General features: G+C 33.6%; 1 protein-coding gene and 1 pseudogene across 10 annotated transcripts; one reads left to right on the forward strand and one right to left on the reverse strand.

Annotated features, from left to right (window-relative positions):
• Positions 1-1317: 1317 nt before the first annotated feature.
• Positions 1318-4703, forward strand: LOC143246020 (5-hydroxytryptamine receptor pseudogene; annotated as a pseudogene).
• Positions 4704-11690: 6987 nt separating this feature from the next.
• LOC143246432 (cyclic AMP-dependent transcription factor ATF-1-like) lies at positions 11691-59451 on the reverse strand. Of its 10 annotated transcripts, none has more exons than XM_076493138.1 (9): positions 59165-59451; positions 51565-51672; positions 36278-36508; positions 23686-23862; positions 21740-21820; positions 19794-20115; positions 19276-19431; positions 17362-17533; positions 11691-16515 (listed from the first exon to the last, which is right to left on the reverse strand). In XM_076493138.1, the coding sequence occupies exons 2-9, from the start codon at positions 51586-51588 to the stop codon at positions 16371-16373; spliced, it is 1308 nt and encodes a 435-aa protein (XP_076349253.1). In that variant the 5' UTR covers positions 51589-51672; positions 59165-59451; the 3' UTR covers positions 11691-16370. The 10 variants fall into 10 exon arrangements, with proteins under 10 accessions (XP_076349253.1, XP_076349252.1, XP_076349255.1 ...); XM_076493137.1 differs by lacking the exon at positions 59165-59451 and adding an exon at positions 53936-54549; XM_076493140.1 differs by lacking the exon at positions 51565-51672 and having other exon boundaries at positions 36278-36523; positions 59165-59447.
• Positions 59452-64335: the final 4884 nt, after the last annotated feature.

Raw genomic sequence — 64335 nt, forward strand, 5'->3', positions numbered from 1 at the left:
AAACAAAATCTCTTTTTTTCTTTTATTTACTCTTTATACATTTCCATATTTATTTATTTTTATCACATTTTGCTCTTGTTTTTTTTTGTTTTCCTTCATTATTTTTATTATACATGACTATCCGTTGTTTTGTATAAGAAGTGGTAACGCCTGTGACATGGGTTAAATATTACATTACATTTTCAATGATGCACAAGTTATTGTCATAATTAATGCATAATAACTTTATAACCTTGTAAACGGATAAGAATATATCATGATTTTAACCTTTAACGATTCCGACAAAAAGAGAATATATAAATAACGAAAACCTAAATATAGAAGACAAACGTCAAGGTCCAAACTAACAGCTGCTTACCTTAAATGCCCAAACCTCACACTTGATAAGCCAGGTGCATTTTAGTTTTTTTGGTTTTTATGAATCACTGGCAATAATAAAAGGAAGCCTACAGATATGTCAAGGCGTTACATTTAGTTAGATTTATTACAAATATTGTGATATATCGCACAGTTCTCATATAAAAAATCTGTTTGACGTAAATATTACTTATTTTACAAACTGCATAACAATAACATCCAACGTAAATTTTGAAAGATATGAAAGGGTTTTTTAATTACCAAAATCCTTACATATCAGTGATAACCACAGACTTTACATACTCAAGAGAAATAAATCTAAGCATGTAACGCTTTTGAAATACTCGTAGCTAACTTAGTGAACAGGTGAATTTATTTTGAGGTTGAGTTTATGTTATAAAATTTGGAAGAAAACTGAGATTGTGTTCAAAATTCCTTACCTCAACCTTTAAAACGAGAACGTTAAGATATCATCCATGTTCTTGACGATAAGAAAGAAGCCCTTCCGGATATTTAGAGAACTACGAGTATAACTACCAATGACTACAATCTTGTCAAGCAGGTCAAATAAGTAGAATTTGAACTTAGTGATTTTTTTTTTAAGTTTTGTCTGTTTGCTTGGAATTAAGCACAAAGTTACACAATGATGAATGTGCTCTCTACTATGCCCACCTCAGGTATCGAAACGCATTTTCTAGTGGTGGGAGTCCGCAGACATACCACTAAGCCACTAGAAGGCTCTACAGTTTCGTTTGATATAACTTCTAATATTAAATCAAAATCAGGACCTTTTATTAATTAATATGGTCGATACAGGTAAATTGACCGATATAAATGTATGTGATTGTGCAAGAAAAGCAAGAGCATTTATGTTATCATATACTTGTAAGAATGTATTTTAAGTAAAACGTTTAATCTGAATTTTTTTTATTATAGGTGGCGCTCTCCAAACTTATTGAAGAATTGTAATCAAGAAAAAAAAGAAAGACCTAAAAGAAAAAAAAGGGAAAACACGCAATTGCGTTTTTTTTAGTTTAGTTTCCATATTACGCAACATTGAAAACCGTATAATTCAAAAGACGATGTGATGTAAAAACCAGTAATCACTACCCTGCTGTTAGTCATGGAAACAATTTAGAGTGAAAAGAGAACCAACTGGGAATTTCGTGATCTTTCATCTCAATCGATGATTGTTATCTTAAATTCAAAAAATTATTTCATCGCATAAAATCGAAAATTGCAATAAATCTTACTGACGTTTAAGGAAAAGGAACGATCGTGTAACTTGATAAGCGAATCTTAAGGGTTATTTAGTAGTTTCTCAGAAAATGATTTCTTTGTCATTACACAGAATTTGTACGTCCAGTAATTCAGTATATATATATTTTATGAATATAAGTGTTTCTATAAGGTCGATAACATTTTGTTTTCTATGAAATGCCACTAGGAAAAACAGCTTAAAATTTGAATACTCTTGTACCCCTACAGTCGAAAACTGTGAGTATTAAAATCTGGTATTAGTTGGGGTTTTTTCTCGTGTATTCTAGGAGCTCAAACAAATCGTTTTTCTCTAAGCATTTATTTAAAATTTATGAAAATAGTATAACTGTAAGCTTGTTCCAGTCAGATATCGGACTACGTTTTATACCAAACAGTTTAATGAATAAATGCAAAGTACAAGCACGTGTACTCTTTGATAATTTGAGATAACAGCAGCATAATATAATGCTCAGAACTAAATTAATATGACTGAAACATTTTTGTTACGTTCAGATTTAAACATATCTGATTTCGATAATTCCCAGCTTAATGATATGGATAATCAATATCCTAATATCAATCATTATAATATTAATATAGTAATATATTCCAACTTTTCTGACTTCGAAAGTTTCTCGAACCAGAGAAGCGTTATTCTTATTGCATTGATTTCTGCTCTAATGGGTCTTCTTACTCTAATTACGGCAATTGGGAATATATTCGTTATTGCCGCCATCTTAACAGATCGGGTACTTCGAACAGTTGGAAATTATCTTATTCTTTCACTGGCCGTAGCAGATTTAATGGTAGCCTGTCTGGTGATGCCCATGAGCGCTGTGTACGAAATTATGCAGGAATGGCAGATGGGTTCTATACTGTGTGACATGTGGACATCTTGTGACGTATTGTGTTGTACGGCGTCCATTCTTCATTTACTGACGATCGCTGTCGACCGTTACAGAGCCGTTATCCATGTTGATTATGTACGACAGAGAAGCCACAGAGATATTGGGATTATGATCTTGCTTGCTTGGATCGTTGCCATAGTGATATCAGTGCCCCCTATTTTTGGATGGAAAGATGAAGGTTTCCAAGAAAGGATTGATAGAGAAAAGAAATGTTTAATTAGCCAAGACGTCGCTTATCAAGTATTCGCTACGTGTTCTTCCTTCTACTTACCCCTGGTGGTCATACTTGCTCTATACTGGCGGATATTTCAAGAAGCCCGCAGACGAATTCGCCACAAACCAGGAACAAAAATTTCCCTTCAAGTCACTAAGACTCATTCTAAATGCCCAGAACCATCTAACGATGAAGCTACAGTGGAAACAACTAATTTTTCTACCCCATCCTGTTCAACTGATTCGAACGCTGTTAGCAGCTCTTCAACACCAACAAGGAGTAAAATGAATAAAGAAAAGTTTTCCCACTTTGAAACAATTCTGAAAAAAGACAAAAGACAGTCAAGGGATATTGAATCAAAGCGTGAGAAAAAAGCTGCTAAGACACTTGCAATAATCACTGGCGTGTTTATCGTATGCTGGATGCCCTTCTTCGTTTTGGCATTTATTATGCCCATCTGTAACAGCTGTTATTTGGACGAAAGAATTTTTACAATGTCTCAGTGGTTGGGTTACACAAATTCAATGCTGAACCCAATCATTTATACCATTTTCAGTCCAGACTTTCGTCAAGCTTTCAAAAAAATGCTTTGCGGCACTTCTCGTAAGCTTAGAACAAACTTATAATCAGTATATGCGAAAAAAAAATGCGTGATCGTTTAAGTGCACATTGAATTTTTATAATATCGAAATAAACTTGAAACTTTCAAAATATATTAATTACCAATAGACCATAAACTTGTAATTTGATGATCTTTTGAGATCAGTTGGTAATTTTGTAAACCAAGAACTTTTATATCCTTGTGTCCAAAACAGACGACACGAACATATTCGGTGATGAGGATTCGAACTCGGGCCCCAAATATTGCAAGTCGAGCGCCCTAACCACCAGTGCCATTTATTGTATTAATGTTACTTAATATTATTAACATTATGTGTTAAAATCTTGCCCCCCGCTAGTACAGCGGTATGTCTTCGAATTTACAACGCTACAATCGGGGGTTCGATTCCCCTCGGTGGGCTGAGTAGGTAGCCTGATGTGGTGTGGCTTTGCTATAAGAACACACACACTCGTTAAAAATTTAGGTCATAAGATAAACTCCCCTCTTATAGTCCTTAAAAATTACATTTCCTTTCACAAATATTTAATTTTTACCTTCGATCACTTTCTAAAATGTAAAGCTAAAACTGTATACACGGTTCTCAAGAACATCTCTTGTGGTATTTTCAAAGAAAAGTAGTTTCTGAAACATTCCGTTTAAAATAGTTTGTAGAGATGTAAAACAAAAGTCGTATATGATGATACTGTGAACCATTTCTGAAGAGATTGTTGAAACGTCATCCACGTCTTTCTCAGGATACCTATAAAATTAGCCATAGGTAAAATAATATGGCTTTATATAATTATAGGTGATTACTACTTAGGCATGCGTTGAATATGAATAATTATCCTTAAAAGTTTGATAATATAGATATCAGTAAAAATCATTCACGTTTGCAAAACTTAATGTAGGAAATATAGCAAGCTCAAAAACGCTAAAACGTGTAATGAAAATAACATTTTGTTTAGATATATAAATTTAGGAGTACAACTATCGCCAACATTTTATGTCATTCTGGGACTTTATGAATGAGATATAATCAGAAAGCAAATGAACTAGACCTTTTATTTAAGATAATTTAACCCTATAAACAACAAAATGATATCTCAAATGTCTACCGAAAGCCATAATTGTAGAACAGTACTTACAGTGTACACCATGGCTTTTCAAAACTCTCTTAACGTTCCCAGAACTGGATTCAATGGAGTGTTGAAGGATCGAGTTATCTTTAAAATTCCCTCATGCAGCCTTTAGTACAACACAATTTAGCAGGTATCATTCAACTCAATGAAAGAGCATTTGATGATTCTAGGATGGTGCAAAATATTTGGTCATAGCAGTTTGTTAGAACTAGTTTCGAATAAATTTCTTCAGAAAACTAAAGCATCTATTAGATAATTAAATATTACAACTATAGCTATTTATTATATCTGGATTGTTCTTTAGTTGTTTAATTAATTAAATTTACCTGTAAAGTAAATGATATAACCTATCTCACATGTTGTGTATATTGATTGTTGTTTTTGTCAAACATATGTCCATAAGAGCTTTGGATTTACCAAATCTCACGTCAGTGTTTGATTTTGTGTTAAATAAATTAAAATTGTGAAGCTTGTTTTGAATGGTTTATTTTGAATTTTGCGCAAAGCTACTCAAGCTAACCACCACGAATTTTCTAAATTACGTTCTCTTTTTTTTTTTGAATTTCGAATAATGCTACACGAGAGTTATCTGCGCTAACCGTCCCTAATTTAACAGTGTAAGACTAGAGATGAAGACAGCTAGTCATCACCACCCGCTGCCAACTCTTAGGCGACTCTTTTACCAACGAATAGTGGGATCGACCGTCACCTTATAACGTCCCTGTGGCTGAAAGGGGGAGTATGTTTGGTGTGACGAGAATTCGAACCCGCGACTCTTGGAGTAGGAGTCGAGTGCTTTAACCACCTGGCTATGCCGGACCAATTGTGACGCAAAGTAACTGTTTTAAATCAATCATATATAGTTTAGAATTTTTTTCAAGTAGTTCTTAATACTGTGAACTGACCTCTAATTTCCTATTTAATTGGTCAAAATTTTATTCATGAAATTTCAGATAATCATGTAAAGTTAAAGATTTTAATATGATAACAACGTATTTTCAATTTATATTTAAGTAGCTACTAAATGGGAAACTGGTTAAACGGCACTTAAAAATTGTTTTGAAATTCATTTGCATAGCTCACTGAACAGTGCAGTATTTTAAGGGCATTATTTCCAACAAGCTCATTAATCTTGTACTCCTGTTCTCCCTCTTGTGGCAGAATATGGATTTACGGTTTGACGAAACTCAACCTAGTCGGCATGTTCGAGCGATTCGTGAAGGCGCGTTAAGGATGCTGTTAATATACGTACTTGACGCAGTACACCATGCGTTCATTTGGTGAATAATGAAATCTCTGATTCTGCATACTTTATTTAACCGTTAAATAGGTTAGAACACTATTTACAAATGGAACGATGCTTAAGTGCTATTACTAGTACTACGACATCTGTGTGCTTGTAAGATGCAAATTTAATAGCGTGTTTATCGCAATGATGCATAACACAGTCTAAAAATGAACTTATGAAGTAAAAACTTCAAACTTATTGGAAGTAATATCGAAAATGGATTGTGCGCACATTGTCATTGCAAATAATGGAATATAGTTCTCATTACAGAAGTTATTGATTAATTTGTGGTACATTAATTTTGATTATGTTTCATTATGTGTGTTTTACCTTTACATACTTTACGCAGTATACGCTTGATGTATCGTTTTAAGTTTCAAGTCAACATATATTTTTACACGTCTGTCATTTAACTTTTATTTTTTATACGTCGAAGCGTCACGTATTTCGAAAAACGTACCTAAATTTCATAACTATAGTGTCACATTTACAGTACTATACTCTTGAGAAATGACGAGGTAAAGTTAGCTTCATTTTTTTATTCAAAGAACGAAGTGCAAAAGACGCTACAAGATGATATGAACGGGTTTTTGTTTTACCCAATTTTTCAAAGGAGAAATCTAACACTCTGTATACAACACTGAACATGAACTGATGAGTTTCCCACAAAACTTTACAAACCGTAAGTGTACTCAAAGTAGTAAATTTCCTAATTCTCTTTTATAATGAAGTTCTGTGTAAGAATCGGTCGGGATCGAGAGTTTGGTTTGCTTGTGATGAATGTCGAGCAAAACTACACAAAAGCTATCTACGCTAGCCGTCCTTAGTTTAATAGTGAAATATTAGAGGGAAAGCAGCAAGTCATCACCACCAACCGTTGCGCTACTCTTTTACCAACGAATAGTTGGATTGAACGTCACGTAATAACTCCTCCAAAGCTTGAAAAAGCGTACATGTTTGTTGAGACCGCAATTCAAACCCGCAATCCTCAGATTACGAGCCTAGTCCCTAGCGAGACTAAGAGATGTGAGGAAACAGCCGAATTTTGTTCAGTTCCTAAGAAACTAAGAAATTACCGTATAAGTTTTTAGAGAATTACCGAAAGAGTGGCCGCTTTTCTAAGTTCAGCAGATCTGGAAGTTACTAGAATGTGTATTATTAAGTTTGATTTTTTTTTAATTTCACGCAAAGCAACATGAAGGCTGTTTGCGTCAATCTTTATCACCATCGTTAACTTTTGGGTTACTCTTTTTACCAACGAATAGCAGGATTGACCGTACATAATAACGCCCCCTCGGCTGAAAGGGCGAGCGTGTTTGAAAGGACGGGGTTTTGATTCCGCAAATTGCGAGTCGAACGCCTTAACCACTTGGTCCCAATAGTACCCATGAGTAAGAGACACATTTTAGTCGGATACAGAGAAAACGTTTCTTTTACGTAATTTGATGAAATATTTATAAAAGAAAAGATAGAAAGAGAGAACTGACATGTGAGGGCAAATTAATAAACAGAGAGAGAGAAGCTACGGAAAATATACTGTCAGGAATTATCCCATATCATATTTGATAAAATTGGAGGTAAAATGACGTGCGAGTAAAGAAAGATCCCAACAAAGTTAACCAACCACAACTACAGTCGCCAGTGATAAAGTGGTATCATGAGTCGATCAACAAGTTCACATACCCATTATATAGTGATATCATAAGTCGACCAACAACAACTTCACACACCCGAAATAAAATGGTCAGAAATCGCCCAACAACAACGCTCACCAGATATAATTGTTTTGTTTTTTAATTTCGCGCAAGGCTACGCGAGGGCTATCTGCGCTAGCCGTTCCTAATTTACCTGTGTAAGACAAGAGAGAAGGCAGTTACTCATCACCAACACTTGAATTACTCTTTTACCAACAAATAGTGGGGTTGACCGTCACGGTTGAAAGGGCGAGCATGTTGGGTACGACGGGGATTCGAACCCACGACCCTCGGATTACGAGTCGAACGCCTTAACCCATCTGGCCATGTCGAGCCACACCAGAGATAAAGTGGTATCATAAGTCGATCAACAACAACACTCATCAGTCGACCCACAACAACTTCATACTCCGTATATATTACAATCGTAATGAATTTTACAACAAATTTCAAACGCTGGAGGATCGACCTGTAATAGACATAAAAATATATAAAAAGAAGCGAAAATTTTAGAAAATAAACTGAATGTGTTATAATTAAATGCTGCATAAAATAATTTTCTATGAAAGTAGTAAATTATGCCAAGCAAAGAAGGCTTTTATTACACTTGAAAATTATCACTGCAAGCAGCAAACTTACTTTAAAACTTTCAGTATGTACAAAATGGATTATTTCACTGTAACTATATTTATAGCGGCTATAACATTTTATTAATAATTCAACAATTGTAAGTGTCGAATCATCGACGTCGGAACAAGTCATGTAGTAAGGATATTGAAAATCATTGAACAAAATCAAAACTCCTGTACATGATAGGAATCACACCCGGAGTGAACTACGCAATAAGGTGAGTCTTAAAACATTTTCATTCTGGTACATACACAAGCTTGTGGCTGACACAGGAACCAAAACCATAAACTTTTATTCATTTATGATGATTGTGGCACTCCTCTTCATGCAAATGAAGTCCAAGGAAAGATTTTTTTCCATTCAAAGATACGTTAATTAATGTGACAAGAATGACATACAGAAGAAACTCGATCTACAGTAATTTCCGAGTTACAATTAAGAGCGTTTATAGAAGCCATCTTTAGTTAACCTGGAGGTGGAGCTGTATTCCTCTATGATAACAGCTTGTGAAATTTCATGTAAACCTAATCGAGGGCTGTCTGCACTATCCTGCCCTAATTTTGAAATGATTGGCCAGAGGGAATTCAGCTAGTTAATACCATCCACTGCCAACTCTTGATTTACTCTTTTACCACGGAATGGTGGGAATTAGCAGTCACACTATAACGCCTCCATGGCTAATAGGAAGAGCATGTTCAGTGACAAGATTTAAATCCGTAACCCATAGATTGCTAGTCGATTGCCCTAACCAGAGTGATATAAGCATCTTCACAAATAAGAAGATGCATCATGTGTTGAAGTTGGTATTGAGGCATCAACATAGCTGGGCAAAAGGTAACATCCCTGAAAGAGGGGCTGAATGTCTTTCCAAATTCTTACCCAAAACCATGAAGAATCATTCTCGTCGTAAGAGCTTATCAAATCATCCTTGTATAAAGTATCATTAGTAAAATTTGAGAGAAGGCTATAGCTAGAAAGCTTTGCTTATAAGGTTAAACTTATAATACCATCCTCAATCCTCATTAGGTGGTAATTGCAGTGGAAAATAAACCAGGATCAACATAGCTGAGACCACAGTTGATACATGGGAAGACTCTGGACCTGTTTATAACACCTGGCAACAGCTATAGATTAGGAAGATGCTGATAATATAGTCCAGCTGTCCATTTTTCCTGACGAAATTCTAGAATGAGCAACACTGTAACATGTGTAAGATGAGACATTACTGTTCTAACTATTAGAAGATGCATCATGAGACATGAAAGGTGGCAATAAAACAGGATCACTATCAATGCAGATCTATTTCAAGAATCACCACACTTCTGTTCCATATATACAACAAGGATCTAGTCTGCACTGACTATCAAACTAAATGCCATGTGTTATTTGCTGGCAACCTTCTGGTGCACATTAAAAGCTAAATGCAACTATTTTTTTAACAAGGTAAGAAAATAGTGCGATGACTCGAGAATAGTCATTAATCCTGTCAAATTCACATCCATGATCTGCAACTTCTACAACAAACATAATGATGAGGATAAATCATCAACATCTATTCTGAGAAATTCTATCCTTCTGGAAGAAACACTAAAGTATCTGAGAGTAACGTTTGACAAACAACTTCACTAGTCACTTTAACACAAAGATAACGACAACTACCAAAAACATCAATAGACTGGAAGTTCCAGCAGGAAACAGAACTAAAGAACATCACCTACTTGTGTTTTACCAAACCTTTATCTACTCTATCTTGGATTATGCACTACCAATGATTAGAATGAATGCTACACAGCTAGATGTAGTAAAAAAGATCACAAACCTGCTTAATATGGGTGTGAAGGCGTACATTAGCCAAACCCATCAATGCTCTATTACATTTCACAAGCTTTAGCAATATTACAAAAAACCAAAAACACTTACAAGCACAATTTTCATTAAACCTTTACAGAGTAAATGTCGTGTAGTCCTTCATTAAGTCACTATCATTTTTAGTTGAGACATTTCAGCTCCACAGTAATACCAAACAAGCAGGAGATTGCCTACAACGCATCATAAGAAACAAAAGTGGGTGGAAAGGTACAATATAGCCATTTCTGAAGTAATTCGCCATCACCAGTTCTTAGGTGTTCCCATGTGTAATAAGCATCTGTTAGTACTGTGATCTACGGAACTTAGCCTAGACAGAAACTGAATAGAGGATGAAGCAGAAAAAGTTTCTTTATCTAAGTAAAGACCATGGTGGACAGTCACCTGCCATCATAGCAGCAGATGTTTCTCACACCAAAGGAAGTGAGAGAGCCGATTCAGCATTCGTCGTGTTGGGGAGAAACAGCATAAGTGTGGTTAATCATTCAAATTTACTACAAGTAGCATAAGGATGAAGGTGGAAGCCACAAAGCAAGCATGCTACATATGTAGCTTTACGCTACAAAACAACAGTTTTTGTAAGAAAGTCTATTTACATATTCAGTTTTCTTAGTTTCTTTCATTTTTTTGTTTTTCTTCTTTTGATATTTTATATTGATTATAGATGAAACCTATGGTATTTAATATAACTTGGAAATTTTATTTTTGTGAAAAATTTAACGTGAGAATGATTGTATTTTAGTTTTTATTGCGAAACATTCTGTAAAAGTGTCGCCTCGTGTTTTTCATTCTTCCTGTAACGTCATTATTCATATACGAACGCAAAGTTAACCTCAGTATTCAGATTTTTTTCGCGTCTCTACTGTCAGTACACTGACTGGCTTTTAAATGATATGAAATTTAAGGAGTAAACTGCCATTAATAACATCTGTGTATTTAGTAGGTAAACTGTTTCTGATTTGAAAAATAAAGTTTTCTTTTCGAAAGTATTTCCACTATCAAGTACTTTCTAAACAACAGTCATGCAACTATTGGTTAAGGCTAATAATAAAATATATATACTGAAAGGCTTTGTTATTTACAAATGAAATAAATTTTCACAAAACATTTTCACTTATACAACTAAAGTTAATGTACAAAACATGTCAAGGCCAATTTGGTAGTATATGTTCTGTAAAAGAAATTTATATATATACATATAATATATATGAAAGAGCAACATACTATATGTTAATAAGCATTGTTGGTTTATTTTAAGGCTGGCGTAATTGATGTTTCACCAGTGATTTACCTTCCATTGTTCTATTAAAGTAGCGTGAAATCTAATTTTTTACTTTGTCCTAACACTTTTGCAAAGTACTCTATGTTTATGTGTCCAAATGTATACAAAACAGACTATTTGAGGAGCATTAACTGACATGTGTTAAAGATATCCTTTGGCACTTTCAAACTAATTTCATAAAAATATAATTTCCCTCTTATGTGACAATCGTTACATATAACAACATTGCCATAAGATATAATGTATGCAATAACCACTGGTTACAGGAGTGTACTTTGTGATATTATAAAGGTTGTAAATGAATAAAATTATTTTTGAATACCAATTTTATAAATTGTTAGATATTTTGATACCTGAAAATTAAACTAATTATTTTATAACATTTACTAAAAATGTTTAATTTATTAAATGGGACACCTCCAATTTGAAGAATCAAACCAAGTATTCATTTGTCAGCTCAGATGTTATTTATCACATTTATTTTATTTAAATAATGAGCAAAAATCTTTACAAAAATCACGTTTTCATGAAAACTTCTTTAAACTGGAATATAAATCAGTAACAAGAATGATTGTTCATAGCTTTTGAACATACGAGTACATTTAAAAGATATATATTACATTAATATTTGTTTAAAGTGAGAAAAAAAAGTACAGAAGTAGTTTGAAAGTCATATTAATAAAGCCAAATTAAATCAGAAACAAATCAAAATTATTTGATATCAAACTAACACCCAAAATTAAAGAAACCACTGAACAAACAACATACAAGTCTCTATAACACAACATGTAACCTTGAACTGAAATAATGGAATATCACAATAAACATTTCAATTTCAAGAAAATACTAGTCAATTGAATACTAAAGTTCTAAAAGACACACTCATACTAATTTACTGTTTAATTAAAGGAAGCTTTACATTTGCAATATTTCTAGAGACAAAAATATTTGCAGAAATAAAACAAAACTAAATTACCTATGTTTTGAAGAACAACAAACAGAGAAGAAAAATAATGTAAAATATAACTAACACTTCCATTTTCAATTTACAGTTGAAATTGGCAGGACAAAAGGAAGCACACAAAACTACTGGGTATATATTTGTTTATAAAAAGTAGCTGTTCATTTTGAAATCCATCCAAGTCTATGTAAATGCATTAAATATTTTATAAACATTACTATTAATGTGAGTAAGTCCACATCCACACCATTAACCTGACATGTCATCTTTATTTGTTACAAAAACGATTTGGTTGATTGTGCTTTTATATTTTATTTGAAAACTGTAGTTTTACATTATAAGATTTACTTCTATTAAACAACCTTTATTAAATCAAGGTCATTTTTAAATGCCCTCTTCTTTGGCTTAAACATGACATTGAGTTTTCTAATTTTTAAATGGTTTTCAAAATTTTCTTTTGACCTAGTGTAGCATAAACTACATAAATTAGGATAACTGATAAGCTAATTTTACTTATTTCTTTTTTATTTTTGTACATTTTTACAGCTTGTTGTGTTTTTAGATTAATAAATTATTCTCTACACTTCTGTTTACTTACTGTAGGATAACAAATATATATATTTTTTTATGTTTACTGTGGTGCAATTAAATGTTACATTTTTTAATTATAAAGCTTTCGTTAGTATAACAGTTTCCTACATTAATTTTTTCTTCAACATAATTACACAATACATACGAAATACAGTTTTCAACAAATTGTATTGCCAACTTTATACAAAAACCTTTGATATTCTTGATAGCCTGTGACCTCACAGCCATCAGATTCAAGCATATATATTTTTATTCAAAATTTTAATAGATTAGGTCAAGTACTAATGTAGAAAGAAAAACAAACAAAGATGTAAAACTTAAATTACCACTTAAGAATGTAGAAGGTCAAAGTTCATGTACAAAAATTTTCATGAATCCTTTCTTTTCTGAAAGATTAAGTACTTGACATGTTTAATGAAAATATTATGTTAATTGCAATTACTGAAAATATACTGTTGTTCTGTAGAAAGTAGAGTGAAATAAAAAATATTTTAAACACAACTTTCATTGAACATCAAAATTTTTTAGCATGAACTACTGCAAAGTTTGAACTACAGTGATGTTGGGTCTAAAACTTTGATTCTTTCAGGAGCATTATGTAAATCTTGTTTATCCCCTCCTGAGTACCAGCCATGCAAAACATTTTGCATCATAACACGTGTAGTCAGATAGGAAAACTATATGTTTCATATCACAATTTAAGTGCTAGAATAATGAAATTTGCATGGAAGCCAAAATACTCATCAACTCTACATAAATCGTTTAATAACAACTGAAACTGAGACTATTCTGGTTGAAACTATCATCGTGTCTGTTGATGATGCATTTCCACACAACTTTCTTCATGGCAACAAATATCATTGGCAGAAACACAGTATTAATGCTTCAAATGAGTTAGTTCCTTTCATCTTAAGATATTAGGATATTGGTGTAATTACCTAGAATCTAACCCAACTGGAAGTAAGTAACATATGTCAAAGTAAAAGAGATTGCAAGGAAAATATCCATTTTGTTTTCTCTATACAAGATGGATATAACAATAGTTAAGAATTATTTTTTATACAAATATTGATTTCATAATGAGCTACTTACCTCAAATATCACAAAGCTTCTAATCACCATTCAAAGCCCATTAACCTTTGAAAATCTACATGAACTATACAAGTTTTAGCAAAACTTATTAACACTTCTAATCACCACCATGCTACATGGTACAGTATTCTTTATAATTTCATCTTATGAAACCCGAGTGAAGAGAAAACTCATAAGCTACAATCCAACTTATGAAGTAACCTCATTTACAAAATTTATATGAATAGCTTATACCTAAAATCAGCTGCTGTTTCTATTCTCAAACTCAAAGTAACAAATATGTATCTATCTATACTAATGTCTGTGCTTGAATTTTTTTCAATCTTCCCACTGCCAAACTCTTCAAAAGTCATGTATGATTAAAGTGGGTTCAGTTTGTGACAACTATATTTCAATTGACCATGGAACATTCAAGCAGTATACTTATGCAATGAAAACTTTGAATGTGAGAATATAATGTAGTCATTTTGGAAGCCAAAGGTTGAAGAGGGAGAACAAAACTGAAAAGCAAAAATTCAAACCTAAGTCCTACAAATAATTATAATTGCTGTGAAAGATAGAGTTCCTAGAAATTTTTTATAGAGTAATGAAGTATTAAAATAAAAGTTAGAATAACACCTCCCAGTTAATGCTGGTGTTAAGATTCTCCATTACTACACCCTATATATAGTTAATGATACTGAAAAGAACTTAAGTTATAATGGTAACTGGCAAAATCATGGATGTCATTTTAAAAGTGTACAAAAAGGACAAAATTTATTTTTATTGTAGAAGGTAAAACAAAAAATATGAAAAGTTTTAACATTTATCCACAATAATGCATACTGCAGAACCAGGGTTTTCAACTAAAGAAGTTCTTTTTCTTTTTTTAAATACAAGTTCTCACTTAATCAAGGGTGAATAATACTATTAATAAAATGTGAATCACCAAATTGCTTTTTCAATTGCTCCAGTAGGTAATTGGTGGATAGTATTCATTTGTTCAAAATCATAAATGACTGCAACAGTTCATGGTTCTTCAACCCATATAATGCAAAGACATACATAAATTTTCCCTGTTATATTTCAATTATAAAAACAAAAAGTTGAAGCACTAAGAAGTTTGAAACATCAAGATATTTTGTGAAATAATCGCTATAGCATGTACATTTAACCAAGCAATTATTTCAATTTTTTTCTGATTTATTCATTATTTTATTAAATATATGAAATTTTATCAGCATCATACTTTATAGCTATTCAAGTGTAATGGGAACAAACTTATTCACTACATGACACAGCAGTGATAAAAATGTGAAAATTATAAACATAATTACTTAGCACAACCTGGGCTGTTTTGGTGAAGAGTTTATAATTATACATATGGACCATTCAATAACAAAATACATACTGCTGTACCTACTCACTTTGTTAAGCCAATATATCTAAATATTTTATTAAGTAATTTAGTTTATGACATAATGATCTTGGCTAGTCAGGTAAAACAAATAAACAAATACAATTCAATACAGAAAACAATTCAGAAAATCATTGCACATAGATAAAGGTTTATGAAAATGTCATATAAATGTTATATCTATGCAAAAAATACTCTTTCCTTAACAAAAACAAAATATTTATGATATTCATGATCAGACACTTTGCATCCTTTCACAAAACACTCTTTCTATGGACGTAAATACAACACATTTATGAAATATTAGACACAGCAATAAGGGAGAAAAAAACTTGCAAGACCCTTCAGCTACAGAATCATTCAATCAAGGAAAGTAAAAACTACTGAAACAAAATTTAGTCAAACTTTACATTATTGTTATTTTTTTCATACTATGCATTTCCCAAAGCAGTAACATGATAAGGCAAAATATTAAAACTCATTTCAATTTTTAAAAACTTAAAAGAAAGCATGGCATACCTGGGAAGTTATTCTCAGCTAATCTTAAACAAATGTTAAAACTGACAAGAGAAAATCAATTGAAATAAGGAAAAAACAAAATAATTTTAATAATATATATAAATATATATATACACTCACACAAAAACACTGTAGAAAAAAACTAAACATTGGGAAGATATCAAACTACACAACAAAACCAAACACAGATTAACAGAAAAATACTTTTGGTAAAAGTAGTGTCAAATTAAATGTACCATTCTACTTGTTCAAAATCACACACACATTTTAGGTGTGACAAGATATTTAGAACAGCAAGTATTTATGATGACAACATAAATAACTGTGTCATTTCACATTTTTCCTTATTTAACACTAATATTCAACATGTCTTGGCCCTTAGCTGATTAGCCAACAGTATAGATAGACTGGTAAATGTATCAAATGTCCATCTACCTATAATAAATCTCTCTCTCTCTCAGCATCTTATACTTCCAAACCACCCTGCAAGCAACTTCAAAGTTTCATGCCCAAAAGAGCAAGGAGGAGGAAGTCAAGTTAAATCACAGTAGAAGTTGATAAGTGAAACTTCATTCATTCTTCTGGCAATATAGTTCCTTCAGAGATTTCAGCTCCTCAATTAGAGCCTTGTTCTGGTTCTCTAGAACAGCCACTCTGTTTTCCAAACACTTAATATACTCTTTCTTTTTTCTTCGACATTCTTTTGCTGCCTCCCTAAACAAGACAAAAGGACAAATAAACAGATAGTATTCTACACTTTTGTCATGATGCCTATTAAGACAACTGCATCACATCAAGCACTTAACTTTGACTGGAAATAGAGCTATTATATTTCTGCTCCAAGAGTGAGAGAGAGAGAGAGAGAGAAAGAAACAATAAAGAGAGATGATGAGATACTGCATCTTCATATCTGAACAACAATGAAAAAAGACTTCTAATACTTGGTGATGTCATTAAGCTAATTGGCCTTTACTAATTTATTCTTACTTGTAAATGTTTTGCTACATTTAACCTTTGATTTTGAAAGTTTAACTTGATAAGGAAACAAAGAATGAAGGAAAGAATTTTCTGCTCATAATTCAAAGTTTTTATGTTTTTCTGCATTTGTTGCTAATTTTCTGCTTTTCTTTACTCATGGCACAGTGATTATTTTATGTAAAACTAGCAAACAAAGACAATGTTGACAGGAGCAGATTTAGGCCTAGTCAGCTAAAAATAAGTTCTCTTCATACCAATATCATATATAAAGTGAAAGTAAACAGGAGCCCCACTAGAAAGTAGTCCAGTCAGCTTTAGCTGACAATTAAGTCTAACCCCTGAATGTTGAGAACAAACGAATATAAGTTAAACTGCAAAATACATGATTCTTTGTCTTGACTTTTTTTTATGAATTTTTTTTAAAATCTTGGATCAAATTTATCTCTAATTTATTCACTGTTTTATGACACTGGAAAATATCTTTATTTAAACAATTCTTAGGTGAACCAGTTACAACTGGACTAATCTTTAAAAAATGAACATCATATTATATAAGCTACCATTAAGTTGTAAAAAACTAACCTATTCTTTAGAAGCCTGAGCTCTCTTCGTCGTGATGTCTCTTCTGCTAACTGTTGGGGATTCTGGATAGTAGTAGCTGGTGTCATGACAACACTTTGGGGAAGACCAGTGTTTGTAGTCATGCCTGCTGTCCTGATCTGATATGCTTGAAGGTCATTTGCTGACAATGTGACTGAATTTCATGGCAAAAAAAAAAGGAATTAAATTTTACGCTACAATAAAATATTAACAGTTATCTACCTAAAGTGAAATAAATCATTATAACTTTAAAAATCAAAACTCATAAATGTTAAATTTGAAACCTTACAATGATATTAACTTCCAAACAATTATTTTTATTTAATACTAAATTTTGTGGAGCTTATAAAAAGATTATGGTTAGTTTCACTTTTGCAATAACTTGTTATTAACAGATAACTCATGTTTTAACAATTATATAAAGCATTAAGTAATCTATGACATCAAAAATATTAAATTAAAAACTTAATATTTGTTCTTTAACTTTCTCTTTCTCATCTACATTATATTTTATATCACTTTCTTGCTTTATAAAGAAATTATGAATTAAAAATATATTTGTTTAGTTTTTAAAACTGTTATGTTTCAAAATGTTCTTAATAACACACATAACAGTATTTATACATTAAGAAGTACACAAAAAGTAGGTAAGATACTAGGATGATCTGTAGATAAAATATAACATTGAATATAATTGAATGAGTCAAGAATAAACAAACCAAATCATTAAAAAACATAAGAATTAGATTCATTTTGTAAAGATTTTAACTTCTTCAGTAAAGAGTACATATTAAAAAATTAGTAAGAAATATATGTACAACATATTATAGTAATAAATATGAATTTTTTTCGCTCATGATTTCACACAATTCATATCCTGTGCCAAAGTTCAAAAAATATTAGTTCAGTCATTCATTAGCCCAGCATGGAGGATGCATGTTGGTCACTCACGATGGTTCCAATCTATACAAAAATTTCTTCTTACTGCATAATATACATTTATAAATTAATGAAGTGATTAAAATCTTACTTTACCAGTCCCTTTATGTGACAGTTACATTACAGTCATACAGGTTGTTCTATTCAAGATGTTTCTCTGCATGTAATGTAAGTAAATACAGTTAACATTTTATATTTTTTTTAATAAAACTAAAAATTACAGGATCCACTATAACGTTATACATATCAGTGTGAATGTGTTGTATAAACAATGTACATTATTTACAAAGGTAATTTGAGTGAAATATTTTTAACAATATTACTTCATCAATAGTTGTTTATTTTATTATATGTTTTATTTATTTCTTTACAAATGTAAAAGGTATTAAAAATTATGTCCCTGGTTTTAATGTCCATACAAGATTTATAAAAGCAGGTTACGATTCTAATAGATAGGGAAGAATGAAACAAATAAACACATTAATATTCTGTTGTTGTTGTAGAAAGACATAATAATTGATACAAATACAATTAAATAAAAAAAGACTGCTAACTTTGTAAGGTAAAATAAAATCACATCAGAAAAAATATAAGACTACTAATTAAACTATACTGCTAGCATATACATAATATAGAAGACATCATTTTTCTAAATGTACTGTAACAGAGAACAAAGTAACGTTGCATCCTGTTTTTCAACTACAAGAAAAGTTCACAAAGCTGAATCATCTTTAATTCTCAACATGACTTGTTATTTGTTATTTCTCTTTAAGTTATAAATATCTTGCATGGAAATTATTGGGAAATATCTGAAGAAATTAAAATTGAAACAACAAAGAAATAATTATGATGATTAATTTTCTTAAACACAAATGAAAAAATAATGAAACTTAAGCACAGTTCAGAGTAACATAAAAAAAGAAAGAAAAGAAAAGATTTAAAGTAACAGTTCCTCACCTGGCACTAAGAACTGCTGGCCATCTTGCCCTTGGGCATACTGGACAATGGTTCCTGTGGCTGCAGTGCCTGTATTGGCCATAGTTAATGTTTGAAGTCCTTGAAGACTGCTATCCTGTGATCCTGTGGCCAGTTGAATAGCTGAAGCTGGAACTACTATATGAATTTATAGAAGTAAAATCAATATTAGACACATATTTTTGTTTATCTTTACAAATGGGATTGTCTGGCCTTGAGATCTAAAATCAGATCTATTGATGTGGATGTATCAAAGTCTAGTATAATTTTACAAAACCAGTATTATCATGCTATTGCAGAATCCAGAAAAATTGTAGCACCAAAAGCATTAGTAGCAAGGAATTAGTAACAATACTGATTGCTTGTCTTAGTACTTAAACATAAAAATACATTTAATTATTTAGAAGTTAAACTTTCACATTGACAATGCAGTAAGTAATTTTTATATCAGTGATGTCATTTGCAATAGTTAATTCTGCCCATTCCCTGAATTAACTTACCCTTCAACAAACCTTGAGTAGTATGGTACTGTGTTCCTGCCACTGTGATGGTATTTGATGCCATTGCTGTACTGTTGTCAGACTCCTGACTACTGCTGTCACCTCCTGTTCCACTTTCTTCTTTTACTTCAACACTGGAGCCAACTCCAAGAGAAACCACAGATCCTTGAGGTTCCGTAGATGACAGCTCATTGAGAATTTTCCGATAAGAAGGACGCCTTGCTAGGATTTCTCGTCTCTTCCTGGATTCATCTTCTCCAGTACTTAGAGCAAGTGTTATTCCATCACCCTCACTACCATCACCTTTGGTGGTTGTGATAAGCTACAAAATCACAAGTATATAACATAAATACTGAAGTTTTTTCTTTTGATTTTTTAAATAAGTAGTTCAATTCTACCTTGAAGCTTCACAAAATTAGTGCAAGGCTTCTTTCTAATAGAAACACGCAAGTGAAGTGAATAAAAAATTACCTTCACAATTATTAACTGAACTACCTTCTAATACCTGCACATAAGATAACTGTGTACAAGGTAGAATCTCATAAAAACTTTATTATATTTAAATAGATTAGACAAACAAATTTAAAAATATGTAATAATTTTACGAATCATTATGCATAAAAAAAAGCAAAGAAGACAATATTTAACAACTTAAAAGTTCTTATTTAAAAGCAATACAAATGCATGTAGTATGGCTAGGGTATACTTTGCATAATAAAAAACTGGCTGAAAATAACTTTAAATAATCACTGACTAAATACAAAATACTGAGACTTTACTCATAAGGTTTTCTCTTTCATCAATAAATAAGAAACAATATGAACCGACATACATTTCTGAATGGTTGCAAGTTGATTTGTTTGAATACACAAATCATCTAAAATTATAATAATTCTGTGTAAGTCAGATAAACAAAAATAAATATTTTTGTACAATTAATTTAGCAGACTATTTTTTAGATTAAAAGAAGCAAGTTAACATATTTGTTACTTCTTCTAATTACTGGATGCTTCTTTGAAGGATAGTACTTGACAGATAAGTTTGACCTCCTTAAGAGGAACACCCAGTACATGGAAGATAAAAACTTTCCAAAACCAGCTGGATCCTTAGTGGATTTTACTTGTTATTTGTTAGATGACTTTTAAGCATCCAAGTGGGTATCCCTAATAGGATATGAATTACACTGAATCTCAAGTAAGTCTCTTTAAATTACCTGGGTTCTTAGTGGATTTAAATTGGTAGTTGTTAACTTACTTTAAATTACCCAGGGATGGAGAAGAACTCCAGTAAAAGAAGATATTAATTAATGAACAAAAAGAAAGAAGATATTATTAAGCTAATTAATGAACAGAAAAAAAGAAGATACTGTTAAGCTATCACTTACTAATTTCCTAACATTTGTTGAAAATCATACCCATATAGTAACATTATATACTATAAAAATTCAATGATTATCAGTCATTTTCATTTCAATGTAATAGTGGCATACTAGAGTTTTGTATAAGATATAGTGTCTGTACAAGGTAATCATAACAATAATACAGGCCTATTATTGTCTTGAAATTTTTTAATGTTCTGTGGTAACTCTTATATGCTAAATCTGAAAACGATATCCATTTTTCTCGTTCATGCAGAAATTTTTCATGAAACATCATATGTACTTTTACATAAGTGAATCATTTTCATTGAAAATGGATCACATTTTGTTATGTTTAAAATGTTGACAACCACTGACTATAGATTTCTCCAGACGAATTTTTTTTGTTCCTGATTTGTAGAAGAATTTTTACTTAACCAAAAAAAAAAAGAATATTATTTTGAAAATCTACATAGCTATATACGAAGTTTAAGTTTAGATTAATTTCATTTCAATATGTACATACAAATCTATATGAAATAACTGCTATTAAATTTCTCAACCTTTTACTAAATCAAACAAGACATGCCTGAACAGGATGAATTCCTCCATCTCCTTCAGCACTGTGAATCACCGATCCCTTGTTCACTAGAATAACATTTTTTCCAAACTACAAAACAAACAAAAACTTATTTTTACAATACATTCAAAAGTATGAAATGGCATAAGTCTAAAATTAAGTCAAACAATATTAATATTCAAATAACATGCATTATGTTTCAGAGTAAGTATTTAAATTCAAAGGTTTCTCTGATCTGAAGACTTAAGAGACTCAAAGTTTTATTCATCCATGATTATGAAAACAATGCCAGACCACTCAATTAGTTTTGAGGTCTTACATGATTTAGTTATTAATCAAATGTGCACAAGTTCAGTCCAATGGATCAACACCCATACTGGTGAAGAAATGTCCATTATAATTTCAATTTTTTTTCATATATCTACACAAAATGTGGCAACCTTTTAGCAAAAGTACAAATCTCTTGTACACAAAAAATTAGATGTGTCACAAAAGTATTTGCACTCAAATCATGTCTATGAACAGACAAAGAAAATCAGATGCAGACTCTAACAAGTTGGAATGCAAGGTTCATGTGATGAATCAAAATACTTTTATCTACCACATGCTTTATATATTGCATTTGCATAGACTCTAGAATTTCTAAAATATATACCTAGTTTTTCAGCCAAAGCTTTTCAAGTACAAACTTTTAACTCATAGTTCTATCACCTTTTGGCTGATTTGAGACCTAGTTACTAGTTTTGGACTCATGAGGTGAAACCCTTTAGACTGATGTATTTTGACCACAGGGTTTCATCGATTAATTTACTCTAATCCTGTGTTAAAGAATTACAATTTGAGGATAGGCTGGTAGAGATCTTGATGATTAATAAAATAAAATCATGCACATGTGCACCTCACACTTGATATTGCTGGCACACAAAAATATAGCTGATAAAAAGGGAAGAAAAATGTCTCATACATTAATTTACTGTAAATCTGCCTAAAATAATTTAAAGTTGCTGCAGCTATTAAGAATTCCCTCTTGTTTTAAATATCCCTGTGTAGTATATGTGGTATTTACTTTTTTAACCACAAAATGTTGCTAAATCAGAAATATATGATAAAAAAACTGTTGATAACTTTGTGATGATGAGAAACCCATTTGAAGTAAAAGTGTATTCTCAAGATTGCTGGTATGAGTATTAAAACTTTAATTAAAAAAAATACAGAACAACATTTTGACCTTTGGTCATCTTCAGGTTAACAAAAAGAGTTTGCAACTGACCATTGTTGGACACATGTCTTAGGGATGAGAGTGTAAACAAGTACGGGTTTGTAGGAGGCGTTCTAGTTAGATGTTAGGTCATTGATTGGTATAGATATAAATGTGTTCCTTTATATTTGTTTAATTTTGGTTTGAGTTGCTGTTCAAAAAACAAAAACAAACACCTTCACACATTTTTGAACACTGCAAATCAAATAAACACAACATAACCATAGAAGAAACTCAGATACTAAGTAGGGAAACAAATACAAAATCAAAAAAGCCCTACTTATACAACATACTGTATCTTACACATACAGTAATCAAGCTGCAAATGTAACTTATTACATCATATAAAATAACACTGCTAAATAAAACACAATAAAAAAAGTGAGAGCTCAATGAATGTTTTTACTATTGTTAACAATCCAGTAGAATGATATTTAAATAACCTGTTTTCTTTAGTAATTGGTTTAGATTTTCAAAGTTAAGGTTTATTAGCTTAGTCTTCTGAATATAATAGTACTTTAAATTTTATTGAATATATATAACATCATTACTTTTGATAATTATTTATTTAAAAAATAGATATAGCTTTATTCTAAAATATATTACTATTTATCAATCTCAAAAAATTAAAAACAAATCCAGTTAAAGCAACACTGTAAAACCATATTACACTAAATAAATTAAACAGTTTCATTACCGACTGTAGCCCAGTTCCTCCTGGTGCTTGTATTACAGACTGCTGGTTTGGTTGAATAACAGACTGCACATACATTGGTTGAGTACCACTAGGAAGAGAAACATGAACAATGGAAACAGTGCCTCCTGGTTGAGGTACAGCTATGGCTTGTGTTGTTGAAGATACTGTTGTGACAACCTGCATTAAAGTCGTCAGAAGGAGTTTCAAGTATACAACAACAAGCTAATTTACATGGCAAAAAAATCCAAAGTTTCTTCTTTATAAAATTGTCAGAAACTAAAGGAAGAGTAATTTGCTAAACTTATTTATGTTTATTTCCATTGCAATGTGTGTAATCTCTATAATGTTAGGTGAGCCTTTAAACAATTTTATATACCCACCTGTGGTATTCTTATGTAAAGAATTACACACAGACAATTCAACTCACAATAACTAGTGGAACATTAAGTTCTAGCTGGCAACGAATCACTGATGTCAGAAGAATGGAGGCAAAATTGTTTAGTTTAGGAACCTATACATGTTAGAGATTACTTTTAAGGTGTATAAAAAAAAAACGCATGCTGAAAGGAAAAAAAAGAAAAATATTGTATACACAAACACTGACTATTTCGTATCAGTGAATACAATAGCAGATGAACTGGGTTTTACTCCACAAAGAAAAAATGATGCATTTTTATGTTTAACTAATCAAACAGAAAACTGCAAACTGACCACTTTTTATTCATATTGGAAAGTTGGACTGACTAGATTTGAAGGTCACATTCCACTAATTTCCAGTTCAGAAATATCATAAGGACAAAGATAAAGTATAAGGCCAAAGCTGGTATCTCATGGAGAAAAGCTGAAATCCCAAGTTACAAATTTAGAGTGTTCAAGTTTGAACTGTTACACACAACTGGAGTCTGGTAATATTACATACGTTTTTCATATTAGAGAAATACAGTTAAAGAAGCACTAGAAGTTATGGTATCCATGGTTAACCACACACATCAAACGAGTAAGAAAAAATGTTCCTGCCATAAAATTTAGTTGCTCAAAACAAGCTAAGTGTGACATCTACAAAAAAAGGGCTAAAAAAAAAAAAACAACACAAAATTATTGTCACTGATTCTACAACATACATATTATAAAATGTGAGATATCCAAATGAAGCAAAGGTACAACAGGTTGTTCATTTCTGGACTTGTGCTGTGTAATGCAAATTCATCCATCCAAATGCAATTTTAAGACAATTTTTACATTTACTATCTTTAGTTTGTGTCATGCCATAAAAATATAGAAAATCAAAATTACAAAAACTTGTAATGAATATAAACAGAAATAGATATCCAAGTCTCACAACTCTGGATCTTTGCTAAATTACATATACAACTTTTTTTCTTTTAATGTTATAATTTTCCTATACTGAAAGTGTATTTTCAATATGTACTTACCTCTCTCAGAAGATCAGCTGTTCATATTGAGTGCTGCCCTCTATTTGTGAAATTTTGCGTCATCTATTAACCAATAGTAGACAGTATGCTTGCGTGATGCATGCGACTCCCTCTACACTCCTCTACTGAACCTTCATTTCATACTTTGGCAGAAGATGTGTGCACTGGAAACGTGAGGAGGAGAGGTGGAAAATGTTAGCAGAGGTAAGTACTAATTGGAAATACATTTTCAATACAGGAAACTTATTATTTTCAATATACGGTAGTTACCCTCATCTCACAAGACTGGTTCACTCGAATCCAACATGTCATCACTGGGGAGCCAACATCTATGAGAAAGTAGAATGAGGGCTCCCAATCACTAGGAGTGAATTATATGTGCGACAGATAATCTCCAGGTAGTATAGAATGTGTAACAGAAGGCCACGTCAACTATTAAGACGATGGATCAACTCAACTGTATGTGTAAATGAATTGTAGGAGACCATATCAAGCAGTTCAGGGATGGAGCAACTCTGTGGTAGTGTAAATAGTATAAGGTGGCCAGGTCAGCTTGTAATGTGACAGGCCAACTCCAGTGGTTATAGATAGTGTAGAATAAACAAGTAAATAGTGTTAGGAGGCCACATCCACTAGCAAAGGAATGGATCAAGTTCTATGGATGCTACCTCACATCTACAGCAGCAAAACATAACTACCCTATTCCCAAATGAATGGCTATAGTCAACATTTTAATGGAACCCATTTATAAGAATGCCTCCATGGTAAACCACCCGAGTGACTTGGAACTAGAAAGTAGCAAGAGCTCCCACAATCCATTCAAAGAAGGTGGAGTACGAATATGTTGGAGAATCCAGAGAAACATCATCACCAGAAACAGTGCAATGGGTGACCACAATACCCTATTTTGGAAAGTAGACCATATCAAATTATTCACTCGAGGTATGGCAGGGATAGACATGTGTACCCTTCCGCTATAGCCACATAGTCCACGGGTAGTATGGTTCAGAACGGACATATTTATGAAGAAACTAGCACGAGAAAGATCACCTTTCAGAGATCTTGTGGAACACCCCATACCTACGTTGATCAAGTAGAGCCATGGAAAAAGAAAGCACAAGCCAACCTGCTTACAGTGCAGATTTTAAATTAAATAATATCTGGTCAGGCACCAGTCACCATAGAGTGGGATCTATGTGAAAATGAGTGAAAAAAGAAAGGCCAGTGAAAAAAAGGTAAAAAATAAAACTTACCAATTAAAGTCACACCGAAATCTGGAGCACAGCCACTGGTGAAAGACAAAACCCCTATATAAACGAAAGTGTGATGTGATGAAGATAATGGGAGTTGAACATACTGGGTGTGGTCCACATGCCAACTTAGAGAATCTCCTTCAATGGACGACAAAGATGGAAAGCAAGGGAAAATGGACAAAAAGGCAAACCAACCTCGTAACAGTAGAAGGGGAAAAATCACATAGGGAGGAGAATTACCATGGGATGAAAAGATAGTTGTATGTACACTAAAGGTTAGACGTTCATGTAATATAACACTGTAAGGCCCTGATGGGACACAAAAACTGACGAGATCTGAAGAAGAATAAAGATGGGGTAGAGGTGGTATGGAAATAAGAGAAAAGGAGGAACAACCTTCTCGAGCTGCTGTGGTCTTGTGGAGAAAGGAATGATAAGGATAAAGGAAAAGATATGTAGGACGATAAAGGGCACATAAATGTTAACTGTAAATAAATCAGCTCAACAACACCTGCAGGCAAAAAAGGAAATAAATCTAAAGGAACAACTTAAATAAGGAGCACAGGGAAAGTGGTTCAAATAAAAAAAGAGTCAAGACATGGAGAACTATATTAATGTCCCAATTTGGAAGGTGGATGCCTGGGAGGCCTTTAAATTTGGAAGGAAAACATGAGCATAGCGAAAACAGGAGAAGTAGAAACCTTACGGTATCTGCAGGAATGGATGGTGTGGAGACGGCTGTTTTATATATGGAAATCAAATAGACAGCAGAAATTTTCCCACCCGAGTCACTGACGGTTGAGTGAGCAGCAAAAAATCTCCTGCCAGAAGACCAACACTGGTAAACTTCCATGGAATATATACGAATGGAAATAACTAAAAGGGAAACAACTCAGCTTGTTATTTGGATCTCCTCATCAAAGAACTGATAAAAAACACGTGAAGATGTAGTAAAGAAAAGTTGGGATGAAGAGCAGAGGATCAAGGTTGACACAAATGGGAGGGAAACAGTGGAAAAAGGACAGGTTGTGAGAGTAGACAATGAAGCCTCGGAAACCAGGCTTGTGCTGGCAAATGGTGTGTGACCAGAAGGATCCAACAAGGACTGGAGTATACCAGAGAAATCATCCAATGAAGGATTGTGAGGGTACACATGAAGATATTTGTAAAACCAATTCTGACTGAAAGCATTGACAGCCAGAGTCTGTGAATATGGAACAGGTGACCAAAAGAGGGACAACTTTGTATTAAGACCTATGGCATTTGCATCCAAACAAAAGGATCTAATTACCACTCAATGTGACAGATTCCGTCTAGACATGAAAGATGATCTGCTACCAGGTTGAAAGCACTTGGCACATGCCATGAAAGAAGGCAAATGTGATGTGCTTGGGCCCAGTACAGATGATCCAAAGTCCAAAAAAAAGATATCTTTACTAGGTGCTCCCTTGTTGGATGATATGAACAACTACCACAGAGTTGTCAGAATTACCTTTCGCCAGATGGTGACATGCAATAGAAAGAAAGATAGCACTCAACAAACTACCAGAAGTTTAAGAACATTGATATGCGAGATAAGTTTGTTTGCAGACCAATGGCTCAAAGTTTCATGATGATTGACCCATGTCCCCCATTGTTAAAGGGAAGTATCATGAATGAAGGAAAACGGTATAGAAAAAAGGATTTCGTGCAAGGTTCCATCATTCATGAAGCATCCATTGTCAGGATCTGATATAGGCACAACCAAGGGGGTCAATGTGATCATAAAAGACTACATCTCCAAAAGTGACAGAACCTCTGAAACAGTTGGTGATTAAGCTGAGAGAGCATGGTAATCTAAAAGTTCCATAAGGAAACTTAAAGGAGAAGAGAAGGCTTGACTACTGTTGATGTAAAAGAAGACCCCCAAGTGTACTAAGTATTGGGTGGATCAAAGGACTAACTTGTTCAATCAGCTAGCCTACTCGAGTTGCTATAGAAAATCAGTGAGTGTGATTGGTTGACTCCTGCTTGAAATGAGCTAGAAGTAGTTAGTTGTTCACGTAATGATGAAATCACATTACCAGTGTATGTATATAATGAGCATAGGCTTGATTGAAGTATAAATCACATATGGAGCAGAGACAAGTCCAGAGGGGAGAGCCCAAAATTAGTAAACCACCCCAAGATAAATTCGGGACTGAGGTAGGCATTGGAATTATCGATTTTAGTCATCCATAATCCCTAGAAAATTCCCACCTCTGGGTGACAAAGGACTTCATAGTGAACTTGGGGAGTGCAATGAAGTTGTTGAGGCACACTAATTCAGTCACTGGTCACCAATCCCTGTTGCTCTTGGGAACAACGAAAAGACAGAAGTAAAACCCCTTTAGAAATGGTGAACTAGTTCAATAGCCCACTGCAAAAGTAAATACCAAACCTACTGTGACAGGTCCTAGCTAGTCACGTAATCTAGAGGAGGAGGAACAAAATGTGAAAACGAGTCCCTTTAAAAACCTTCGCCACCCATTGACCCTCGATAAAGAGAAATCAACGATGAAGAAAATCTATCAATTTAGCTCTCATCAGCTCTAACCAACTAGTAGACACTGGTACTGTTTACGATAGACAATACGTCACGAATGACTTCGGTAAAAAAAAAGTACTTGGATTTGAAGAAATGGGTAAAGAATGGTAGGGCAAAAGATGGAAAAGAGGAATAGGTGGCATAGAAGACTTTGATCGAGACAAACAGTCCTCAAAAGTTGAAAGGATGAGCAGTTGTTGGGCAGATGTTACCCGTGGCTCGATACAATCAGTGGCAGTGTTAAAGACATAGTGTTGAAGAAAAATAGCAAGACCCAAGTCCCTGAAATAAGTGGGGGTAAAAGCACATGATCCAAAATACAGGCCCTACTGATGAGGTCCCAACAATGAAGAAACCATGTGTGTTACAATAGAGAGCCGAAAAGGAAATACAGGCCAAAGTAGAAGAGGGAAAGTGAAGGGTACTGGCAGAAAATCTCTCGGGATTTCTGTGAAGAACCTCCAAGATGAAATGTATAGAAGAAGATACTGGAGAAGGGTAAGATATAGGTGAGAATACTGGGCATATACGAGACTAACATTAGATGTAGAAGCACCACGCCCCAAAGAAATAATAAGCAACCCAACAAATGATGATCCAAAAACAGATATTCCACCAAATAGTAAACAAGGATGTATTGATCAAATGCTCTTGGGATGGGACATGGCATATTGAACCTCTCACCTGACTGGGAGCGAAAGTGATACATGTGGACTCAAATATCTAAAAGGAGAGGAGATACCAAAAGTGATTGAGAAGAAACTCATACAATAAAAAAAGATAATGTGAATATGAAATAGGTAAAAATACAAAGCATTACAAACCTGAGATATAAAATCCCTGAAAGTCGACGAAAACCTAGATGAATCTTCAGGCTGTTACTGAAAAGGAATAGCAAAGGAGGAAAGAGATGATCAAAATCATCATCATGCTGAATTTTTTCAGCTAAATCTGAAGGAACTCAGGCGATATTAAGGGAAAGAGAGTGACCCAAGTAGCGTTCAATTTTCCAATGGACAAAATCAGAAAGATCCACAGTTGGGTTGTCAGCACCCGAGGCTTGAGACAAAAGATTGGTCATTGGTGTAACCTCCTAGATGGTAATATTGACTTTAGAATTCATAACTCATGAAAATTGCACAAAACGGGCTAGTGCAGAAAGCGACAATAATAAACTGGGAGAAATGTAGTGACGCATACCCAAAAATATATAGAAAACTTTAAACAAAGACCAAGAATGTGTCGCAAGGAAAGCATGAATCACGAAAGAAAACGCCTGTACTAGAAAGCTCCCAAATGAGAAGTGAAGGTTCGATAAAATAGTGTAGATAGAATCACATACGTTACGTGAGCTACTATCCTACTATTGGTTAATAGATGGTGCATGATGATTTGCATGAGACACGTTTGTTTGTTTTTGAAATTCGCGAAAAGCTACACGAGGCCTATCTGCACTAGCCGTCTCTAATTTAGCAGTGTAAGACTAGAGGAAAGTCAGCTAGCTAGTCATCATCACCCATCGCCAACTCTTGGGCTACTCTTTTACCAACGAATAGTGGGATTGACCGTCACTATTAATGCCTCCACACCTAAAAAGGCGAGCATGTTTGGTGTAAGGGGATTTGAACCCGCGACCTTCAGATTACGAGTCGAGTGCCTTAATCATCTGGCCATGCCAGGTCAAGAGACACGTTGAATTATACTAATTCAAACCGGGAGGAGCACATGGCTTGTGGCATTCGTAAAGAAAAAGTTCGCATATAGATGGCAACACAGAACGAGAATAATTAATCTTAGGAGAGGTAAATACCATATTGGAATTCACTCCATTGAATCATACTATAATGGAACTCTTGCTTGAATGATAGTGTTAAAAATGTTTTTATTACGCGATATACAACCCCCAACTTCGCGAAGTGTTTATCCTGTTTGCATATAAATTTGCCATAGCGATCAAAATTTGCCAATTTCGCCTCCGTTTCCTGTCAGACATTTGATTTTCTACATTCTCAGGGTGCAGATATGACATCATGAATAGATCACATGTAGACATGATGTACTGGTGCTATCTATATAAATATAATAGCATTGTCTGTTGTGTCTCCATGTAAATACTTCGCAGGGTTTGGATGAATTTTCACCAAAATTAGTATGGAGGTTCATTAGGTCCATGGGGATATACATATAATTTTTCAATTTTGCATTTACGGTTTTATGTGCATTTTTGCGGTTTGTTTGTTTTTACCACTACTTCGCCCTTGTTAATGGATCTTCATCAAATTTGGCATAAAGGTTTGTTGGGTACATAAAAACAGCAAAACACAAAATGTGAAACCGTAAATTTGAATGTATCTCCCCATGTCCTAAGATAACCTTTCATTAATCATAACTTTACATAGCATCCATCCAGGGTACACATACCCCAGCTAGTGTAGGATTATCGATCTTCATTTCCGTGTTTCATGACAAACATTGAAGCGTATGATATACGATTAGCTTGTACCCATCTATTTAAAACATCACATGGATCAATAATGGCAAGTGTGTCTTGTTCGCAGGTCACAATTAACAAATAATTCTATCTATCAACCATCATGTTTGACTGAAGTCTTGTTTTCACTAGTTTCATCTTAATAAGGGCTCTTTTGATCTTAACCTAAATTGGAGATTCATGAGACTTAACAGGCCTGCGTGTAATTTCATTTATGTCTTCCTGTAAAGGAACGAAGAGTAGACACTGGATGAACAGGGAAAGTCTAAACAAAGTACAGGTACAGTACAACGTGAAAAGTAATTGTGAAGTAACTTTTTTGCCAAATGATTCTGGAGCAAAAGAAACACATGATTAGGTAAAATTAAATCCCATTTCTTTATTATTTTTTGAATTTTTAAAAACCTGAAGTATTCTGAAAGGTCCTTATAACCAGTGTCACCAACTAAACAACACAACATTCAGAACAATTATTGACAAGGTAGTGCAAAACTAGATTTTACCAAGGTTTTTTTTTTGCATATGGGAAAATATACACCTCCCAATTTGGATTTTAAAATTGTCAGCTGCAAGTGGTAAAAGATCCCTTCCTTAAACTATGAATTATAGGTTGAACAAAATATAATACAATAATAAATAACAATCCATTACACAATTTCTTGTTAGCAAGTGTTTTTACATTTGGTAAAATTTTAAACTTTAAAGCAAGACAGAAAACAATTCAAAGTTAAACTTCTTTTGTTTCCTCAAAATAGTTTTACAAGCTATAACATTCTTGTTATTTTTTAAAATCCTTTAGACTCAAACTTTACTGAATGACTTTTTAGTAGCCACATTCAACAGAATAAGCAAGCTCATTGAGAGGTTTCATTTCCCTTAACCCTCCAACACTGCCACCAATATGCCATTGTCTATAGATACAGATATAGCAACATTGACAATAAACTATTTGAGGCTTACATATATATCTTAACAGTATTAGAAATACAGGTATATATATATAACATTTTAATAAATATTGAAGTTCTTTTTTAATAAAGTAGTCTAAAACACCAGAGTTTCAATTAAAGTTACTAACATTTCTAAAAGTTATTGTTGGATATTGATATAAACTTTCGAGGCTACTGATATGTACTAAAAGCCTGTCAATTAAATTGTTCACATCTTCATGCACATAAACATACCAATCTATGTGGGAATATCAAATAAACACTTTTCAATTTTCCAAAACGTGGAGCAACAGATGCATTGATTATAAAAAAAATATATTTTCCAAAACTCATAAAAGATCTAAGTCAAAATTTAATTTAAAGTTAAACTCTGTTACATCTCACAGGATACTCTGTGATCCATGTGCATTGGGATTAAAAAGTAACACAACACATGCAACAGGAAATATTTACAAATAATCATTTTCAGCTACACAAATATTCCAAAGGAAATTCTAAATGAAAACAAAGCTACAACATCTGTCATTGCTCAACACCACATAGTGACATATACTTCACAAGCTTCTAGAATCTGATCATTAGAAACCACATGTTTAACTGACTCATTTGGAAGTGCTATGCATGAGAAATATGGTACAGAAATAAAATCATCATATTACATTACTTACCTCATAATTACGGAACAGTAACTACGTGCAATATATTAATAACTAAATAAATCAAACCTCCCAACTGATGATATAATGAAGAATTACACTATTCACATGCAAAGCATATTGTTGCAATACTTTTTATTTTACAATGTGCATTGCATTTTTTTTTCCATCTTAATAATACATATGTAACCATAATACTTAAGCATGTGTACACATTTTCTATGTGGTAATTAAAATGTTTGAGCTGTGTTATAAGTTCGCATCCTGTATTTTATACTCTCTGTCTAATGAAATTTCTGTAGAGTACAAGGTTACATGAGGACTAAAAACAGTCAATGTGGTTACAAGGACGTGGTAATTAGGAGTGTTGAATTACATCCCCCAAGTTGAAATATGTGGGTGTGATCCTGCTTATAGCATCAGATATGTTTACTTGCACTATTTTTCATTGCATGTATATATGTCTATGTGTGTAGACATTTCACACAAAGCCACATGAGTGCAAATACATTTCTTAGAGATTTAAACATCTGCATGTTTTGCTAGTCTTACAGTACTATTGCATGATATTCACTAGTAGTTCTACTCTGAAAAAATATGGCATCAACATCTTCAGAAAAAGACTGTTCCTAGCAATAATATTAAGAAATGAATTATTTTTGCATAACCTTGACTGAACCTTGTATAAAGGATGGTGGTTAAAGCTTTTTTGTTTTACCTATTTAGATAATGTGTTGGTATTAGCTTTTTCTTAATATGTTTCAACAAACCAACACTCAAATGTATTTTCCTATATGTTTACTAATACTTTCTTGTTTTCCCATGCTAAGATTACAACCTTTGTTAACTGAGTTACCCCTACACAAGACAAACAACTGAACAGCTACATAAATCCTCTGGATGAACTCAACCCTTATTTATGTAGTTATTCCAACATAGGGCAACTCAGTACACACACACACATCTTTTGTGTGCCCTGTATGCTCAAGGAATATCAAGATATGTTACTGTATGTATGGTAATATTCATTATTTACTGTATTGAATTTCATACTTGGAAGTTTAATCATAGTTTTTAGCTGATAAACATTGGTTTATGTAGTCTAGATTGATTGATTTATCCTTTTTTTTATCTAAACATGTACAAATAAACTTTTTTACACAGCATACTAAACCATTGATTTGGAGAAACATCCAACTGAATAAACCACATAAAGCAAATGTCGTATTACCCAAAACACACAGATTTATCACTAAAATTAGAGTCAGTGCTAACCTTTCAAAGGCTTTCATTCTATTCTTAAATGTAAAAGGTTTCTTATTAATTACTTATTACTACTTTATACAAAACTACACACTGAAAGATAAAAATATGTTTAAGTTTCAGAAATGTTTCTTTAATATTAACAAAAACAGATATCTGTGAATGCCTTTTGTTAATTGATGAACCAAATCTTGAACAACCTGTAAAGATACGACAGTTAGGGATATTTTCAATTCCCTCTAGGATTTTGTTCATAAATTCACTAACGTGCTTCAAACTGTATTTTTATTTCCAAACACTAAGCTATATCAACTAGTAAGTAACAGAAGGTAAAGACTTTCATTAAAACCAGAAAATAAATAAAACAGTTAACAAAATAAAAATCTTGTGACCAAGTATTTTCAAGTTACAAAATCATAATGGGATTAAATCACCTCTTCATATGATCTTCAGATAAAAAGTTGAGAGGATAATAATTCTGATGCATAAATCCCTTGTTGGGAAATATCTACATATATACTGTAACTACCATCAAGTATATGTTTCTGGATCCTAGCCTTTACAACTGAAAGATCATTAAAAAAAAATATATATATATATAAAACTGTACTTCAACAGTTCAAGTAACCAGTAACAAAACATAACCTTAATTTAATATATTCTAGACCTTCTTAAGAGCACAAGCTAGCAGTCTACAGTTAAGTGTTTTTAGGATACTGGTACAAAAATATAAAGATTAACACAAACACTGAATGGCAACTGTAATATTTCAAATAAAAACATTTTCTCGTGATGATGTTCGGTTTTGATTTACTGAAACGAAACATATATAAACTTACACTTCACAGATTTTAAGAAAATGCTTCCCATTCTATGAGACACATCTCTCTGGTAGAGCAATACTGCTGAAAGAGGGTACACGGTATTTTAGAACAGCCTTGAATAAACTAATTACTTGGGAAACTAAAATTTTAAGGTGATTGATAATACGGGTAGTAATAATATAGATATAGATTGTTGGCTTATATAATTTAAGTTAGTTTTTATAAGCAGCTGTACATGTTTGTGAAGGATTTTTGTGCAGATAAATAACTCTACATGCATTGTGGGCATTTGACTCATATTTGAGGAAGCAGAGAGAGGCATGAGGAAGAATGGTTAGACTTCAGTGTCTCTGGGTAGAAAAGAGTGATAAGCACTGTGTTAAGATAAAATTTACTACATTTTGTTCATGTGAAATTACTAACACCTTTACAATGGATAACATAATAACAAGTGTTAATCTTTGAAATAAAATAACAAAAGTCACTAAGAGTTGAAATTTTATGTAAATGATATCAAACATACTGATTATTAAAACAACTTACACATTGTATTATCTAAACAGCTAAACTAGTCTAGTAGTATATTGTAAGCAGTGCTTCTAAGAATTGGTTCCTTTAAAATTTAATGTACTTTGTAAATAATTTTGAGTGAATACATCATGTTTTAAGAAATACTCATGTACAGCAATAATTCTGTACAACGTTGCATACACACAGAAGTTGTTAGAATTACAACTCCTGATATGATTTGTTTGTTTGTTTTTAAATTTCGAGCAAAGCTATACGAAGGATATATGTGCCAGCCGACCCTTATTTAGCAGTGTAAGACTAGAAAGAAGGCAGCTAGTCATCACCACCCACTGTAAACTCTTGGGCTACTCTTTTACCAACAAATAGTGAGATTGACTGTCATATTATAATGCCCTCACAGTTGAAAAGGCGAGCATGCTCGGTGAGACGGGGATTCGAACCCACGACCTTCAGATTACGAGTTGAGTGCCTTAACCACCTGGCCATGCTGGGTCTCCTGATACGTTGCATGGCTTAATATACCATGGAGAGAGATAAACTTTAACACAAGCTAACTGGACTGCTGAAAGAAAATGGAAATCAGACAAATAGAAAAAAACAGCCATTCAAACACACGAATACCCACATTCTTTTCTGAGGCATGTGACATAAGCAGTATTGTCCCATTGCTTCTGACCTGTGTACCAGGGACAAGGGAGCTTGCTGAAACTACTCCTGCAGGTCGAGCCGTTCCATTCTGGCCCCCTCCACTGCAGACTACTGGCTGGATAGGAGATGCTGTAGCTCGTTCCATGGTTGGTTGAGATGCTGTCATCCCAGCTGAATTCTGTTCTTCTACTAAAGTGTCCATAGCATTCTGTAAATGGCTAGGCTACATTAAATAACTTGAAAATAATCTGGCATTTACTGATTAAAATGGCAGTTACACTTTCTAAAATATTTACATAAAATTATTTTTGTTAAAACAAGATGGATGAGTATTCATTAACATAATGTTGAAATAAAATGGTAGTTACAAGACAGAAAAGCTAAGAATCACTAATGTACCTGCTTTATGATTAGTGATCTTTTTTATGAGGGAATGAAAAAAAAGAACAAGTCCATGTACATAGAATTTAAAAATTAATTACAAAGTATTCAAACAGACCACTAGTATTAAGTTAAAGATATTCACATTAGGACAGAAAAATGATTAAAAAACAAATTCTTTTATTTCTTTTTTTTTCTTTTCGCATTTCACTAATCATGGCAATTAAAATACACAAATTTCATTGGCAGGCACAACAAGATACTAAATCCACAGAAACAAAGTTTCCTTGATAGCAAGCAATTTCAAAAATAAAATAACTTGCACCGTTAAACTAAATATTCAAATGATATTTTTTTTATAAAATAAAAAACATTATCAAAAATAAACATTTTACATGTAACTGTTAACAAGAAGATGGCAGCACCATTGAAATATTTTTAACAAAATGAATTTTGTTAAACGAATAATTTTTCGGTTAATGTTCATTGTTTGCTTTCAAGTGTAAAACTGCACAATAAATTATCTACGTTCTGTTTTTCAGTGGGAATCGAGCCTCAAATTTTAGCGTTGCAAGTTACTAAATCTACCTCTAATCACACGAGAAAATGTCTTATTCGTTATTGAGTTTCAAACAGATAAGGTTTGTTTGTTTTTGAATTTCGCACAAAGCTACTCGAGGGCTATCTGTGCTAGCCGTCCCTAATTTAGCAGTGTAAGACTAGAGGAAAGGCACCTAGTCATCACCACCCACCGCCAACTCTTGGGCTACTCTTTTACCAACGAATAGTGGGATTGACCGTCACAATATAACCCAACGCCTCCACGGCTGAAAGGGCGAGCATGTTTGGTGCGACGGGGATTCGAACCCGCGACACTCAGATTATGAGTCGAAGCCTTAACACACATGGCTATGCCGGGCCTTTTAGCCTTCAGACTTAAAACTAAGCCACTGGGATAGGAGTATTAATAAAAAAACACAACAGTAAATAGTATAATAAAATTGACCGTTCCAAGACTTGAATTTTTATAACATGAAAGAAATTTACCCTATGCTCAGAGAATATTTGCATGCTAAGCCCCGAATAGTCTGTACCTGACATCCAGGTAAGCTCTTGGTGTGACGTTGCGAGGATATCTCGCACTTTCAATATCAACATTAAAACTATAATTGTGATTGTGATATTGTAGCTACAACTGCGTGGTAAGTTTTTTTTTCCGTCCATACAACACTCTTTAATTTACACTTTTTGAACATAACAAACAAAAGACCAACATAAATGCGTATCATAGTGAAGAAATTACCATAAATGCTTTTATTCTTTTTCAAATTGAGCTGTAGTAATAACAGCATGCAAACAGAAATAACGGCTTTGCACACTTTATGTCCTGCTAACACGAATAACGGAAAAAAAAATAATGTAAAAAAAACGTGTACGTTTTAAACACACAGTATAATTCTAAAATACGTTTCATTAAATGTTTTAATAATATATTCGTGTGTCTTAATAACTATGTAGCGTATGATAATAATAACCATGTCACTTTAACAATCTGGTACCTGCCTTGAGTCGGCACGGTCGAACAGTGCCTAACGCCAACTCCTGAGGGGAGGGGAAGGTTTGCTGGGCGGTCTAAGAGCTCTACCAGTGGACACAGAAGATAATAAATTTTCGGAGTAATGTCGAGAAACCCACTTGTTGAGAAATTTATATGCAAAAACGGCTCGTTTGGGTTGAGAAAATATTTTACATAGAAGAGCGAACAACGTTTCGACTTTCTTCGGTCATCGTCATCTCTTTCTTTGTGAACCTGACGATGCATATAAATTTTCGGAGTGTTTTCTGACACTATGACATTTCAATTATAAAATGTACTTAATTGTGGGTTATATATTTGGGTAATATTGTTTTCAAGTAAATGTTTTTAGTTTTTGAAATGTCGAGTCTCAGTTCCAATTTTAAATGACACAGAGGTGTGCAGAAGCATTATATCCCTGCTGCTAACTTATTGTCTTTCCTCTGATAAACAGAACTAAATGAATAATGTCTGTGGCTTTTAATTAGTTCATATGGTACTGCTCTAGTTGAAAATATCAAAAAGTCTTTTTTTTTTCTTCTTTCCAATCATAAAAATTCCTACTGACACAACGGGAAAATTCAAATACCGTGTGACTCTGTCTTTCCTCTGACTTTATTTGTTTTTAGTAGGTTTTTTTTTTATTTCTTGTGATTCTATATGCCCAATGACAGGGTGGAGTAGGCCCGGCATGGCCAAGCGTGTTAAGGCGTTCGACTCGTAATCCGAGATTCGCGGGTTCGAATCCCGGTCGCACCAAAAACATGCTCGCCCTTTCAGCCGTCGGGGCGTTATAATGTCACGGTCAATCCCACTATTCGTTGGTAAAAGAGTAGCCCAAGAGTTGGCGGTGGGTGGTGATGACTAGCTGCCTTCCCTCTAGTCTTACACTGATAAATTAGGGACGGCTAGCGCAGATAGCCCTCGAGTAGCTTTGCGCGAAATTCAAAAAACAAACAAAAAAAACAGACAGGGTAGAGCTTCTATTTTAAATCTAATAATCATAGTATTAAAACTGGCATGCACTTTAGATACTTTAACATATAGCTTGCTAATTTAAACTTTAGAAGAACATGTTAATTTACTTTTGTTCAGCAGATGAAAGGAACATAATAGTCAAAGCCATGTTATCATTTATGTTTAACAAGAGATATGTGAAATCTTCAAAATGATTTGATTCCATAATGTGGCCGAACTTAGGCCAAAGGTTAGCGCACGGTAGATTCTGTGGTCGCGGCCAGTTACGATAACCACCAAAAACAACAACGACGAAAAAAAACACAAAAAACTCCGCGCTTTCAAGCCATTCATAAAAGTGACTGTCAAATTCTACAGATCAATAAGGGTAGCTCATACGTGGCATTCTGGATAGGGTTCTGCCTATGATTCAAAAAGTCTAAAGTTCGAGACCTGATGTTGCCGAACACGCTTGACACTTTCAGCTGTAGTTGTGTTATAAATGTGAAAAGGAATCCCACTACTAGATTCAATACAAAGATACAAATGACTATCTGTGCTAGCTGTCTCTGATTTAACAGTGAAAGATTAAGGGGAAGGCAGTTAGTCATCACCACCCACCGCCAACTCTTGGACTACTCTTTTACCAAAGAATTGACCATCACTTTATAATGCCGCCACAACCGAAAGAGCGAGTATGTTTGGGAAGGGAAGGGGATTTAAACCCACAACCCTCAGGTTGCAATTCAAGTGCCGCCCTAACCATATGGCCATAAGGTGAACTTTCACTTTTACATTAAAGTAGTTCATTAGTTGACAATGGATATTAGTAGGAAAGGCCACAAAACGTGTAAAAATAATGAAGTAATATATATTACTAAATATTAGTGACTAGTTGCCTTCCTTCTAGACCATCACTTGAAAATTAGTAGCTTTAACAAGTTAACGGTTAATAAGTAACTTTGACCGAAATTCTCAAACACAAATGTATTCCAATCCAGCAGTAACTACAAGGATAAAATTAACAATTTATTTTCCAATATATAAATGTCCCCTGCTAGTACGGCGGTAAGTCTTCGGATTTACAACGCTAATATTAGGGGTTCCATTCCCCTCGGTGGACTCAGCAGATAGCCCAACGTGGCTTTGCTATAAAAGACACACACATTCAATATAAATGTAATTTGTACTGTTATAATCATGACGTTATGCTATACGATTTAACTTTTTTTAAATTAACAACCAATTAATTATTTCGTGTGTCTATCTCTGTTCATATAAACGTGTCTACAAAAAGGTTTTCACTCGTCATGCATTTTAGTAGCCTCATTATACGTTAATAGCATTGAGACTATGTGGAACGAAATACATGAACCATAGGACAGCATTTACTGAGGAATGAATGTTCAAGATAAGTAGTTCATAAACATATGTCATATGGTTTTATTGGTGATCGTTTTTCTCACTTTTCACACGAAGAAGTCTCTCCAAGCCAGAACGAGTACAAATAACTGCCTTCGTACAATACCAAAAATAACAGACCTACATGTAAGCGTTCGTGATAACGACAAACTCACTTGAAGTAAAAATATATTCTCAAGACGGATGGAATGAGTATTAAAACTAATTAAAATAAAGTACAGAACAACGTGTCGACCATCTCAGATCATCTTCAGGTTAAATCCCTTAACCTGACCTAAAAAATATCGAACCATTGTTCTGTACTTTAATTAAATTTAAGCGTGTTGCTATCTAGTATACCCTCTAGGGAAAGTGGTTATTACAGGTTTTACTTGTTAGGCCCAGCATGGCCAGGTGGTTAAAGCACTCGACTTGTAATCCGAGGGTCGTGGGTTCGAATCCCCGTCATACCCAACATTTTCATCCGTGGGGGGCGTTATAAAGTTACGGTCAATCCCACTATTCGTTGGTAAAAGAATAGCCTAAGAGTTGGCGGTGGGTGGTGATGACTTGCTGCCTTCTCTCTAGTCTTACATTGTCTTACAGTGTAGCGAAATTCAAACCAAAACAAACTTTACTTGTTAAAGTGGAAACAATTTGTGTACGTGTGTATCGGACAGACAAGTGGGCTAAATGATAACACTGTTTACTGAGAGTTGAAACATAAGGTCGTACACAGGTACTTTTCAGTACTAAACTGTATGAATATGTATAAACGGTATGTGTATATGGTATAATAGTCAACGTATAAAAATGAATGTTTATAAATTTTAAAATACCCAAACTTATTCATATAGTGTTTGTTATGTGTTCAATGAAACACGCTATACCAGGTAGGTTCGTTACAAGCAATTTTTTTTTTACAATTACTTTATATGTATAAGAAGCTATACAACTAAATAATGTGTACAAATACGTGTGGGATGTGAACGTACGAGCCGTAGTTATCAAACTAAAAATACACCCACACACATTATCAGACTTAAATTTATTTACAGTAACTTGTACATTAAGGTCTGAGCCTTAAGACGAGAGTTTATGGAGCCTGGATGTCCACGGTTCGAGTCGCGAGAAGCTGCTAAATACGCTCCACAGTTTCAGTTTCGGAAGCGTTATAACAGTTAACTACTTCTGCTACCTTACAGTTGGCAGGTGTTGCTTAGCAGTGGTGTAGTTCTAAATTTTGTAGTGTTAGAACCCACGTGACATCACCTTTAGGGTAAAATAACATGCTAAAAACATGATCTTCATTTCAGTGAGTCAATTTTAAATAAATAAAATATATGTAATATTAATTTTTAAGACTACATTTATATTGGTACTGTGTGTGAGTTTTCATATAGCAAAGTCACATCGGGTTATCTGCTGAGTCTACCGAGGAGAATCGAACCCCCAATTCTAGCGTTGTAAATCCGTAGACTTATCACTGTACTAGCGGGGACATATTGGTACTAAACTGGATATACATACTATTCAAAGAAAACTTCTTTAAATTAAGCAGCAAAGAAAAGACTCGGTACATTATATAAAAAACACATTAAAACAAATTTTAAGAACACATATCTTACTATATTTATGATTGCATTAGAGTACTAACAGTTTTGAGTTACATAATGCTTTGCGAATCTCCTGTCCTGCCAAGGCATATAACCCAAAATAAATAAAACGACTTTTGTTTTACCTTAGGTAAACATTTTTTTTTTTTAATTTCACGCAAAGCTACACGAGGGCTATCTGCACTAGCCGTCCATAATTTAGTAGTGTAAGACTAGAGAGAATTTTTATACTTTTATCACCTGACTTGCGGGTGTATCGAATGTATTTTATAAATAATAAATATGAAGTCTAATCTATCATTGAACGGAAGGCAACTAATCAACAGCACCTACCGCCGACTCTTGAGATACTCTTGTCTGAATGACTAGCAGGAGGAATTCCTTGTGGTTAGTATAACTCAATGGCAAGTGATAAAACAAATGACAGATTGGATTCCATGTTCATTTTTAATATTTTAATCAGTTTAATGAATACTTCAGGAAGGCCCGGCATGGCCAGGTGGTTATGGTGCTGGACTCGCAATCTGAAGGTCGTGGGTTCAAATATCCGTTGCACCAAACATGCTCGCCCTTTCATCCGTGGGGACGTTATAATGTTACGATCAATCCCACTCACTATTCACTGCTAAAAGAGTAACCCAAGAGTTGGCGGTGGGTGGTGATGACTAATTGCCTTCCCTCTAGTCTTACACTGCTAAATTAGGAAATGCTAGCGCAAATTGCTCTTGGGTAGCATTGCGCGTAATTCAAAAGAAACAAACAATGATTCGGCAAAATAACTTATTAGTATACTTCAAATCTTATATAAATAGAGACAACTCATAGCACTTTACCGTTGTTTGTTTTGTGGAAAATAACTGATTAGTCATCTTTCTATGGAACGTTCACATTAGACACACCTTTCTGCGTTATCGAGAAAGGTACGTTACACTTTTAGGCCATTTAAAGTTAACTTATTTGTTTTGAAGTCCGTGTGGTTGTACTTTATTTCTCGTTCTCTCTCGTAATGACGAGAATGTCGTTATTTAAAACTAAAACCGGTTGGCGCGCGCCAGACAGAGACCAAGTGCGCTCACAGTCCAGATTCTGGACTATGGATTTGTAGTTCCAATGTTTGAACACAATTACCGTATTAAATAAAAAAAATGTGCTCCTCACTTTGGGACTGTGGGTGCGTTATAAAGGTGACAATTGAATCCCCTTTACCTTCACTAAATAGTAATCCAATAGTTGGCGGTGTGTGCTGTTTGTAACAAGTTGCCTTCTTTCTAGTCCATCGCTTCAAAATCAGGGACACAGAGATTCCTGAAGTTGCTTTGCGCAACGCCCCCTGCTAGTACAGCGGTAAGTCTACGGATTTACAACGCTAAAATCAGGGGTCGATTCCCCTCGGTAGGCTCAGCAGATAACCTCATGTTCTTAGGTAAGTGTAGTGGCAAACGTAGGTTTCAATATATTTTGTTTGTGCGTTCTTGGACCAGTACAATACTTTTCTCACAGCGTTCTGTGTTTTTCATTTTCAGATCCTGTTTTTTTTTCACCCATCGTTATGGTTGCTTTTAAAAGAAGCAAAGTGGACTCTGAGTGTCGTGCTTTCAATGAAGAATGGGCAGAAAAGTACTTCTTTGTGGAAACAAAAAACAGAAAGCTACTTGTGTGATATGCACCGAAAGTGTTGCCGTTTTGAAAGAGTACAATCTTCGGCGTCACTATGAAACATCTATCAACATATTTGAAATTTTCAGGAAAGTTCCGTTCTGAGAAATTTGAATCCATGAAACGTGTTTTTGAATCTCAAAAGAATCTCTTCACAAGAAAGTTTGCTGAAAATGAATCTGTCACTCGTACAAGTTACAAAATAGTGCACAGGATGGCAGATCGAGGAAAATCTTTCACTGACAGCAACTTCATCAAAAGTGTATGATGGAAGCAGTAAATAAGGTGTGTCCTGAAAAAGCCAATTTCTTTGAAAGTATCAGCCTTTTAGCAGCTTCAGTTGTACGGAGAGCAGAAGAACTTGGAGAGAACATCGCATTACAGATACGCCAAAAAGCTAGAAACTTCCTGTAGTGTTCTCTGACACTGGATCAGTCTACTGATCTCTCGAGTACGTCACAACTTCGCGTGTTCATTCGTGGAGTTAATTTGGACTTTCAGATCACGGAAGAGTTGGCATCAGCTTGCAGCATGCACGAAAGAACTGGAGAAGACATTTTCATGGAAGTGCATAAAACTTTGCAAGACTATAACCTTCAGTGGGATCAGCTTATAGGTGTAACAGTTGATGGAGGAAAAAACATGGCTGGAGTAAAGAAGGGTCTGGTGGGGCCGATCAGGAAACAGTTGGAAGATCTTCAACACCCAAGCGCTCTGTTCATACACTGCATCATACATCAGCAAGCACTCTGTGGAAAACACTTAGGTGTTTCTTGCGTACTGAAACCAGTCATTTCTGCAGGGAACTTCATTCGGGGTCATGCACTTAATCATCGCCAGTTCAAGGCGTTTCTTGAAGAAATTGATTCGGATTTCTGTGACTTGCCTTATCACACGGCGGTGAGGTGGCTCAGCTGCGGTAAAGTCTTGTCTCGTTTTTATAAGCTGAGAGGAGAAATATATATATTTCTTATCGAGAAATATAGAACCGATCCACTTCTGTCGGATCTAACCTGGTTGTCAAAGTTGTCATTTTTGGTTGACATCACATCCCACATGAATGAATTGAACTTGAAATTTCAGGGGAAAAATGACCTTGTCTGTGATCCCTATAGAATCATTAAAGGATTACGGAGAAAGCTGTCGTTGTTCGAAGCACATTTGGAAGGAGGAAACCTCTCTCATTTTCAGTGTTTCAATGAGTTTCATGCTGGAATCACAGAAGATGTCAACCTGGAGTTTCAGAAAAAGATTATTGGTGATTTAAATAAGCATTTTAAAGAGAGATTTTCGGATCTCGACAGAATCGAAAGTGACATTCTCCTTTTTCAGAATCCTTTTGATTGTGTCATTGATGACGTGCCAGTGGAACTTCAGCTGGAAGTCGTCGATTTGCAGGGAGTGACTTGCTGAAAGCAAAACACAGAGAGGAGCAACTTATTGAATTTTACTGTTGCACACCTGAAGATGATTTTCCAAAGCTGAAGCAGTTCGCATCTGGTATGGTATCAGTGTTCGGAACAACTTATATCTGTGAACAAGCATTTTCAAAAATGAAGTATGTGAAGTCGGTACATCGATCAAGGATGAGTGATGAACATCTGAATGCAATTCTAATGATTGGATGCAGCAATTCAAAACCGAACATTGAAGATATTTTGAAAATCAAACGCCAATTTCATAAATCTCAAAAACTTTTTTGCGGCTTAGTGAAATTCAGATATGTACTCACTATGTGCGATGTGACAATTGTTTTTGCTAATGTCACCTTCTTTGATAACCTTTTGGTAAATAAAAATGTTGGTTGTATTTCTGTTTGTTTTTTATTATATGTGTGTATTGCATGCTACTCCCACATGGCTAATGTGGCATCCTAAACTTAGTGTTAAGTCTTTTACAGAGAGCTTTCGTTCCAGCTTATGAGTATTGAACATAATGATCATGTGGCCCACGCTTCTCATTCCCCAAGTAATCTGGCCCCCTGCGAAAAAAGTTTGGTAACCCCTGATCTAAATAAAAGGAAACTAGTCAGCACTACCCACCGTCAACTCTTGGCTAACTTACTAGTGTCGTTTAGCCATCATTCTTACAGCGCCGTAATAAGTATTTTGTTATTCCTTTTTTCTTTATGTTAGTCTGTTACATATGTTTCCCAAACATCCCAATATATTTTTCTTGTAGGGTATTTTTGTATTTAAAATGTTTAATTTTGAGCTGTAATACATCGTTCGTTAATATTTTTCTCATGCATTTTACTTTGTTTTTATGAGGTTTGTTTATAGCCAAACACAAAGCAACTCAATGGGTTATCTTTGCCCTGTCCACCACGGGTATAGAAACGCGGTTTCTAGCATTGTAAGTCGGTGGACATGGCGCTGTACCACTAGGGAGCGTCGTAGTTGTGAGGATTTATATTACTTACTTAACTAGGTGTATGTGAGGGATACAAATTTAATAAAAATTTAGTAATTTATAGAAGTTTTGTGTAAAGTTGATTGTAAAATATGTTTGTAGCATTAGCATCTGATCTGACTGAAGGTTGGGATTCTCAACCGATTTCACCGGATCGCGTTATAAAAATGTAATTAGAATTACATTAATATCGTCTGAAACACAAGCCTAAGCAACGCTATGGGAGAGAAACGTTGCAGGATGTGTTTTGTGATTGCAGTTTTGATTTTTCATGAGATATTCTGATCTCCGAGGAGAGTAAATAATACATGATTTCAATCCGGTAGGATCCAGGATTTGCTACTGTAGTTTCGTTTGCGTTTTGATCTTTTATTCGTTCTTTCTGCTGATAGTGCGAGTCAATTTTACTTAAATATATTTATTACACTTTTCTTACTTCATCAAAACGTTATAACCTGGCATTATGATGGGATTGGCAAATCCTTAGTTTTCTTCAGAAAATTAAGCATTTTATTTACTTATACTTCAATTCCTTGTCTTGTCTCGTTCAATCGACAAGCAACAAATCAGTGTTTCTCACCATGTATTAAATCAATTTGCGAACGTTATTCATCTTTGGGCAATTATATCCTTGAATTTTTTGTGGCAAAGGGTCGTGAACGGTGGTCTCACAGTTTCATATTCCAATTAAAAACCATGTCTGACCATATCTTCCAAAAACGTAGTACAAATGAGGGTTACAAGAAGCCATATGGTTAAGTACATGGTATCCGAAACCTAAAAATAAAGTTTACTCTAAAAAGAAGAAACTAAGAAGTTATATTTGATATCACTGGAACCAGAATTCCGTGTTCTGTAACATATCAAAAATACGCAAAATTCCATTTTAAGGAAAACTTTACATACAAATTACCTGATGTTTTTCACATTTTTCATACACCCACCGTTTACTTATTGTTGAGCGCAAAGCTTTAGTATGGGTTATTAGTGTTGTATCTATCGCGAAATTCAAACCGTATTTTTAACGTTACGAGCCTGTAGTCTTGCCGCTGAGCCATCGCAGGATTATGTATGCATGATTGTTTGTTTGTTTATTTGGAATTAAACACAAAGCTACAGAATGGGTTATCTGTGCTTTGCCCGGATCGAAACCCTGTTTCTAGCGGTGTAAGTCCGCAGACATAGCACTGTGCCACTAAGGGACGTCTACGAATATACTGAAACTCAAAATTAATTTTCTGCCAGGTGTGTCTGAAATCATGAATTGATTTGAAATTGTAAAACTACATTTCTCTTGAAAATTTTCAACATCGCTTTTAGAAATTTCTAGAAAAAACAATGTTAGTGAAGCTACTAAATCAAGAGAAACAAACAAAGCGGCAAAGAAGTATTTTCCAAAAGTAGATTTTGAATATGTTACGTAGCACAAAATTCTAGTTCTAAGCCTTCACGATCACAATTAAAGTGTTTTTGGAGATAATTTACTTTCACACGGAGATTGTTAATTAAGGCCAAAATTAAGTAGAATATCTGAAATTAGACATTTTTACTTTAAAAAAACAACTTTTGTATGACTACAGAAATTTGGAATTATTTCACATATTTAGTAATTTTTACAATAAATATTAACAAATAAGGCCATAAAATAAAACAAAGAATGGAACCACTAATCGTGTTTAAAATACCGCTATTAATAGAATGAGCCACTATGAATTAGATAGATGTGAATAACACTTTAATATAAATAGTAAACGCCAAGTCCATGAAGTACACAGTGTTTGAGCACTAGATTAATGATGATAATTATAAAGAAGTACTGCTTTATCAGTATCGGCATATCACATGTCAGTGAGTTTTTATGTGCTACGCAATTAGCTTTCTATTTTAAATAAGATTAGTTTGATGACAACTCCATTTTGTTTTTTTTCTGTGAATGCAACTGTAAATGTTTTGTCTTTTTTTTTTCATGATAAATATGGGTTACATCCCAAGACTGTTTAGTTGCTGATACTAGCCACTAGGAAAAGTGATAGTTATGATTAAGTTATTAGTTAATAAAACGAGCGCCAAAGAAGGGATAAGTTTCCATTAGCGGTGGTAGTTTATTGAATCTTCTCTTATTCGTTCTGTTCACGAACGATGTTTGTGAATATGATAGTTTTATATAGGCCTAACATGCTTTGGCACCATGCGATTAAATTATTATTCACTTATTACTTTACAATATAATTACACCAGCTCCAAAAGGCACAAAGAAAGAAGAGCTAAGATATCAACGTATATTATCATTCCAACCACAGCAAAAACGGAAGTGCGTCAGAAACTGCGTCATTCCTTGTTGTTTTCGTCATAGTTAACATTAGCAACAGGCTGGCTGCAATTCATTAGATTACACAGGTTCCCCGTACAGTTTTAAGACACAATTGTAGAAAAAAACGAAGTGATAGTTTTTTATTTAAAATAAATACATTTCTTGCAAATATGCCGTAAGCACAGTCTTTTTCTAATTAATTTAAAAGTCATTAAAGCACGATTACTTTGGCTGTATAACTTACTGTAAATATTCTAAATTGAGTATAACACGTCTAAAATCGGATAGCTGCTGATTTACAAATTTTCTTTTTCATACACTTTACTGTTCTAGTAAGATAAAAATATTAAAATCTTTTCAATACCAAAGGCTATTTTTCTTCTTTCAGAAGCGGAATCATACAATGGCTATTCAAAACATCTTTCTCTTTACTTTTACGGGTCTGTTAAAATATCTTGAAAAAAACGTAACAAAACGTTTTATGGTTATACAAATTTACATATATATATATATAAAATTCGGGAATAAGTGGGCAAGTTGATTCCAAGAGGATAACACAAAACCCATGATGGCATGCGAACACGTATCTCAGAACTGGTTTACAAATATTTCACCTTTCAGTTCACACCTAAACTATTGAGGTCAACACTGTTTACTTTAGAATGCCACTTTTATCTTCAAGGAAATTCCATTCAGTGCCTTTATATTTAATTTCTGCTGTTAACCTATAGACTTTACCGTAGCTCCAGTTGAATTTTAGGTAATATTTAATGCTGTAAAACTATAAAATTATCGAAACGAATGCAATCCGTAAACACGCTCAACGTTTAAATTTATAAAAGTTACTTCTTTTTTTTCTTCTTTTTTACTTTGCGAACTACGGAACTTCTTATCCACAGCCCGGCACCCTAACCACTGGCCACGATCAGACATTTAAAAAAAAAATGTATCAGATTTTAAAGCAGTATTACAGCATTTCACTCGTTTCACACAACACTAAAACTGGATCTTAGATACACCTATCCTACAGACATGAAACAATCTTATTATAAGAAAGCTTTCAATGTGTACGTCCAACACTCAGATCTCAGAAACAACCCAACGATCATCATCAGTTATAACTGGGTAACATGTTTTATAACTATGCAGTATTTTTTATTGGTGAGCAATAAATAATAATAATAAAGTTCCACAAAGAAAAATGATTTAATCAAAAATTACTATAAAGGATCGCGTTTCAAATATAAAGGAATAAAAATAAATAAAATCTTAAACACTTGTTTTTCTTTAGTGAAAATCTCGTGAGTGGTGCAACATAAAAGCAAGGCATTTTCATTGATAACAGTGTACAAGGAAATACTTCAATAAAATCTACTCTGTGATGTAATGCTGTGATGATAACTCGTTTTTAAACTAAAATGTCAGTAAAATCGTTTTTATCATGGATGGTGGACGTTGTTGAATGTGTGTGTGTGTTTCTTATAGCAAAACCACATTGAGCTATCTGCTGAGTCCACCGAGGGGATCCGAATCCCTGATTTTAGCGTTGTAAATCCGTAGACTTACCGCTGTACTAACGAGGGGCTGCTTAATGTCAACTACGAGAATTGTAGAACTGTCAGACAATCCAAGAAAAGGCCGCAGGCCCAATGGTGTTCCTCAGAAATTAGCGGTTAGACCTGCCCGGAGGGCGGCGGCTATTTCTGCTAATATACATAAATTGGTCACACAACCTTCCTCAGTAAAACTGTACAGTAAGTAGCTTTAACCTGTTCAGTGCCGTAGACAAGATAACTCGCCCAAGCCGATCGGTAACACAGTGCCACGAACGAGTTAATTCGTTCTCAGTAATGCCTATCTTCAACGCTAGATGTCAGCACCATATATGCATTTGACATACTTGCAAATTGTTTCACTCTTGATCCAAAATGGCGTCACGAAAAAAGTTAGAAAATGAAAAAAACATTAGAGTTGTATTGTAGCAACTGAAATACTTGGCAGTCAACAGGTTAAAACAACGTTTCAACAACGTATATGGACAAAGATTTAAAAAAGAAAAATGACAAATAGTATGATGAAGAATGATGAGCCATGTATAGGTGACAGAGAAAAATAGTATGCAGCTCGCATTTATTCGTGCAACCAGAAATACACAAACAATATTGTTTTCTAATCCGAATGACACCTTATGGGTACGTGAGCTAATCGGTAAGATATCGGTTATTGCCCACAAAGAAGGCAACCAACACTCACCACATTAAGGTTCTTTGAACCAAGTAACGAAATTACATACTCATCATGGAATTTTTGTTATTAATTTTTGCGAAAAGCTACTCGATGGTTATCTGCGTTAAATTTAACGTGAAAGACTAGAGAGAAGGAAGCTAGTGAATACCACCCATCGCTGATTCTTGGACTACTCTAAACGAATAGTAGAATTTAATCACCACTCATAAAAAGCACTCACGGCCCTAGTCTGCGATTTTTTTTTATTGTTAGTAGTAACGGGCAGCGATTCAAGGAACCTCTGATCCACTGTCCGGCACGATAACCACTGAGCCTAGCTTGGTTTCATTACGAAGCAAAAACGTTTCAAAACTGTCATTTATGTTTCACATCAGACATACGCTATTGTCACTTGCTGAACAAATGTAAATTACTCCTCTGCAGTTCACAATCCTGACGAGTGAACATCGTTCTAATGCTGCGACAATCAGTAGTATAACTCAAACTTTACCACACAAAATCGCAACAGATAAACGCAGAAAAAGTAAATAAGCTTTAACAAAGATAGTGACGCAAATTATTTGATCTTTTGCGTTACAAGAATTGGTGTGGTTAGGAAAAAAAAAAAGAGTAAGACCTTTTGACATTTTCAACCTGACCAACATGCATCACATGGGCTGGTGAAAATTACCCAATCTTCATCCCAGAGCGTCATAAAACACACTAACCATTTGTGATCCCCACATGTTCATTGATAGAGCTCTCTCAGACCAACGAGTGGACACTCTGCTGATCTCCCTCAGGAGATGGCATCAAGCATCATTCGACACTTCCAGCTAAAGAATAGATGCCACATCGTCAAAATACAGTAGAGAATTTTTTCATACGTCCTATGGTTATTAAGTTACACAAAATATATTATTAAAACACTTTATTAAACACATTATACAATTAAACTGTGTTTAAAATATACACATTTTTCAAAAGTTTATTGTTTACATAACATATAACAATGGTCGTCTTTCTTTTGGTTTGTTTGTTTGGAGTTAAGCACAAAGCTCAACAATTGGCTGCATGTGCTCTGCCCATCACGGGCATCGAAACACGGTTTCTGGCGTTGTACGTACGAAGGCATAATTCTGTGTCACTGGAGGTGAGGTAATACGTGTTAGCAGGACAGGTATACTAAACATTATAAAAGTGAGTTGTTGGTACTTTAATGCAGTTAAAATATACTTATGTCTTGAAAACCTGTTTTAATGTTAATGGGATTTTATGTGGTGCATTTTTTTACTGTTTTCTTTCTCATGGTTGCTTAATGTAAAGAAAGTTGCATTGCTTGCTTTCTATTGGTAACATACACACATTAAATATATTACTACTGCAAATACAGCACTATAAAATTTTGCACTACATCGTTTGGTTATCAGCACGTGCTAACCATATGCATACTCTTACGTTAATAGCGAAAGTAGTTATCAGTTATAACGTTTTCACAATTGAAACTGCGGAGTATGTTCATTGGCAACTCACAACTCGAACCTTGGACCTCATTGCACGCTAAGCCTTACGTCACTCCTAGCCATGTATATACGAGTTGTGTTTTGAATTTCGCGCAGAGCTACAAGAGGGCTATCTGCGCTAGCCGTCCCTAATTTAGCAGTATAAGACTAGAGGGAAGGCAGCTAGTCATCACCACCCACCGCCAATTCTTGGGCTACTCTTTTACCAACGAATAGTGGGATTTTGACCGTCGCATCATAACGCCCCCACCTCTGAAAGGGCGAGCATGTTTGGTGTGACGAGAATTCGAAATCGCGACCCTCGGATTACGAGTCGAGTGCCTTAAACACCGGGCCGTATATGCAAGTCCAATAATGTGGGTTTATTTTTTTTTTCCTTTATTACAACGGCTCGTACGCTCACATACCACACGTATTTGTGCACAGTATTTGGTTGTGTAGATGTGCAGTTTCTTACACTTACGAAATACTTGTGCAGAAATTACTTGATATAACGAAACCAGTTCACACAGTGTATTTCACTGAGCACGTTGCAAACCATGTGTACACACAACTATGTGGGAGTGTTTTAAAACGTATAAACATAATTGTTTATACACCGACAATCAGAACATATGTATGTGCCACACGCACATTCGTATAGCTAAGTGCTAAAAAGTACCTATGAATGTCGGTTCTTGTGTTTCGACTCAGTAAACTATCTCATCGATTAATCCGCTTGTCTCTAACATATTCTCTCGCATACACAAAATTTATTCTTTATGGTGTAAGGGAGAATTGAACTTTTTATTTTCGATAATCTATGACCAACTAATTTTCGAAATACTAAATTATATTTGATAATGAAATGCTTACGTTGATATTTGTTATTCACAGTATTTAATAACATTCTACGTACTAGTTCTAGTACGGAAGGATATACTCATGTGAAAAGGGGATACAACATTCAACAGTACAAAAATATGTTCATGAATTATAGATAAATTCGTCAATAAACACTGTCGTGATGTACGCATAATACTCATAACTTAAACGCTAATAAATTATTGCCTTGGAGTAAATATAACACAGCCTGAGCATTTATTGTTGAGTAGATGGGCAAAACATGATTTAAAGTCATATCCTGAATTAGGCTCTCTTTCAAATACTTAAAACATACGCGTTAGCTAAACATTCTACAGTTTATATGATATCCACTGAAAAACTAATACACACATATATATTGTCCTTCTACATAACTACCTCTATCTCTGTATACGAATTTTTCTGTCTTGTAATAACAATTATTTCTAGTCACCAATATAACCTCGCTGATTTATATTTATTATGTTTAACTTTATTGCAAGCGCGTTATTTTACGTCACGCTCTGTCACTGTTACTGTCCCATGATGCAACAGAGACACGTTTTTATTACTTTTTCGTATATGTAGGAAGTGTTGGTAAAATCGTAAACGTACCTCCAATACTATTCTCACACGGGAAAGATTAATACCACGTTTAAAACCCGACTGATTTATAAGCTAACACTAGATAAACCTTTGGTATTACGTGTTAGACAATACTATTAATACTTACACGAACGGAACATCCGAATTCAAACATTCTACCAAACATACGAATTCCCTCCATCGCTAGTACCTTTTCCTGTGCGCTACACATTATGTATAATCCACCCCGGAAAAGGCAGGGAATGAGCTAAACCTGCATGGGTACGGTTTACTTTACATCTACAGTTGTAAAGGGTGTTTGTCTATTGTACGTTACCATGTCTACACAAGTGTTCACGGATTTCTCAACAATAGACGTTTTTTAAGAACTTCAGAGGAATACAAACATAAACATCATCAAAAGAAATAAATCGCGTGGGCAAAAAAAAAAAAGGTAAAAACGACAAAACCATTCCCTGTTATGTTCCATTGATTTGGCTTCACCTAGCTACGCTGTTCATACGACTTAATACGTTTTAAACAAATTTGATTTATTACTCGATGATGTACTGTTTTAACACACACTATTTTATCTCTTGAACTCCAAGTCTACGTAGCAGTAATTCGCGTACTTCCAAATGGACAGTCTCATCGTAGTTATCAATATTCCACTAGATATCGATTTGTATAGCCATTTCACTTTTTTTTCTAGAAACATTCTGGGCTGGTGCTTTGTCATTTTGAAATGTTGCCAATGGAAATAAAAAGCAACCATTACCAACATATCTAATAAAATATCTTATATCAAAGAATAAATGTTTTACAGAAGTGTTAAATTTTGTGCATTTGATTTAATGTATAAACACATTTAGATTCTAGTCCTGTATATTGAAACAATTAGATATTTAAAATGTTGATAATTAACTTTACCAGTATTTTATCTTCTTTTAAATTTATTAAATACACTTTGAACAAATTTTTAATCACAGTAACATTAAAATTATCACTTTTCCTTTCAAAGTTATGAATCTTTTTTCAGTAAATTCTCCATGGTACTTTTAAGCTCTACCAACAACTTTCACCTTTCATCAGTTTTTTTAGGAACAATTTTCCACTCGCACTGTAGTATAGAAAGCTCTCTTGTTAACCATTAGCCAAAAATAAACACAACGTTTGTTTTTATTTTTCTTATAACATTCTTCTTACACTATATCAGTATTCTAAAAGACAATTTTCAGTTAAGGGATCTTGTCTGAAAGAAAGGATAACTAAGAATGAATTGTCTACATCATTATTTTAAAATTATACATCTCACTAAAAGATGTTTTCTAAAGATAATTTTTAAACAAGAAAGAAGCACAGATTTAAAAAAATATAAAAACAAGTTGAAAAAGGAACTAAATATCATTTGCTACACCTTAGAGGGCTACACAAAATAGGAAAAGTTATAATTTCATTTGCTACACCTTAGAGGGCTACACAAAATAGGAAAAGTTATAATTTCATTTGCTACACCTTAGAGGGCTACACAAAATAGGAAAAGTTATAATTTCATTTGCTACACCTTAGAAGGCTACACAAAATAGGAAAAGTTATAATTTCATTTGCTACACCTTAGAGGGCTACACAAAATAGGAAAAGTTATAATTTCATTTGCTACACCTTAGAGGGCTACACAAAATAGGAAAAGTTATAATTTTATTTGCTACACCTTAGAGGGCTACACAAAATAGGAAAATTGAGTTATTTTAAAGAAATGCTACTCTATAAAAAAATATCTTGGGCAGAAATCTTGTATTAAAAGCAATATCTAACTCTTTCATGTCAACAAATATATACCAGCCTTCATAATCAGAAACACATATTTTCTAAGAACGTTTATAAAAAAATACACCAATATTACAAAGGCATACTCATTTGATGGAAGAAGTTTAAAGACAGTGTTGTTTTTGCTTGGATATAAGAACAAGACCAAAGATCAATGAGGGTTAGATCTTAGATCTTTCAGAATATTGTGTTTGTACCATTAGTGAGGGGGGGGGCACCCTTACACTTTTTTTTTCAAATTGCCAAGACTCTTTCCTACTGTTGTCTTCGTAATTATTTTTGATGTAAAACTTCAATAATTTTTTATGGACCCTGAACAATTTCTCCACCAACTCCTACATCAAAGAAGTCAAAAGAATTTACTATAAATTATAAGGTGTAAATAATGTCCATTATAAATACAATATACCTATTGAAAAGACAGCCATTCAATTCATCACAAGCATACATTTTTTCTGTACAAACTATCACAAAAGTAATGAAGCCAGATGTAGCTTTTCACATTAATATCTCTGTCAAACTAAAGTAACAAGTGAAAAAATATGTAGTATATTAAGTCACACACCAAAGCTAGAATTAAGGGTAAAATTGTGACAGATTTACTACTAAATTGGAATGATTAACAAGTCAGAGTAATAAAATAACAAGTCATGTGAAATAAGCATTATCTTATTAAGCAGCATAGCACATATAACATTCATGTTACTAAGAACAATCTGTTGAAACTACATGTATTTTTTTAACAGTCAGCAAAATCATTAGACAATAACTTAACCAATTCATTAAAGAGCAAGGCAAGGGTGCTTGTGCAAATGTTAATGGTAAGACCTAAAACATATCTTCTACAATATCAAAACTGAAGTCATTTAAATAGCTATCATGCTACCTATAAACAGATTATTCTATATCCTCATCATTTAAGTTCTCTGAAGCAAACTGTACACAGTTTTGAAGGCAACCTAAAATGTGACATGAGTAGATCAGCATTCAATTATAGCACCCCTCATATCACTAACCATTAGCTTGTATAGACATACACATATATGTATCCTCCCTTGCTTTAACTTGGCATACCAACTAGTAAATTGTAATATCAAATCAACAGCAATGGTCAAAATGAACCAACTGAAAAATTATATGAATTTTATAATAAATTTTCATTTGTTATCCTAAAAGTTTGTCAAATGTTTTTTTCTTTAACAGAAGTCTTTAAAAATGTAAGGTAAAAAATGTTATTTGCATACTGCTAAAAAATGCTCCTTAATGTTTGAAAATTTAATATAAAAACAGAAAAAATCAAAACCTGAGAAACAACCCCTAAGAAACATTGCTATCAGTTACTCTATGTTTATGTGGAGGAGTTGTTGCTGTATATTTGCAAGTGTAATCTTTTTAGAGAATGAACTGATACAATTTAAATTTTGAAACAACAATATGGAAAACTGTGACCAATAACCCAATTTTGACTCAGTCTGCAACTTAATTGAGAAACACCTATTTAACAGCTAAACACAGCCAATAATATACAACTACTTACACTGCAAGTTCTTAAGGTTTTAAATATCACAGTCTTGACTATACAGTATATTAAAAGTAGGAATGTAATTTTTTAACTTGTACCTTAATGCTGACAAGAATAAGAAATGTAGCAAGCTTATGAATCCTTGTACATTCATTTGAAGTTGCTAGTTTAAATGAATTAATCCAACAATCTTATGTATACTTTAAGCTTTAGCTAGCTAACATATGTTAGTATCAATTAGTAGATACTGACTCCAATATTTTAGAGGCCAAAATGTAAAATCTACTGATAGTTAAGCTTCATCCAGTCTCACATTTCTTCCTTTTGTAAAAATATTCCAATTCTAAACTTTCACACAACTCTTACAGAAGTTTATTTTCTGAATCATATTATAACAAGATATTTTGTCATCCATCTAGAATAAAAAGTTTGTCTTTACAGGACTCCATATCAACTTCTCTGTGTTTATCCAACATTTGAAAATGTGTTGTTAGCTTTCTTCATGCTCCTTTTGTTGAAAGAAATCAGAAGTGCTTTGTTGCAACAAATGTCACTTTATAAAAGCCATTTGTGAATATCTTTTCTGCTACAGCTTATTAAGGGTTTTTTAGTGTTTCCAGTCTGTTTCACTTGGTAAAGCAAGGAAGGAGACATTTATTGCTCAACTGCCATTAATATGGGCATTCATGTCACTGTCTAAACTATGCAAATTTTCTCAACTCATAGGTGTTGTTTGGTCTATATTATGGGGAGTCAAACAATGGCTTCATAATCGTTATAAAACTGAAACAATTTTAAGAACTCACACATATAAATAAGGTTTCACAATAATCAAAAACTTGGTGCAGAACTTACAGAAAGTCACCACGTACAATTAACAATCAAAGAAAACCATGGCAATTGTTAATAAAACATAGACACCGTTCACTACTTTCTTACATAGAAAACATTTCTGTTGTGTTTAAAAGAGAACAACTTTCATTTACGTTTTCATGTCATCCAAAAAATGAAAAATGTGTTTCATTACAGACTGAAGAACTTAAGTATTACTGACTGTACATAAAGGTTTACAATTTGTAAAAGCCTCCAGCAGATGCCCTTGGATTCAATTTTAAGTAGCTTTTATAAGAATATTGTTTCCTCAGATTCTAACTAGATATAATAGAAAATGTAATGTGTTATACATCTTCTTTTACAACATAAAGTTGAGTTATGGATATTTAATGTTAGACCCACCCAACAGTATATTAAAGTGTGGGTGCTTACTGCAAGTTTAAAAATGCAGCACAAAACTGTCACTGCACCATGCTGTTAACTTCAGTTAAGAACCTCCAGATTATCATTACTAACTAATACAGTTCAATTTAAATTTCAATCTTTAACGTACTTATATCGTAAAATTAACCATTCATTTTACCAGTCTATCTATAACAGAAATTTGTCTCACATTCTTAGATTTTTTAAACTGATACTAAGTAAGTGACTAATGACTACTGTACTTACAAATTATTAATTTATGCGTAATAATATAAATTTTCGATAATAACTTTAATAATCTACAATACATATTATCGTATTTTACAGTTTACTAGTAAATGAAAGAAGTGAATCGTTAAAATGTCATAATAAAAAGGCTAAATAGGTTATTTTAATAATGCCACAGTACAAAAGTCAGTACCATAATTTATTTCATACTTATAGTAACAGTATCTTATCAACAAAAGTATATTATTATAAGTTGTTGTTCTTTGTTGTTTTTTTTAATATCAAGGTTAAGTACCGACCACAAATAGGTTATAAGTTATAGCTTGTAACAGTAGGCTAAAGTTAAAGGGTAGCAACTGAGATACATATGGAAAGTCATAATTTGTCATAAAGAGTCACCAAGAATACACTTCATAAAACAAAAAATAGAACAAGTTTACAATAATATAATATTAAACAATATCAAAGTTATTATCCAAGCCTACAAGTGTCACCTACTAGACAACACACCTCGCTGTTATTATTGCTCAGCTGAGTACTTACCAGTTACGTATTTCTCGTCACCAACTTTGCCACAATCCGAGTGGATAAATTTTCAAAAACGTAGCAGACACGTCAAGATACGACAGCTTCGTCACTGAGAGAAACGGTCTTCCTTACCTACGTACAGTCAAATTGTATTGTTCCGCATGACATCATGTTAGCAAAGTTCCATTTGTCAACCAGCCCAACAAAACGTGTTATATGTTATTTTATTGGTCCTTCAATTTAACGTATTGCAAAAATAGGTTTAGTTGCTTTGCGCTTAACACAGCTAATCAAAAAATGTAACAAAACCAAAAGCCTAAGTAATAAATTAATTTTAAACTTATGAAGGTGTAGTATTTATATAAAATATAACATTAAATGTTACAGAAAATTTTAAGAATTAACGCCGCACTATGTTTTCAAGGTTCGACCTTGGAAAGTTACCAAGAAAACGTGAATGTGGTGGCACTGGTTACACTCACTTTTCTAGAATTTAAAAAGGACAAAATGTACTTTTGTAAGAATATTCTAAAACAGTAATATAATTAGTATTTTAAACTTTCAACAGAATTTGTGTGTTTTAATGGAACTAATAAAATAACTGGCATAAAACATTGAGTTTACTTCGGTGGATTTCCGTCATTCAATTATCTCAATGTCTTTATTTTGTCTTATTTCTTAGTGGTCGGTTCTAAATTGCATGCGGTTAATAGAAGCTCGTATATGCAGAATTAATACGTTTAAGAGAAATAATACTCAAACTGTGAGTAATAAACTTTTATAAGTTAAGTGTCCAATTTTGGGTTATAATTATGTGTATTTTAGCAATAAATAAATAGGTCATTATTTGACGTACACGACCTATCATCAACCTTAGCCCTGGCTTTTGTGAAAGGGATCGTTAGCACTGGTAATAGAAGACAAAAGTATGGTTTACAAACTTACACGTTGTGGTTGACTGAGAACAAGGGATCTAGTTTGCTTGAAAGATGGTGAAGTTGTAAAACTAATCAAGCAATCACCGATTTAAAAAAAACAAAAAACAACATCCTTACACTAACTGCGAATTGTAAGTTAGATAAAACTTACCAACATAATCTATCTAGTTCATACCATAACGGCTTTCATTCCAGAAATTGATCTCCTAAATTATGCCTCGACAACATATTTCTACCATTCGTAATCGAGATAACCTCACGAACTTCGGTTTTCAGCAAAATGTCTCGTTGGTATTCTCTTGATTTCTCATATAATAGTATTTACTCTTATAAATTACAACACTGTCTGTGTTAATGTGTACAAAACTTAACAATACGTATTTAGCCCAAGATGCAATTGCTCATCTATAACAAGATTTAATTAATGACAGTAAAACTGTGTACCAAAGCTAATAAACAGTGTATCATTTAATGACCATTACTTTTCGTGTTTTCATGTGTGGGTGATGTGTCGTTTGGTAAGCATTCTTACTATTTTATTAAAAAGCTTATTGCATAATCGTTCTGTGCTTGTTTGCTTTCCGTTTTTTCTTTTGATGTATAAGCTTGTTTGTTTTTGAATTTCGCACAAAGCTACTCCAGGGCTATCTGTGCTAGCCGTCCTTACTTTAGCAGTGTAAGACTAGAAGGAAGGCAGCTAGTCATCACCACTCACCGCCAACTCTTGGGCTACTCTTTTACCAACGAATAGTGGGATTGACCGTCACCTTATAACACCCCCCGGCTGAAAGGGCGAGCATGCTTGGTGTAACGGGAATTCGAACCCGCAACTCTCGGATGACAAGTCGAACGCCCTAACACACTTGGCCATGTCGGGCCGATGTACAAGTTACGTTACGTTATTTGTATATATATTAACTTTACCCACACTACGCACGAGCAAGGTGCTGCGAGCGTATTTCATAGTTCAAAGGTGGAGAACCTGATTTTGGCGGGTGCTAATAATTCCTGTTCTTGATGACGAGAAACCCACTTGAAATAAAAATGTATCTCCGAACGGCTGGTATGGGTATTAACACTTACAGATAAAGAAAGGTTAATCTGAGGATGACCTAGGAAGGTCGAAACGTTGTTCTCTCCTTATCAGTAAAAGTGTTAATACCCATACCAGCTGTTCTGTACTAACAATTCCTCTAGCGTGTAATTATAACCAGTACATACTAAATCTGTTGGAGTTGCAATATATCTTTAACGAACTGTTAATCAGCATTTCTTTTTGCATATCTGCTTAGTTTTGTAGATTAATATAAAATTTTCAACTTTTAGAAAATGTGTTACAATACTATACTTATTATAAATGTAAAAGACACAACCATCATAATACAGTAAGTAGTCTAACATATTCAACCTTAATACTAAACTAGACATTAACCTAGGCTGGCTTGAACTTTAAAATTAAAAATAACTGTGCTTTGGTATAGTGACAAATCTAAAGTTAGTTCTCGACTTCAGAAAATGTGAAGCCTTCCAACTTTCAGTGGTTGGTGGAAAAAGTCAGTGTTCGTTACTCTAAGTTTTCAAAATGAAGTTTTTTAAAGAATATCTTAATATAAAGTTTTCAAAACGTATTAGTATCATTTTTTTCAAAATAATAATATTATCGAGTCTAAAGAGGAAATTTTCTTTCCACGCTATTTTCATACAGAAAATAAAGGAAAGTCAAGCACTGGGGTTGTTTCGAGAAGCATTTAGGTTTGATACTTTCAAACTAAATTTAACCACTTAGAGATACCTATAATGTAAGACTTATAATTTCTGAAAAATGTATGACTGGTGGTCAGTTAATTATTCAGCCACTTGTATTAACTCAGTGGATTACCTTATCCCAAATACCTTAGTGGTGTTTATAGGCTTTCAACTACAAGCATAAAACATGGTATTAGTTCGAAATGTAATCAAGCTAGCTTGTCATCAAAGGAACAATTTGAATTACTACATGGTTAAATAATGTTGGCCAAAAGCGATATAAAATCTCACATAAAATTACTTCATTATCTCGCATTCTATGATTTTATTACGTTTTAAGTGAAAGCCACATTTAGCTATTTATTGTGTCCATCGCGAGAAATCGAACACCTGTTCTTTGCATTACAAGTTCGTAAACTTTTCACTGAACCACCGTGGGACTTTCCTTTCAGTAATGGGATATATTTGCAAAATTTTTTCAACCTGCTCAACAAGTTTTCTGACCTTAATTAAATCTTTTATTCACTCATTTAGACTGAAAAATAAACAAAATAAATGTTACATATGGTATTTCTACCATTAAACATTAAATGTGCTCTAAAACGTAATAAACTTTGGATCGATAAGGTGTGAATACGTATAATTGCGAGTTCATTTGGTGTAGGTTGAGTAAAGAAAATAATACAATGTTCAAAAATAACACATTTATATTACCCTTGGAATCAGCGGAACTAGTTAACACGAAATGAATTTACCTCAAAGTGTTACCTTTAACCACATGACTTTATTTTAATACTATTATGACAGTATTTGTTTTCAAAACCGAAATAATGTATACTAACTTTCACTCTAAATTACAGAATCTCAATTTACATAAACTGAAAAACCACACCTCTTTAGTGTATCTTTCATTTAGGTTTATTCCTTAACATTGACGCAAGTTATCCTAGGTCCTTCACTAAAAGCTTATGATCCTTCAAAACAAGAGTCAATCGCTCTTAGTCGAGTTACAAAATCTGTTATACAGCAAAGAAATTATCCTAATAATTACTACCAATGTTAGTTATCTAAAACTAATGCCTGTTTTTTGAACCTGGATACAATGCTAAGAGTCCATTATGTATCTATGCACTTAAGAAAATAAAGTAACCTAGGTTTTCTTGTAGAGACTAACGGTGAAACGGATTATAGTTTTTTCTCAGGTTTTCATATTTCCTTAGGTGTCAGACAGGACTGCTTTATAACATAAGGATTGGAAAAATAGATTTAAAACATTCTGAATTAAACTGAGACTTCAAGAAATAAACAAACAGACTGAACACTGTGTGTTGCAAAGTAAAGCAATATTTATTTATTTATTTAACAAATATAGCATTCATATCTATCAGGGTTGCATTTATCAGATTTTTTTTCCCCCAGTACATTCTGCACAGCTCTATTTGGAATAAGGTAATCCACTGTGTTAAAAATTTATGTCTCTGAATGATCAAATATTTGACAAGGTGCCACATAAAAGGCTTGTAAAAAAATTATTTCTATAGGTGTGGGTATGAGTTGGCAAACTGTATAGAAGAATAGATGGACAGAAGAAAGTAGAAGGTTGTTACAAATGGAGTTCAGTCATGCTGGATTAATATCACAAGTGGAGTACACCTCAGGTCTCAGTCTCAGAACCTTTGCTCTTTGTGAATTACATCAATGACACAGATGAAAAAATGGTCCACAAATTTGCAAATGATATTAAAGGTTTTCAGTGTTGCCAGTTGTGAAGAGAATGCTGCTGATTTACAAAAGGATTTAGATCATTTAATGAGTTTGGCAAACAAATAGCAAATGGATTTTAATTATAATAAATACAAATTATGCTTGTGGGTTATTATAAGTTGAATTACCAGTATAATTTGGATGGGAATAACTTTAATAGTGTTACAGAAAAGAGACTTTGGTGTAATAGTTGACTAGTTTCTAATCCCATCCAAGCAGAGTGCTGTTGCTAATGTTAGAGCAAATAGGACTTTTAGGTTGTATCCACAGAAATATTGAATACAAGTCTTACAAGTTATACTTTCCTTGTATAGGTCACTGATTAGGCCAAATTTGGGATATCAGATTCAGTCTTGGGTTCCTTACTTCAGGAAAGACATTGAATTGTCGGAAAGGGTTAGTGGAATGGCACCTTGGATGGAGAGGTTCTTGTATGACAAAAGGTTGGAATCTATCAAATTTTTTTTCTTGAAAAATAAGAGGAGGTAAGAGGGGATCTGATGGAGGTGCTTAAGAACATAAAGATGAAAGTAAAAATAGTAGGACTAGAGGACATAAATATAAGTTTTGGCAAGGCAGAGTTAGCTTTAGCTAAGGCAGTCTTAATTTTCTAACAGAGTGATTAGCCTTTGGATGCTGTGGAGGCAGTAAATTTAAGTGAGTTTAAGAGAAAGCTTGATAACTATGTGAATGATAAGGGCTGGCTGTAAGTTTCTTTAATTAATGTATTAATATCTT

The sequence above is a fragment of the Tachypleus tridentatus genome, chromosome 3 (genome assembly GCF_004210375.1).
Source record: "Tachypleus tridentatus isolate NWPU-2018 chromosome 3, ASM421037v1, whole genome shotgun sequence".
Taxonomy (NCBI): Eukaryota; Metazoa; Arthropoda; class Merostomata; order Xiphosura; family Limulidae; genus Tachypleus; species Tachypleus tridentatus.

What these genes read in the sequence shown, in the direction of transcription:
- LOC143246432 (XM_076493134.1), bottom strand. Translation starts at nt 54,019, where the DNA reads ATGTGTAGCGCACAGGAAAAGGTACTAGCGATGGAGGGAATTCGTATG. An exon ending in CACATGCCTCAGAAAAGAAT is followed by an intron (nt 23,863 to 36,277) that starts GTGGGTATTCGT and finishes ACTTTAATGCAG; the next exon opens with GTTGTCACAACAGTATCTTC. An exon ending in CCAGCAGTTCTTAGTGCCAG is followed by an intron (nt 17,534 to 19,275) that starts GTGAGGAACTGT and finishes CATGAAATTCAG; the next exon opens with TCACATTGTCAGCAAATGAC.